This window comes from Quercus lobata, chromosome 5 (assembly GCF_001633185.2).
Source record: "Quercus lobata isolate SW786 chromosome 5, ValleyOak3.0 Primary Assembly, whole genome shotgun sequence".
NCBI lineage: Eukaryota > Viridiplantae > Streptophyta > Magnoliopsida > Fagales > Fagaceae > Quercus > Quercus lobata.
In genome coordinates, this window is record NC_044908.1 from 7,812,980 (window position 1) to 7,885,068 (window position 72,089).

The window sequence follows — 72,089 nt, forward strand, 5'->3', positions numbered from 1 at the left end:
TAAGGACGCGTTTCGTGGCGGACCGTAACAGTGTCGGGTTCGCACGTGAAAAGGCCCCTAACAATATCATTTGTAGAGCGTGGGTTTGGAAGGCTAGGCCTTGGTTGATAGGCGGTGGGTTTTTCACGGTGTTCGTACCAGTTTAAGTTTTCCTACACCCCTGGAGTCTTTCTCCTGGAGGTGGGCTGGGAGGCTCAGGTTTCTGGCCATTTTTCCCAACCCCCCCTTTTAGGTTACTTATTTTTCCTTTTATATTTGCCTGCGTTCATTGTCCTTCGTCCACGTATTGGATCAACCTTTCCTAGATTGATACTTGTCCCATCAGCCCATATTCAAAGTCGTTGGGGGTGGTTGTAAAAGCCAAAGAATGCGGCTTTGTCAGGTTCAGAGCATTGAATGGCAGTAAGGGCAGCTTTCCCTGGATATTTTAGATCTTTTTTCCGAGTTTCAGTTTTATACCATTTTTACCCTTCTTTACGAGGGGGAACTTTGGGTCTGCCGAGGACTGAACTACCCTTGGCGGTACCCAAAGTCTATTTCGTTGAACTTGGGCCATAATCCTCCTCGGCTTGGCCCATAAATCATTTATACCCTACAATATTTATAACAAATAATCATAATTGTTTACATTCTTTGAAAACTTGTAGACATTGAATATACAGAATTGTGTATATTATTTAAAAAATATGTAAGTTGAATATATATAATTATGTACATTCTTTGAAAAAGTGTATACATTGAATTGACAGAATTGCTTACACCATTTGTCAAAAAGCATACGTTGCATGTAAAGAATTTTTTACGGTCTTTGAAAAATTGTGTACGTTAAATACACAAAATTATATGCATTCTCTAAAAAATTATGCACATAGAATGTAAACAATTTTTTATAGTCTTTGAAAAAATTGTTGTAAGGACAAAAAAATTTTGGTGGCCCAAGCCCACTTAGAGTTATGGGTTGTGCAATTCAGCCTCAGCCCAAATTAATAAAATTTGTAAGAGAAGAGAACAAACAACAACAGAGAGCCTTGCCCCGAGGACAAATGCAGGGAAGAATAAGGTTTATATTAAGAAATAGATGAGTATTCAGCTTGCCCAAGAAGACTAAGTTTACACACTATTCACTCTCTTCTTTTAAAGCTCTTCTTTCTCTTTTCTTCTTTTTTTGTCTCAATCCCTTTTTTAGTGCTCTCTCCTTTCCTTATATACTTCTACTCCTATCATATTTTAACCATTCATTCTCACCTAACCCCCATCCTTTCATGACACTTGTTGCTTTTAACATCTGAAGAAGATGGTGGAAGGAATCTGCTTAACTGTAACTTACTCTGTTCAAGTCACTTCCTCATCAATGCGGCTGATAAAACTGTTGTCCACCATTTGATGCGGATGCCACAGGCTACACTAGGCTAAAAACTTCCCTAACGTCCACTGACTTCCTTTCTCTTCAGGCTCTAGCTCCTACTTAGAACACTATAGAGTATTTTGACTTATCTGTTCCCTTCCTCGGGTGGCTTTCTTCCTCGAGCCATGGGCCTGAGGCATTCCCACATCAATGCTGCAACCTTCAACTTTATTCTCGGTTCTCGGGCACCCACAATTGTGTACATGGAACATAGAGAATTGTGTACATTCTTTGAAAAAAATTTATGCATTGAACATACAAAATTGTGTACATTAAATATAAAAAAATTTTGTAGTTCTTTGAAAATTTGTGTACATTGATTGTACATAGTTGTTTAATTTTTTTGAAAAATGTGTGTGTTAAATATTCAAAATTGTGTTCATTTTTTGAAAACTATGTGTATTAAATGTAAAGAGTTTTTTTTTTTTGAAAAATTGTGTACATTAAATATACAATATTGTGTCATTAAATGTACATAATTGTGTAAATTAAATGTATAAAATAATGTACATTCTTTGAAAAATTGTTACATTGAATGTATAGAATTGTACACACTGTTTGAAAAATTTGTGTACATTCTTCGAAAAATTGTATACATTAAATATACAAAATTGTGTAAATTCTTCGAAAAAATGTATACGTTGAATACATAGAATTGCTTTCATTGTTTGATAAATTGTATACATTGAGTGTACAGAATTGTGTATATTCTTTAAAAAGTTGTGTATGTTGAATATACAAAACAATATATATTCTTTAAAAAATTGTGTATGTTTAATATACAAAATTGCATACAATCTTTGAAAAAATGTGTACATTGAATGTACATAATTGTTTACTTTTCATGAAAAATTGTGTACATTAAATATACAAAATTGTGTACATTTGGTAAAAATTGTGTAATTTAAATATACAAAATGTATATGTAGGGACTGGGTTTGAGCACTATTCCTAAGGGATAAGTGAATTCAAGCCCAGGAAGCCCAATACAATAAATTTGTAGAGAGTGGGTAGAAGAACTGGGCTTTAATGAGTGTAACAACAATTGAAGATGATTTATAGAATGAATAAGTAAAACAAATATGGACTTGAGCAAGCAATTCAATCCTCGGCACTAATCCGAGGAGCTTCAACTTATTATTTCTTAAGTGACAGTGACAATAGTTACAAAGTTAGTTCAGATTGTTACAGTATTTTTTCTGGTAAAATCTCCAATCCTCTTTCTCAGAGCTCCTTCTTCCTTATATACTACTTTCCTCCTTCATCTCCACCATACACGTGTAGGTCAGATCTGTTGTTGTTGGTCTTTGTCACATCAACCTCCTCCCAAAGCTCTTAGGTAGTAGCTGTGAGTCTGAAAAACCACTGCTCAGATATCATTTCCACATTAATACGGCTAGAGTGTTAGTTGTGGAGCATTTAATGTGGAGGCAGCAGCTTTTCCTGGAATTGCTCTACCACCATGCTCTAGTATGCTTACTTGTTGTACTTATCTTTTTCCTTGGAGTGCTTTGGAAGGTTGTCTTTGTCGATAAATCACTTTTCTTCTACCTCGGTTTTGGCTAGCCGAGGAGAGAGTTGTACTCGGCATGGTTTCTTGGGTTGCCATGATCACCACTGTCTTCTTCATATGCGATTATGGGCCTCAGGCTCAGTACAAAAGGTGGATGTATATCACTGGGCTCTATGACCCCACAATAGCCCCTCAAAATTCTGTTGTCTGGCATCTCGGACAAAAATGAGGATTTTGATGTCCTCGGGCGTACCTTAGGCTTATCACGTCTTGTCTTCTACCGGCATCAGTGCCTTTTTAACTGCCCAAGGCATGTTCCTGACGCTTCGGCATCTAAAGCCCGCCCTCATTAAATTCCCGCGGCTAGTTGCCCCCCACATTCTACGACACGATGGCGATCCAGCAGTGGAGATTTTTTCCAACTCATGAGTGGGAAAACTCCCATTGCTACTTTGATTTGGGTATAAATACCCATTTAAATCAATTTGCCCAAATTACCTTTGCATTCAAGAGTTCCTGCGCACATTCGTTGAATCTGCCAATCTTTCTCACTCACTCGTGTCTCTTCAAAAGCCTGTCCAAGGACACTTTCCTCATCCTTGTAAGTTTTTTCCAAACTTTTCAAATTTTCTTTACTTTCCTTTCTCTGTGTCTTTCTTCCTTCGCCTCTTTTTCCCGACTTTCTTTAGCTTCTCTAAACTTTTCCTGGGGATGGGTAGATTTAAGAGTTTGGTAGAGTCCGAGGAAGGGATGGAAAAATTTAAGGTTGACTACAAGATTCCACCCAACGTGGGCCTGAGATACTGTGAGGAGGGGGAATGGCATTTTCTAAGGCGAGAGGGTGAGGTGGTGATTCCCATGATTGCTTTCATAGAAGGTAGCGTGAGAATCCCTATGGGGCCGGTGATGAGGGATAACCTTAGGTTTGTTAGGCTATCCCCCACTTAGTGCGTCCCAAACGTCTTCAGAATATTAAGGTGTGTAGATGTCTTAAACGAGAAAATGGGGCTACGGTTGACCCATCATCATGTGAATTAGGTCTACAACCTTCACCACCTGAAAGGGAAGGGTACTACCTGAAATCAGGCTCATATAGTGCCTTCCCGAGTCTAGCAAGAGGCTAAACAAAGATTTTTTGATCGTGTCCGGGGAGTGGCATGATGGCGTCCCTTGCCCGACAGAAAAAGGGCAACCAGGTGGGGCTCTAGAGATAGGAGTAGGACTTGTTCACTGCCTTATCGTGATTTATGTTGTTTGGCTTCTAACCCTTTGCTTTTCATGGTTCTGCAGACAAATGTGCCATTGAACCAAACTTCAGTTTGGTTAACAGGGAGAGCTTGGACAATATCCTCAAGGTCAAGGTGTTTGTGAACGAGGACAACAATTAGCTCAGGGTGGCTCACCTGATATTGGGATATACGCCACTCTCTCGCACTTTCCAAGCTCCAAAGTGTGTCATCAAGGCCCGCGATCCACATATCCATAGGATCAGCATTGCAGTTGAGGGTTTCTTGCTCCCTGAGGGTGCTTCACTTCCGAAGGGCGCACCCTTGGTTGATTCTTCTTCTTCCCGTCCTGTGGTAAAGGAAGAGGAAGAAAAAACAGAGAAAGAAGAAGAAGTTGTTGAGTTAGGTTAGTCCAAGGACGAATTTGAGGTGTTCAACCGAGTTCAGTCATCTGAGGACCCTTCTGGTGATCTCGGCGACCCAAACTATACTGAAACAAACTTCCCCTTGGCAGAAACTCCTTTTGAAGAAGATATGGGTATAGAAAGGAGACAAAAAACAAACTTGTTGGATTTGATAGAGTCCTAGCCAGGGAGGGAGACATAAAGGAGAGCAACTCAGAACAAACCACCTTCCCCTTCTTAGAGCAAGCTCCCTCCTGCTCCATCCAAACTTCTTCTTCCTCCTCCTCCTAAGCCAACTCTACTGCCGAGACCCGAGCCCTCCGACCCCAAACGAAAAAGAGAGTCAAAGGGTAAGGAATTATAGGGACTGGGTTTGAGCACTATTCCTAAGGGATAAGTGAATTCAAGCCCAACAAGCCCAATACAATAAATTTGTAGAGAGTGGGTAGAAGAACTGGGCTTTAATGAGTGTAACAACAATTGAAGATGATTTATAGAATGAATAAGTAAAACAAATATGGACTTGAGCAAGCAATTCAATCCTCGGCACTAATTCGAGGAGCTTCAACTTATTATTTCTTGAGTGACAGTGACAATGGTTACAAAGTTAGTTCAGATTGCTACAGTGTTTTCTCTGGTAAAATCTCCGATCCTCTTTCTCAGAGCTCCTTCTTCCTTATATGCTACTTTCCTCCTTCATCTCCACCATACACGTGCAGTTCAAATCTGCTATTGTTGGTCTTTGTCACATCAACCTCCTCCCAAAGCTCTTAGGTAGTAGCTGTGAGTCTGAAAAGCCACTGCTCAGGTATCATTTCCAAATTAATGCGACCAGAGTGTTAATTGTGGAGCATTTAATATGGAGGCAACAGCTTTTCCTGGAATTGCTCTACCGCCATGCTCCAATATACTTACTTACTGTACTTATCTTTTTCCTTGGAGTGCTTTGGAAGGTTGTCTTTGCCGGTAAATCACTTTTCTTCTACCTCGACTTTGGCTAGCCGAGGACAGAGTTGTCCTCGGCACGGTTTCTTGGGTTGATATGATCACCATTGTCTTCTTCATATGCGATTATGGGTCTCGGCATGGGCCTCAGGTCCAGTACAAAAGGTGGATGTATATCACTAGACTCTATGACCCCACAGTATACATTAAATGTATAGAATTGTGTATATTAAATATGTAGAATTGTGTATATTTTTTGAAATTGTATACGTAAAATGTACAAAATTGTTTGAAATTTAATTTATTTATAAAAAAAAAAAAATTTCAAACTTTAATAGTAGAACTTTAATCAATATAGTTATTTAAACTTTATCTAAAGTAAAATTTGTTTAATAGTTTTAATGTGTGGTGAGAAAATTTTTTATTATACAAATGGCATAATAGTCACGTGATTTACATGAAAAATTTAATGATCATGTGATTTAATACTCGTGGATGCTTCAATGTTATAGTGAGTAAGAAAAGATTCCTCTAATCTAGTTTGGAGTTAAACTTTGTTTATTTAAAAATGCTAAAATTATACAAAAACCCTTCATATGGTTTTCAAGTAAAACACAAAAAGTTTGGAATGCAACATTAAACCCCTAATTTTGTATTGTTTCACTTTAATGTATAAATTGTTAAAGGTACATTGGAAAAATATGCCATGGTTTACTCATGTGATGACACAAACATTTGTGAAATAAACAATGAATTGTTCATATGGTGACACTAGTCCCATATTTAGAGCTACAACTCACTATATTTTTTTAATGGGATACAGTTCACTATTTATTTTTCACATAAAACAATACCAAAAAGGGATTAAGTGTAACACAACTAATGAATTTATGCATAATAATGTAAACCTCAAAGGGGATTCCATGGCTTACACCGTTACACGGGGAATGATGATGGGTTTTTTTTTTTTTTTTGGCATAAAAAAAATACTAATTTATAGGGAAGAGTGAGAGAGACAGAGAAATAAGCAATGCTAGGAACAATTTTTTTCACAACATCTGACAGGACTTACTATGATTGAAGCAACATCATTTTTACTTAGGTTTATCATATCACAACCATCCATATAGGTAGTGGTAGTGAAAGTGAGGTAATGGGAAATCAGAAATGTCACTGAATTTAGTTGGGGAGGCAATACTATGTTCTTAAGGCGACAATTATCACCATATAATTATATAAATCCTCTATTATCGCCATAAAAGACTTCTTTACAAAACACTCTTCCTATATCGAAAGTGCCTGTTTAAAGTCAGAAAATATCGACACAATATCTCTCAGGATACCCTTTTTTTTTTTTTTTTGTGTGTGTGTGTGTGTGTGTAAAAACTGTCCTCTTGCTTTTGGCTGTTGAGGCGAATTGAAGTTATTGAAACAAGATGGCTTGCCCCACTATGTCACAATCTTGCAAGTGAAGACGAAATAAAATAAACCAATATTCATTTTCCCTGGCCTACTTAAGTGGCCACAATTTATTTTAGTATTTTGACTCATTTTTACAAAAGCTACATAAATACATAAAATTTCTTTCCTTTTCACTGGTTCCCTTAATTTGAAATCTGCATGTCATTAATAACCATTTTACCATACAAAAGAGTTTATGAGTACATTTTATCTACACTAAATATTGAATTCCCATTAAGCAGGAGTACAAAAGTGAAGAACTATACAGAAAATGCTAACCAAAAAAAAAAAAAAAAAAAAAAAAAGATTTCTTTCAGCTTCAAGAGTTACAATCCTAAGACCACACGTTCCATCAGCACAGTCAGTCTTCGACAGATTGATCACTTCCCCCTACCCTATTTAATTTAGCAAAAAGGGGGAGCAAAAAAAAGAGTGAACATCCTAAGATCACTCATTCGAATACTCTATACAAGAATCAGCATTCAATGCTACTCTTTACATTTGACCCACAAATTGTGAAGAGGAAGCAAAGTTGCTCTCCAAAAACCTATTTTAAAATATGCTTAAAGTTGTTCCCTACAATAAGGATGTACTCATGGGATTTGCAAAGAAATGCTCGCGAATATCAAATTTTTTCATGCTGAGTTTGCTTCCAAGGAGGGTACCAAGAATGCCTGGGGGTGCATTGGATGTGGTTTGATACATCTTCTTTACATGGAGGTGTTTATCCAGAAACATCAACTCCAACAATTTTCTACAGCTCTGTAAGAAATTTAGACCTTGCATTAGCATTTATTCACAAAGAAAGAGCAGGTAGTAGTCCATGTATGAACAAATTCATGAATTGACTAGTGTAGCTGATAATCCCCATGTGGAGAGTGGAGACAATATTATTTATAAAAAGATTTAGTAGATTGGTTTGGCAAGGGACTAATATTTTCCAAACAACATTAATTGCATAGTCAGGATAATTTAAGCATTCTAGACTTTAACATTTTCAATGTAAACCTTTACAAATAGGGTATTGAAAGCTTACCTGGGGGTTCAATATATCCACCATCTGACGGATAATGTCATCCTAACAAAAAAGATGGAAAAAGAAAAGTAAGTCAACATCAAAAGATACCAAAAGAAGTGGCAGGCTCAAGCTTGACAGGACAAGTCAGACCAAGGTAGTTCAAATCTCTAAATAGGGGAACTAACTATTTCTAACTAAAAATGAGGTACAGCAACTTTACAGGAAATCAATGATATATGGGTAGTAAACCTGACTGAGCCCTAGATTAAACAGAACCGTTCCTTGATAAACTACATATAACTCATTTCAACATCCCCCACATGCTGATTGACTGGGCAGATCAACAGAAGTTAGAAGTGAAGCAAAGGGCAATTGATTACTTTTTTATTTTTCCCTCTGGTAGAAAAAGAAATAAAATCCTATACGGAAGAGCCACAGAAGCCTCCTACAACAGACACCACTCAGCCACTTCATTATAGACCTCTTTCAAAAGTTAATTCATCTTGCAAAAACACTTTCTTTGTGAAAAAAATACTTTTGAAATCAGAAGTTTTTCAACCACCATATGCTAATTGAAATTTGAAAGCTTAAAAAAAAAACTCCTTCAGTTAAACTTTTCTTTTTATAAAAGCCACCTGTTGACCTAGAAGAAGGCAGCAAAGCATGTTTTTACAAACCAAGAAAAAAATTTATAAACAAAAGCATGAATTTAATAAGGCATGTACCTCTAATATCCCTGGATTTTGCATCACAATTCCAAGAACACGGCGTCGAACTCCCTTGTAAACCATATTGTTAACAGTCCCGTCTCCATTAATCCAAGGCAATATTGGCATGCATAATTCACCAGAAGCGATTAAAGAGGCTTCATCCTCTTTTTTGCCATTAGGTAAAACAGTTTTTTTAAGCAAATTGCTTGTTTGATTTTCATTTGAGGGCTCAGTAACCTCTTCGGGTAGATTAAGAATCGTCACTTTGTGCTGATTGTCAACACTCGAGCCTGTTTTTCTTTTTAAATTTGCATCACCAATGACATGATTTTCTGGCAGGACAATCAAGTGACTGTCATCACTTCTTCCTAAAGACTTGGTCGATGAAGGTGGTTTAACATTATCACAAAAACTGGACTTTGAAGTCAAAAAATACTTGGAACGATATAGAGAATCAACAACACGAACAGAATCATAACCATTGACCTGCATAAAAAAAGCAAAAACACATTTGAGGCAATAATGCGTGGTATAAATCAGATATGTAGTTGGAGTATTGAATCACATGTTTAAACTTCTTCAGGTTTGACTCAAACTAGCTAAGCTAACGCTAGCACTTGGTTGAAACTTGAAAAAAGAGTCTATAAAGTTCGTGACAAAATTCTTTTGATGTTCATTATCTTTTTTCATCTTCCACCGAAAGGCTCAGTCACAGGTTGGTGGTGGAAACAAATTCAGCAAAACTAAACAAGAACCATCATTACTCTACTCATAAACTCAAAATCCCAAAGAGTCAAAACGTGGTACCATTTGCATGTCATTTTAGCATCGAATTCTTATGAACTTTGAGTGCTAATAACATTGCATCTAACTCTGATGAACTTCCAGTACTAATAACATTAATCAGGATAATAATAATAATAAGAATATAGAGCACATATGAGATAATGACATTGGAGATGCCATATGAGGGGATGCAAAGAGGCAGAGCTCACCACCCAACCCATGCATGTGGCATTGTACCACTGCACTGCAGGTGCATCACAAGCAAATGTTCAATATTCATAATTTTCAATGGCTAAATCTTTAGAAAATCTAACCTTTAAGGCACGGTGAAATGCTTGTAGCACGTCAATGATAAGTTCAGGAATCCTTTCTCCTAAAATAGAACAAGAATTATCAATCCAGTAGAACATACCCATGAATATCATTTTCCTGGACTGAAAGCAGAAAATGATAAGGCTAAGAATAGCATCATATACCTGGCGTATTAATGAATTGTGAAACTTCTTCCATGCTCAAACCTTGGTCACCAGCCTTCTGAATAGCAGCATAAACAGTCCCAAAAACCTCAGGATGGATGGGATTTGCTTCTTCCTGATCAGAAGGTATTGACATCAAATATTCAGCAAAGCTTGCCATAGCTTCCCAAGGTGACTCACCATGATTCCTGGCTATAGGCACAACGGCATCTGAACTAAGAATTTCCTTCATATGGTCAACACAAGGTGAACTACAGCTCTGACCAAACGAAATGTCGGATTGATCATTCCCATCAAGCAAAAGTTGTTCACAATTATAGCTGGTCCTATCTTTAAACAATTCTATAACATTGGCTCTAGAAAATGTTGCACGATGTATGGATACCATGATCCCTGGAAAACCTTTTTCTCTGCGAATTTCTCCCTCACTTGCCGTTAAGGATTTCTGTTTCTTAGCCTTATCATCAGCACAAGATTCATTGTTATCATTTTTACGTTTCAAGCTTCTTGGATCTTCAGCCTCTCCAACTCCTTCATCTGGCAAGTGCGGAGAAATGGACAGTTCACCTGAAGAAACTAGAGCAAACAAATGGAAAATGTCCCCACACTGTAAATCTTCAGTAAGATTTATCCCCCCCTCCATAAGATCTTTTTCTCTTTCATGGAGCCAACTATTAAATTTAGCAGCTCTCTTTTCAGTATCAGTTGGAAATTTTGACCTAGAAACACCATGCAAGAAATGTTGTGAAAGTTCGAAAGGTTGAGTACCGTTACCCCCAACCTGCCAAAACATGAAAGTTTGGGATAAGAAGGCAATATTCATTGAAAGCTCATATATGAGATTAATAGAAATATAAAAGGGATAGAGAAGCTGTTAGAAAAGGATGTTTATATGAACAGAACCACAAATGAGTTTCATTTAAAAAAACAAAAAACAAAGAATGTAATATTTTGAAAAAATAATTTATACACACACACACACACACACACACACACATCAGATAACCAAAGATCAAGACATCTCAAATTGAATTATTAAACCCAAGGCATCAAATAAACAAAGAAGGCAATAGTCATAGAAAGCTCAAATTGAGAGGTTCCACGTCATCAAAAATTATTAAACCCAAGGCAAGTGAACAAAGAAATAATGTACTGAACTCAAATGCTGTCTCTGATGTGTGTGTGTGTGAGAGAGAGAGAGAGAGAACAAAGCAATACTCTGCTCTTAAGTAAACCAACAACACATGGAAAATCCATTCCAACATGACCCCAATTATCTTCTAACACATCGAAAGCTTTTTGTAGCTTTCGAAACCAACCATTTAAGACATCAACAGCAAGCTTTGTTAGAAGGCAAAGCTACTTGAAGACTAGAACTGCAGATCTTACTGAAGGGAAGTATGAAGATTGTGGAGCTTCACAGATATGAGCTGAAATGATGGTCTGTCTATTCTATTTCTATTGCAAGTGTAAGCAATAAAAATTGAGAAAAGGGGTCAAGACTGCAGCAAATATTGTCAAACTGATACTCAATAAAGTCCAGAACATGTTTGCCTACAACCTAATAACTGATGACATAGCAAATGGTTCCAACAGTCAACATGCTCATTACATGATCAAGTAAATACCAAATCAATAGACCAAACAGCCAAATAAATTGAAACATGCATAAAACCCAATTAAGAATGTGGTTTTATGTTGATAAAGGAAATGTAACCATCAGGCCTCTATGCTTAAAGATTGGCAAGATTCTAACGTGAAAAGGTGCAGATCAATAGGGAAGCACAGTTGAAATTGACTAAGTTGATGGTGCGACAGCCACTGAAGATTAGGAAGCAACCATATTATACCTCTTTAAAAGCCAGACTTTGTCTAACACTACACTGAGTTTACACCCCAATATTATGTCATATATGCAGGTTTGCTAAAAGTCAATCACAAATGGTACTGAAACTGATTGGGACTCTTTTTATTGGTCAAATTTTTAATGATAAGTTACACACCTAGTGGATTTTGAACACACAATCTCATCCTCTATCCATTCTTATGGAAGATGAAAGTGCCATTTTAACCAAAGCTCATTGGTTTTTATTGGTAAGTTATATGTACAGCTCTTAAACTCACAACACACCCTTCACCCTTTTCTTAGGGAGGGAGGAGTTTCCATATAAGCTAGAGCAAGTCGGCTTGACACTGTGAGAGTTGAACCCAACCAGGTGCTCCAACTCCGAGTCATATTCAGAAATCAGGAATGCAACAATGCAACTGTGATTGATATCTGCCAAACCCTAGCAAGTTGATATCACATTCTCATACTTATAGGAACTGGTCTAACCTGGCAATCGAACCAGCTGAACCCTGAACCAGTCACCTTCAGTTAGATATTCTTAAAGACTATATCTACACTTTTCAGTCAAATCTAGGCCAACCTAATTGAAGAGGTAGGTTTGACATTAGGTATGATTGAGGCACAAGTGAGGAGGTAAAACACGGTCAAAAAATTAATTTCTTGAAAAAACTTGAACTTGTGACTTAAAGCATGAAGTGCAAGGTTAGTAGCAACAGGCTGGTACACATATCTATGTTTTTTTTTTTTTTTTTTTAAATCGTGCTTTATTTACACCCAACAAAAAATATATGCTTACAAAACAGCAGTTCACTAGTACCCAATGGTTGAAATGGTAAACAACTCCCTTGGTCCATTCAATTACAGTATGGTTTTTTATAACTATGCACATGGCATGAATCTTGGTTTAAACCATATATAAAACAGACATAGTGCTTCAGCTACTGCACTTATTATAGCCAAAATGAGGATATCAAATGGATTGAAATCAATACAAGAGATAGAATAGTATGAAAGCATTTCCAAGAAGCTAGATGAGGTGACACAAATAGAAGGCAAGGTGAGGGAAAAATCAACTAGGTTATTCCATAACATACAAAAGAGACCAACAACAGAACCAGCAAGCAGGAGTGTTTTTTTGAATGATGTGGTACCTCACCAAGGCAAGCAGGAGTGCTTGATAATATTTGAATGAGCTGCAAGGATAAGAAGAAGACCCAAAAGAACATGGGTTTAATTAAGTATATGGTTTGAAGGAGGGTGAGGCACTGCATCCTTATCTCCCTAGTACCACAACATTGACTTAACAATTTACCGCTCTAAAGACCTGAATCCACTTGCACCATTAACATAGAATGCATGGAATCAAAGAACTAGAAAAACATAACTTACCATGATTTTATTCTCTCTAAGGAAGTTAAAAGCTGCAAAAAGATCATGCTGTGAGTAACGCCGTAAAATTTCTGCCAGCAGATTTGGCACCTCTGCTGCTGTTGAGGTACTTAAAAAGACAAGCTTAAATAGCTCTACAGCATTGGAAACAGCCAATGACTCATATACTTGTCTACTAACATTGACCCCTTCATTCAAAAGCTTAATAAACTTCTGATTAAGGCGGCGACGTGATTTTTTGGCAGTTATTTTTTGTAGACCATTGTTCTCAACATCCTGACAAGAACTGTTTGATGCAACCAATTCAGAGTCCTGAGAGTCCTGCAAACAAAAATATACATTATTGCCTGCCAGCTTAAAAAAGTACTCAAAAGCATGACTATAAGGATGAAGCAGATATTGAGATATATGCTCAGCAAGGGGACCCACAGCCTAGGGGAGAGTTCAGAAAAGGGCAGATGATATGCAGTAGTCATGTGGACATCAATGCTACACACATTATGGTGAAGCTCAGTTAATGAAAAGGCTTCTCTTAGCCCTAGAATTTACTGGAGCTAAAATGGATAACACTCGCACAGAGAACAACCAGATTGATTTATTCAATCACATTGACCAAACATTAGAGCTAACTAAATGTGTCAGCCCATGCTGAGTCTTGTCTCTTTTTTTTTTACATAATAATTCTAAGAGGAAGCTCCAAAGGCAGTGCAATCCAAGTATGAGGCTGATCTCTCAAATGAGAGATTTTGGAAGTAATTAACAAGTAAGATAAATAAAAGAAAAAGAAAATTTTGGGAGCATTACATTTGCAGATTCAACTCTTCTGGAGGCCTCCAGTTTACCCATCCTCTTGTACCACATAACCTCATCAAGGTCTGCCTTTAGACTTTCATCATCAAAATCATACCATGGTTTTCCCTCAAGACCTGTCTCTTGAGTATGTTCATCAACATTGGAAAAATTCCTCTCAAGACCTTCCACTGATAAACTTTGCACAAGCATTCCACGAGCATCTTTCTTTAGTGACCTGTTCTGGGTTTTCTCCAGGTGTTTAGCATACCGCGCACCAAGCACATTACAGAGCCTCATTACAGCTTTTCTAAATATTCTGTTCCTGTTCAGCAATGCCATTCTTCTCTTACAGGTAACTGGAGGTGCTGGAAGGTCAGGAAGCGAAGACCAATCTGTGCGATGATATTTTGCCCCACGAACTACACGGTGTCTTACATATTGGATCACCAATTGCCTAAAAGGAAGATACTGATTTAGGAGAATTACACAGAAAAAAAAACAATACCACTTAGGTAAGAATATAATTCTATCATCACATAAATCAAATAAACAATAGACCCAACCAAAGCATACATGCATAATATGAATTCTGCACGTCAGGTAATTTTGACAAATTTATTTTTTCTTTAATTTTTTATAACTAATAATATTTTATTGAAAGAGCAGATTACTTCATGTTCTCGATGATGAACGCAAAGAATATTACAAAATTACAATTGACAAATTTAATTTAGATAAGTATCATGTTCTTTATCTTCTCAGTAACAATAGCACTGGGTCAACTTAGCATGAAATTTTCTACATGAGATTCAAAAACCCCCATGCCTTTCTAATACGATTGACCATACTGCTATGCTTTTTCCCAGATTCTTTTAATTGTAGCTTTTTTAAAGCTTCCTTCTAGGATAAACTTTGACATTTCCCAGATTCTTTTCAGGAGATTGTTCTTATAGCCAACAAACAATACTTTGTATATCCAAATTTCTTTACCTGTCTGCTTCATCTGTCCATGAAAACCTTCTTTGACGAGTTGGATTCATCTTTGAAACAGCACACTGACTAATAAAGGAATAGCACTCCTCATCTTCACTTTGTCCTGGCTCCTCCTCACTTTCGAGATGATCATCCTCCTGAATTGTTTGCAAATGAATGTTATGCTCTCCTGGATAAGTGACCAAAAGATCTTTTTCTCCCATACATTGGTTAACAGTATCAGGCAATCCATCAAATCTCTGCTTGTCCAACTGTCCAGTTTCTGCGTCAACTCTAGCATGCTTTGTTGACCTCGCTACTGGAGATCTTTCCCCTCTCCAAGAAGATGAATTGCGTTTCCTTCTTACTGGTTGGGACTCATCCCCTTTACCCTGAAATCTATTAAGTCGTTGTTGGCGCTTATCATAATACACACGAAGCACCTGCAAGTGGTATCCAAAGAGACAAATAGGCATCATATTTAAACAAATGCCAACCAAAAACACAACAAATATTGGTCTTGAAACATCACTGAGTAAAGGAACAAAGTGCAAAAATAAATATAAGCAAATATCGTTGGCGGCTATCATAATACACACGAAACACCTGCAAGTGATATTCAAAGAGAACCACGCATCATATTTAAAAGAGGGCGAACAAGAAACACCATTGAGTAAATTGACAAAAGAAGTGCAAAAATAAATACAAACAAATGAATAGAAATTAATTATAAAAATAAAAAAATAAAAAAAAAAAAAATTCTTTCTGGTCCTATTTACTGGTTAGTATTATGGTCGTCACTCTACTTTTTCTTTGGTCTTTTGCTTGTACAAACCACAGAGTCATTTGTTTATATATTTATTTTGTAAATAGTTCTACTGTTCTATTTACTTATCAAAAAAGGTCTACTAGGCAAGAACAGGAAAGAAATTGATAATTCAAGCAAATGTACTATCCTAAAACTTTACGGATAGATAGATAAAATCTTATAAAAAAAAAAACAAAAAAAAAAACAGATAGATAGATAAAGATGTATCACCTCAAAAGAATCAAAAGCCACTGGATCTGTTCAAAACATATAAACTACCTAATAAGTGCTCAAAGAAAAAAATAATTTTTTCTTTATTTTAAATCCAAGTTCCAAGCAGATGTGATTCCATTAAAGTCTCCTCTTGAAGATGCCTTTTAATTTTTAAAAAGGGATAGATAGGATAGGATTTGAAACCAATAGCATTCACTCCATAATAAATGATGATTGCTCTTTATTGTCAGGCCAAGACACCAATTGGTTCTTTTTTTTATTCATGTAAATAGGATTCAAACTCGGGTTCACTTATTTGACAACATAAGACTTCACCAATTGAACTAAATAGAACCCACAATATTATAGATATAAATTAAATTAAAAAAAATTCATCAAAATGATAGGTAAGGCCACATTTGTCTTCAATTAATTAAGAAAAACAGGTAGGGCGTTCAAAGGGATGGAGATAGGTCTCTTGTCAAAATCTTATATTGATGACATAAATCGTTTCAAGCTTTTATAAATATATATATATATATATATATAAACATTTTAAAAAGATTAAAAAAGAAAAAGGAAAAAGAGTTATGCTTTGAAATCAAATAACCTCATCTTGTACTTTCTCATAGTTGATAGTCCCTTCTTCCTTCTTATTTTGGATTTTGGAAGATAAATTAAGGAGCAGATTCAATGGAAACATGGGCATTCACTTAAAATAAAACAGACCAAATAACTCCATTATGAACAAATTACATGACTTTTGGAATTCAGGATATTTCAGTTATTGTAAAATAAGAGTACATCAACCTATTAAATAGCCTGATGTACATATGATCTGCCTTTTCTTTTCTTTTTCTTTTTTTCTTTTTTTTTTTGGGGGGGAGTAACAAGGATCTGCCTAATGGTATTATGTCAATTTGCCATAAAGGTAAAAATAGAAAATATGGAATCATGCAAGCAAACAAGAAGACAATCTAACCTGCTCTAAGGTCAGATTAAGTTCCTTTGCAATCTTCTCACAATCTTTATATGAAATTTTTTCACTTATATCATCCTGCACCACACGATTTAAGAGCTCTGCACGCTGATCAGCTGTCATAACCCGGACTGAGGCCCATGACCGGAATAGGAAAACCTGTAAAAGATAAGGTTTAAACAGTAGTCTTTTTGACGGGTACTTCATATACCTGGCAATCCTAAAGATTAAAAACAGAAGCTGACTGCACAAATCAAAGGATATATATGATTAAACTAGTAATGTGCATATTTTAGCTCAGAAATGATAGCATGAATATTTAAGTTTGTGGTGAATGAATTTGAAATCATTCCAAGTGGAAAAACTTAGAAAACATTACCCCAAGTGCATACCTCATGAACAGCAGATCCAGGGAATGCAAGCAAAGCAGATCTTGGATCAGCAGCAGCATAGCAATACTCCAAAGTTTGCCAATACTCATTAACAGTGGCTTTACTTGACAGGATAAAGTCATGTCTCATCCGTGGGCGAAGATCAAGATCTATAAAACTTAAAGATGTAGCATATTTTGAGAGTGGTTCCTCAATGTAAGGCTTAAGCTCCATTGCATGTGTATAAGTGACATGTGGTACCTCAACTCCTTTTAAATGTCCATCAGTTATCATCCGAATCAGCTGCATCAACGAATAAGCTATTAGGCAAAAAACATCAATATTCAATGTTATAAGAGCATAATATAATTGTTTTAAAAGAACACCCCAATCCAAAATAACATTTCTGCAGCTAGAGCTGTCAATAGAATGGTCATAATCTGAATAAACCAGACTAAGAGTTAATATTTGATCGAATTCAAAACCATATACACTCATTTATGTATTTGCATCTCCCTTAATCAGCATTGCATCTCTTTATAGCTCCAAAGCATAAGTACACAGATGATTAGTATAATACTATAGTAAACAATGTCAAACTATAATGTCCTTCTATGCCTAATAAATCTAATGATTAAACACAGTCAAATAAATTATTTTATGTCAAAATGTCTTAAGAGCAGCTTGCAATATCCTTCTCCTATAAAAACAAAAAATGGTGAAGTCCCAATCAAATGAAGCTTCCAAACTGCAATAATAAAGGCCACTGATGTGAAAGAAAAACAATATTACTTTCCCCAATCTAAGAATGCACTTATTGATATGTCAGTTGCATGATGGGCTGTGACCACACCCCCATAGTTTAATTTCTACAGCATGACCTTCAAAATTAAGTATACAATGGTGGTTCAGTTTAAATAGATATTTGAAAGGATGGATAACACTAACATGAAGAAAGTATTTTAAACATGACCAAGTAATTATACCTTCAACCGTTGTAAAATGTCAATAACCAATGAAATCCTTCCAGTAGCATGAGTATCCATTAGTTGCTTGTACTCCTCGGCAGGAATATCAGAGAGAAGCAATCCCCTCTTACACTTCTCAATCATATCATCAAACTTTTGAGTGGTCCCCACAACTTGCAAGAACAGCTCAACTGGCATGGCCTTAATTGCCGCTTCTAGAGAAAACAATTTGCTATTAGTCTGCAAGCTACTCATTTCATAGACATGCTTTCCAGATGATAAAGCATCATTAGAACCAGCTGCACTAAACAGGTAATCCCACAGAAAGCAATGCAGCAGCTTTGCGCGAACCATTTTAGCCAAGACAAATCCATTAGCACGCATGGATTCTGATCTAACAGCTCGGACATCAGAACCTACATGGTTCTGAATCCTCTGAACGCTCTTCAATTCAGGAACTAATCCATCATTTTTCACCCGAGATGAACCCTGGCCGCGACTTTGCATTTCAAAAGACCTATGTCTATCATGAATTTCAGCAAGTAGCTCAGGAGATAAACTTTGAATGGATGGGTGCAGAACCACCTGGGTGATACGGCTACGGCCAAAATTTGTGATAACAGGAGAATTGATGAGCATGCATTTGCAATGCCCTTGCTGCTGAAGTTTATTAAGAATTCGATCAATGGTCTTCCTGTCAGCAGTTGTGGACTTATCCTTCTCAAGACTCACCAGCCACTTAAACAGCTCACCTCTCAGAATGAATTTCTCCTCCTGAACAAGAGGATTGGCACATTAGTTATAGTTATTGAACTACAGAACAGTAAATAAAAAATCCCCCCCCCCCCCCCCCCCACAGTGAAAAGAAACCATTCAGAAATGGATGGTGAAAAACACCTGTAACCGTTCAAGTATTCTTTGCTCCCTTCGAGCGCTATCTGCAGTCAAAGGCAGGCATGGATACCTCTGAAATGATCCAGAAGTAAGTGGCTTCAAGGCAGCAGGAGGTGGTGTTTCTGATGAATCAACATTTGTTTCCAACTCTGTGCTCACTATATTAAGTTCTGCACCAGAAACTGTATCTCTTGGCTCAAAGAGTGGGTTGCTAGGACAGATGAGCATATGGTTAGAATCACCATCCCCAGGCGACCCATGAGAAAGTTCAGTATCAATTTGTCGATTTATGATCTTTCCAGGACTAGCAACATCACCTTCTGAAGTTGATGGATCATGCTCTGAACAGATTAGAGCTGATCCCTTAGAAGCATCTAAATTGCCAACATGTATGTTGGAGAATTTATTTTCATCAAGAACATCTTTTGATTTACTCAGAAATGCATTAGCAGATTCAGGACCAAAATTCCCAGGTGTCCAAACGCGATATATCATACATTTTTTATGGTTTTCTGCCTGCAGATTCATTCCAAATCTAGAGAACATATTAACTAGTCGGTTATAGTTCTTTTTGTTGTCAATCCCAAGCCTCTTGCAGACCTATTTTAGCCAAGACGAATATGCAAGAAAATTAGTGGTTGAAATGCAACATTTATGTATTTGAAGGGATACATCACACAAAGCAAGCTCTAGAAAAAGGACCATTGAAGTGGATATCTATAATTGTATATGTACCACAACAGAATTATTTTACAGAAAATCCAACCAAACTCATGCTCTATTGGTAACTGGCAAACAGGCATTTAAGTTTCACATTGCTGGACAAAACAGGAATAACTAAATTAATGGGAGTGTGGCCCATAAGACCACTAAAGCATGCATGTTGGATTTGTGTGAGTGTCTAGGTGTTGTATAATTGTATTCATTGGGTCCCCAAACCTAGGTCACAAAGTCCTACAATATCAGTAACCACTACAGAAGAAACTGTTTCCATGTACCATAGCAAATATGGCATAAGCACTTTATTTCAGGAATCCTCTATAAAACCTTTTAGCAAACAAGTAACATGTACTTGTTGGAACACTAGTGAAATATTATATCAAGGTCCTAATATTATATTCTCTTCTTATAAGACCTAAGATGTCATAGGGTGGGATTAAAAATCTTTTAAACTTGAGGTACTTATTGATTAAACCAAAGCATGAGACCAATGTAATTGGGGGAGAGTGGTAGACATGCATAGGAGTGTTAAATAACTTTAAAAAAAAAAATCTTTTTGATAAGTAAGTTCTGGTCCCAAGAGGAGGGGTAGAGGAAATTCTAACTATTGACCTCTGCTTCATGAAGCTTGGTCCCCAGCCGATTGTGCAACCCCTTCAAGGGTATCAATGTTAAAAAACCTTGAGGAAATATTAGCAAAAAGAAGAGTAAAATAAACTATAGGAGCAACATCAATATGAAACATGTGAAGACATAAATTAATAAGCACACCTCCATCACAGTCAAGCCTTCCGATCCAGCTGCATCAATCATGTCATAAATTTGATGCTCAATGGGAAGCTCTACAAGTTGCTCAGTGATTTGACGTTGCTTTCCAAATTTCACCTGCTGTTCTTCCTCAAAATCATCATCTCCACATCCATGAGTATTTGGTCCAAACTGCTTTGGAGAAAATGTTTTCACCAAACGCAAGCAAGCCTCAACCTGACAAAAAAAAAATCTTAATGACCATGATCAAACCTAAGAATGTATACATTCCAAACTCCTCTGAGCAAAAAAGGCAGATTTTGCACATCAAAACAATAATAACCCTAACAAAATAAAAAAGAGCACAAAAAATTATATTCAGAAAAGGGTGCAAAAACTAATAGTAGAGATAGGTTTGAAAGGGGGAAAATGCAATTTAAATTCAAGGGAATACAGTATCTGAACAAGCAATCATATAGATACGATATACATAAAGAGATTTTTTAAACCTACCTTCCCATTCACTTTAGCATCAAACTGCTCCACAATATGTGCATCTTTCAACTTGTCGCAAATCTGGCAGCACATTGGTCAAAACAATCACAGGTAACAAACAAGTAAAAATAGCTAATCCAAATAATAGATAAAAAGTTTAGCTAAAATTTACTCTTCTCCAATCTTTATGCCCTGAAGGACCACAATAACCAAGCTCCTTTTTTATATCTGATACAACAAGAACCTTCAATAGAAGAATAGAATGAAAGAATATCAGCATATGCAATAGAAACTATAAAGTAAATTAAGTAATTGGAGAGATCAATCATGTGAATAAAATTCACCTTGTCAGCGGCTGCTTCCAGTTTATCACATACAGCTTTCATTGCCGGTACATAATCCCTCACATGTACATCCTCTTTTACACATTTTCCATAAAAACCACCACCACTTGTATCATTTTCATCTGCATTCCCTATACTCTCTATGGTCTGTTCTTCCTTGGTAATCTCAATTTTTTGTTGGGAGCCCAATTGTTTTGCATAGCGATACAAGTACATTATATTGGTGATCACACATGGACTGTTTTTCAGATCCCCTTCATTGGAAGCTTCTTTTGTTCTTACAACTGCAGACTGCCTCACAATCAGTCCTTGACATTCAAGGTTCCTCACTATATAAAACAAATTCTTCCCTTCAATGCCAAATTCCTTGCCAAGTTGATTTTGTGTAATCCCATTTGTTCTGCAAGTACCCAATGTGTTTAATAATCATTCATCATCCTAAGTAACCAACCTACATTGTTCTCTCATTTTAATAAAACAATTATAAAAATCAACTAAGTCAATTAGCACAGCAAAATATAGACATTTCATTGTAAACACACAATCATCAAAGTCAATTGCAATTGCTTCAAAGCTTCCACTTTTGAGAGAAACACAGGTACACAGGGACTTTTGGCCCTACTTCAACTAGTTCAAATATATCATAAAATGAAGATTGAAAGAATCCAAAGGTGCTATTTTGCGGAAGAAATTTTGGCATTTAAAGATTTAAAAAAAAAAATTTGCCACCAGAACCATACCATTACACAAAAACTAACTTCCTCATAGACCATTAACACATCAAAAAATTACCCATTCATTATAAAACAAACACACACACACACACACACCATCTAATTGAGCTGCACTCAAAAAAACCCACTTCACATTCAAGCACATATTCAATAAAACCACATAAAAACAAAAACTTTATGGCTTAAACTAACTTCCCCATAAGTCCATTAACACATCAAAAAAATACCCATTTATTAAAAAACACACAGACACCCCATCTAATTGAGCTACATTCAAAAACACCCAATTCATAGAAATTTTAGCATTTGCATCCTAAAAATATAAAATTTTCACCAGAACCACACTATATTTCCACCCCACAACTCCATTACTAAAGAAAAAGGAAAAAAATACCCAGTTCATATAAACACACACACACATCATCTGAATTGAGCTACACTCAAAAACACCCACTTCACATTCAATCACATATTCAATAAAACCACATAAAAACAAGAACTTTATGGCTTAAGTAGACTACAAAAACTAACTTCCCCATAAGTCCATTAACACATCAAAAAAGTATCCATTTAATATAAAAACACACAGACACACCATCTAATTGAGCTACATTCAAAAACACCCAATTCATATAAATTTTAGAATTTGCATCCTGAAAATTTAAAATTTTCACACAAAATTGTCACCAGAACCCACACTATATTTCCACCCAATAACTCCATTACTAAAGAAAAAGGAAAAATACCCAGTTCATATAAACACACACACACACACATATCATCTGAATTGAGCTACACTCAAAAACACCCACTTCACATTCAATCACATATTCAACAAAAACCACAACTTTAACCACATAAAAACCAAAAAAACTTTACAGCTAAACTAAACCATACCTAGCAATAGCAAGTCGTTCAAGGGCACGCCTTTGTGGTGAAGACATGTTGGCATTGGCGGATTGGACATTGTAGAGCCCAACAAAGTTGTCCCTCAAGTGCTCTTTAGCAAAAACCTTCAAATTCAGCTTCTGGGCATCTTCAAAAGACTGAATTGAAGGGTCAGAGGGAGAGTACGAGACACTGTGAGCCTGGAATTGGAGGGTTGGGACGCTTAAGAGCCTGACCCAGATGGCTTTTTTCACTCCTGGTGAGAGATCAAGGTTGAAGGAAGAAAGTAGAGGGCTGAGCTTGGTGTAAAGGGTCGGGAGAGTGACACCGTTTTGGCCCTGTGAACAGATTTCTTCAAGGGCTGAGTTGAGGATTGAGTCCATTGAAAATAAATAGAGAGAACATGTAGGAGAAAAGAGAGTGTTTTTTTTATTTCATTGATTCAATGAAATAATTGAGGTTGATGATGGTGTGGTGTGGTGTGGTGTTAATGGCGGGACGAGTAGCGAAGGATTTGGCAGAAATAAAACCGTGTATTTCTAACTTCTTCTAAAACAAAGGCACATAAACAAAAACAAAAAATAAAAATAAAAATGACAAAATTTGGTAAATATTTTAGTTACTGTTTCTTAAATTTTTCATTTAAGTTTGATCCACGTGAAAAAAGAAATTTCTACCTCATGATACATATAAGAAGAAAACATCAGCAACCGTACTTAAATGCTGTACTGTACAAGTCTTGAAAAAAAAAACTGTGAATCATTGGTGTTTGGGTTTGGGGGGAAGGACATAGATGAGTGGGCTTTGATTTTGGGTTGGTGTGGCTCAGGCAAATTGGGCTCTAAGCTGCGCCTTGTGTCAAAAGGTCCAAAAAAAGGTTTACTGTAAATGCTGAGTGAGAGAAGACTTCCAACTCTCCTAAAAGTCCCCCCAAAAAAGGCCTATTATCGCACAAAATAAGGAAATTAGGCCTATACCGTATAATGATCTCAAGCTTTGAGATCCTTTTGTTTTGTTGTTTAGGTTCTACCGTTCTACTAGGGGTTTTTTTTTTTTTTTTTTTTTTTAATTAAAACCATATTTTTTTTTCAGAATTTTGGGAAATTTAATCAAAATTCTGCATTATTCATATTTTTTTTCAAGAAAAGTATACGGGTAAAACTTTGTTCTCTAAGTTCCTTTTTTAAAATTCAGTCATGTGACAATACTTAACTAAAAATATAGTTCTATCTCATAAGAAAAAAGTCACTTGACTGAATTTTAATAGGGAAACATAAGGAATAGCACCTAAGTATTGTACCTAAATTTTGTCCAAAATATATTATATTATAAATCCTATAATTAATGGAATGCAAGTTTAACTCAATTGATAAAATCTCTGATGGTTGAATAAGAAATCTGAAAAATATCAAGCTTGCACTGATTCTAAAGGAATGCAATATCAAGGGTGTTTTCTTGGGGAGGAGATATCACTTGATTATTAAACAATAATTGTAATGATTTTCTGTTTTTAGCTTGGAGTAATGATATGAAGACCTATGGACACAATTTAAGAAAGATTGTGCATGTTTTCTCTTCAATTGCATATGTCATATGAATATCTGCACTCTTAGCTTGTAGGGAGGGCTATTTGCTAAAAGAAAAAAATTGCTTCCTTCATCAAACCATAAGGTAATTGCATTGTTCCTCAAGGAAAAAAAAAAACAAAAAAACTCCAACTAAGCTTCTTATTGAATGGCAATTGTTGGAAAAATATGTTTCCAATTGACTTGGAAAAATATGTTTTTCTGAGTGAACGCAATTGGCCATTGCTTTTGTTTAAGGTTCAGGACATATTAGAAAAACGAGTATTGTTTTGTTTAATGTCAAGGCCGATTTAGTAACATCATGTCCATTGTCAACTCAAGATCCAATGACATATTTTTTATTTCTTCAATTCATATAGTCAGTCAAGGTTAATTTAAATCCATTGATAGCAACTCATATTATTCTACAAAACTAATGGTGGTATATATCTTCGGAGATTGTTGACTTCAGGAAACTTTTGAATCACACACCTCATCCAAGGATGAAACACTGCTTCAGCCTTCAAGGAAGCAAACATGTACTAATGCACTAACGAGTTAAGTGGATATGTGCCAAACTATAACAAGATTTTGTGCTCTTTTTTTAATTTTTTTACATCAATAGTTGATGTTTTTGTTAGAAACATCAGGAAGTGCTAGTTAAATCATAAGAAATTTGACATTGATTTGTGCGATTTAAAACTTGGACCAATCAAATTTTTTATCCTTTTTTTTTTCTTCAGAAATATATATTTTTAACTTTGAACATAGATAGGATGGGTCATTGTTATGATAGAATCTAAAATGATGTTTGCTGTATCAACAAAAAAACAAAATGATGTTTGCTTGATTGAAATCCTAAATTACCAAAAATAAAATAAAAATAATAGTTAGTTAGTTATTAATGATCTTTGTAGCTAAATAATACTTCTCTTAGTTTAAAATAAAGTGATAGTTGTTGTTCATTTTGTGTTCAGTCATTCTCATTCCTCACATAACATCTAACATAAGAAAAGAAGCAAATTATGATAGTAGAAACATCATTTTCATTATTAACAAATTACGGCAATGATCATAAAGAAATTCATATCATTAGACTTGTGGAGAATTATATCATACATAATTGTTTACAAAGCGATATTCCATAGTTAATGGGATCATGAGAAAGTTTATAGACACACAAAAATTTTCACACTCGTTAATGTGATAAATTGTAAGTAGTAAATAAAAAAGTGATATCAATGGTGAATTCAAATAAAAATCAGTATAAATTTGTTAACTCAACTATTGTGAAATTTATTGTGCCTATAGCATTGTTTTTGTGATCACGTGTCTATAAATCCCACAAGTTACAAAAACACCTTTTTTTAATGGAAAAAAAAAGAAAAGTATGAAAGGTAGACTAAAATGACTTTCTTACTTAGGCATTACCATAGTAACATCTAAATCCGATCATGCAAGTAAGAAACCAGTGAACCATAACTGTTTTCTAAGCCCTACGATTACACTAGTAAACATTGTGTCCGAGGCATGAAGTTTTTCTTAAGCGCTTTCCATTGTGGAATTTGAATCTAGGACATCCAACTCTTAAACCATTTGGGAGTAGGCCCAATAACCTCTAGGTCACCACCCTCCATGATACATGTTACAAGATACTATCTCTAGACTTATTGCCAACACAAACGACAGTCGTTTCATTTCTTGATGGACAAAACTCATCACTGCCAAACCTCAGATCAAACGGCCTATAATATGGTCCTCAAACCCCCCAATGAACGGCCAGGATTATCTCAGTGGACAATCCCACGTGGCCATCCCATTTTTGTATCACAATCATATCCACAACACAACACAACACAACACACACACAAACAAAACATGTCCTGTGTGCTGTGTCTTGCACAACATACAAATCTTTCCTCACCACCAGACAATGAATGAACCGCAAGTACTGCAGGTGTGAAGTAAACGAGGACCTGAACCAAGACTAAGAAAGAAAAAAAATATCTCTATTTTACACTCTTATATTAAACAGCCTTACAAAAAGACACACAGAGAGATAGATAGATAGAGAGAGAGAGTACTGTCAATCAAATCTTTGCACAAACTCTCTCTCAAGTCTCTCTCTGTTACCTTCATGATTTCAGGGCCTCCTTCTTCTATCTGCTCAGACCAAGATTTGATTCCTTTCCCATATTTTACTTTCTCTACAAAAGTCTCATTTTTACCTTCTCCTCAGAAAAATTCTGACTCTCTCCTTCTGTTCAAACTCTCTGTCCCCTGAAATGGTACATGCTTTCAAGGTAATCCTTTTTTTTTTTTGGTTCTTTTTCATTATGGGAATTTTCTTTGATATTCTTTATTGTGGGGTTTATGAGTTTGTGTTTTTTTCTCTATCTGGGTTAAAGAAATTTTTTTTCTTGAATTTCCAATGCTTTTGTTTTATTTTGCTTTTTCTAGTTTAATATTTCTTAATGGATAATTCTCAAACCACTTGTTTTCCCTTTTTCCACTTGTGATTAATATGAATGTCTGTCTATATATAAACAATTGCTTGTTTTGCAGTGTACAATTTGAACATCTGGGTATCATTTCTGTAGCAAAAAAGAAGATTTATGCAATAATAATAATTATTATTATTAATTTTGTTGTAATTTTAACGTAATTTAATCAATTTTTTTAAAATTGTTTTCTTGGCTGAAGACTTTTCTTCTAGCATTGACTTGGTGGTCATCCAGATTCTTCTCCATTCAAAATCAGCAACTTGGGATTTTTATTTTTTTATTTTTTTTGATAAAACAAACAGAAAAAGTCTGCTTTTTTCTTTTTTTCGGAAAAGGGGCTTGCTTTTACGTTACAAACTAATGCCCGTGTCTGGATTTTCTACTTCAATCATATTATGTTGACTCTTATGCTCCATTTTTCTTACCAACTGTTTGGTTGCTGAGAAACTAAGGAAATAAAATTAGGCAAGAAATTTTGAGTGTTTGGTTTATGTTGGTTCCACTGGAATTACATATTATATACATGAAACAAGCCAAATTCCTCTTAGGCAGAGCTGGGTGGGATATTTTGTTTCAATGGAATTCTGGGTACTAGAAAAATGCAAGGTTTGAATTTTTTACTTTTATATACTTTTTTTAGTTTCCTGCATTTTCTAAGAAACCAAACAGAGGTTAAGATTTCATAGTCTCTCATGTTTGCATTTGAGTTCTTTTCTCTCCCTTGGACATTATTTAGAAATCTAATAAAATTATGGGTATTCATTAAATTTCAAAATGATTTTAGCTTATTTCTTGTTTTATTCCTCCTTCTATGTTCATCATTAATGGTGTTTCCAATGCAGGGCTGGGGCTGGTTTTGATTGAATTGAAGTGTAATTGAAATGGATGGTGATATTTTTTCAAGCATAGGAAGTACAGCACAAGTAGATGGTAAGGTTTTGCAGACATTTCAGAAGAGCTTTGGGCAAGTCCAGCACATTTTAGACCAGAACAGGTTGCTAATCAATGAGATTAACCAGAATCATGAATCGAAAATCCCCGATAACTTGAGCCGAAATGTGGGATTGATTAGAGAGCTTAATAACAATATTAGAAGGGTGGTTGATCTCTATGCTGATCTTTCAAGCTCAGTTACCAAATCAGTGGATGTTTCATCAGAAGCAGACTCAGGTGGGAGTTTCAAATCCAATGGAAAAGCCAGCCAGAAGAGAATTAGATCCGGGTAATTGATCTAATGAAGATTTCTTTCGTATAGATTCTGCACACTTTCATTGTGGAATAAGAATGAGTATTTTAGTACCAGAAGCAAAGGATTTGATGATATTGTGTAACGCTTCCTATGTTAGTTATAATGTATTTGAGGCCTTTTGCTTCTGTTTAATTCTCACAGTTTCCATTGAAATAACATTTTTTTACAAAATTGTTATTTTAATTCTGTGTGACTATGGTAACTTATTGGGAATCAAACAGGCTTCTGTTATTAAAAATCTTCAAGTTTGAGGTCTGTAATAATAAATGCTGGATAGTTCTATATTCCTTTATCCATTTACTTGGTTTTTACCTTGTCGGTTGTCTTAACCCATTAAAGTGATACTAGGGATATCACAAATTTTATTACATAAATCTTAGAAAACTGTTATTATTACACTATTATTATTATTTTTGTATGTGTTTTAATAAGTATTATTGTTTATTTAAAAAAAAAATGCTACACTAATAAATAAATAAAAAATGCAATTCAAGAATTAATTTATTATGTTGTTGAAGTAATACCAGTTATATTTATTTTTACATATTGTAAGTCTTTTGTAGTAAAACTAAAACAGCTTAATCATTTTTCTTTTTGGAAAAATCATCCGTACTTTGTGTGATCATCAAGTATGGTTAGCAAAACCTTAGTTTTGAGTGGTTAATTTTCATTAATTGAAGTTTGAACCAATAGCATATGCTGTTGAACTTAAACCAATTAACTTCATTGTTACATTTTGTAAGTCTCTTTTGTAATAAAAGTAGTAACAACTTTATCATTTTTCCTTTGGAAAATTTCATCCCTACTTTGAGTGACCATCAAGTATGATTAACAAAACCTTACTTTGAATGGTTAATTGTCATTAATTGAAGTTTGGACCAATAGCATATGACTTCCACAAAAATTTAGATTATCATAATGGCTTAAATATGGTTTTTGGAACTTTTGGTATTTATAACTATATTTCACCACTAGTTTTCTTATCCATGATCTGCTTTTGATGGGGACTTTCAATGACCTACTTTATTCTTTTCCCATGTTTGTCAAAAGAGATTCCTTTTAGTGTCCTTACTCTCACCTTTGGTTGTGAATTGTAGTGGAGGTTTGGAATATACAGTCTTTTAACACCCCCCCCCCCCTCTATTTAGCAAAGATCTATGTGTTTATGACCTCCTATATATCACTAACTTGCTTTATGTCACTGTGAAGAACTAAAAACATGCAAGTCTATAAAGACCCTTGAGAATTATTGGACTTTTGGACTGAAAGAGACAAATTGAGAAAGCAAAATTTGAGTGAAATGTTTTTGTTTTTATCTGAGCACCACAAGTTTGGAATCTCATGTGGTGGATTGGTATCCTTTTGACTGATATTTTGTCCCAATTACTGGCATTCTCTTCAGTCTTGAATATTCTTAATTTTAAAATGATCCATTGAGAAAATTGGGATTAAAAAAATAAAATAAAGAAAGCTCATAATACAGTACTTGAAGAGACAAAAAGATGGTTACACAGCAGAAAAAGGGCCCAGTAAAATTTTGAAGAGATGGGAATTCGCAGAAATTGCTTATCCTTTATTTGGGTTATTTAGGGATGTTTGGTAGAATAGTTTGAGAATTATTGTTTGAAATTTTTTGAAATACATATAGATAAAAAAATGTATGTAATATTATTTAAAATATGAAAATATGAGTTTCAACTTACTCACCAAACAAGCCTGCTCTGTCTCACTAATTTCATATTCCTCTGAAGTTTTTAATGTTGGGAAAAATTTTGTTTTTAAACCCTGCATTTTTAACACACTATTTGATGGTGGTACCTCTGTTGGTGGACCCAGTACCTTTGGTTTTATCTCTTTTGTTTTTTTCTTAGAAGCACTTATATCCTTTCTAGATTTAGTTGGAAGACCCATGTGGATGATTGCTTTATATGGTTAGTGCTTTCTTGTTTGTCCCCCCTTCTCTACTTCAAAAACAAAAAAAACAAAAAAACAAAAAAAAATCTGGTTTAGAATTTGACCTAGGTATTAACCTAAGAGGGTTTGGGATTTTTTTTGCTAATTTATTGAAAGTATGTAAAATTGTAGGTGTATTTGGGGAAAAAAAAAATGGCGAGAATTATAAAATTTATACATAAACAAATAAGTTAAAATAAGTTTCTAGATAAAAAGCTAGTTTTTAAGTTTTTTTTTTTTTTTTTTGATAAACTAGTTTATAAGTTTTTCTTGTGTGATATATGATTATATGATTTCTCATCTCTTGAAATAAAAATAAATAATTGTTTTGATGGAGTTTTCCTTTCTATCTCTGACAGATATTGGTTGTTGATACATGATTCAAGCTATTAATATTAATTTCTTTTTATTCTATTTGTTATCTTATTGTCTTTATTACAATTACCAAATTAAAAAAAAGACTGCAAGTACAAATAATTAAAAAATGATGAATCCGCTCTTAGAAATCAATCATTCAATCTTCAAAATGATTAGTACAATGTTCAAGGTAATACCAATATTCATTTGGGAACAAAAAATAATAAAATATTTTAAGTGAAAATACGAGATATTTTGTTCTACCATAAAGAATTGTTTGATTTTTTATTTTTTCATTTCAAAAAATTTACACGATGCACAAGGAAAAGCATTTGACATTCATTGGTTGTTAAGGGCATCTTGAAAATGTTCAGGTTTAAATATAACTTTTTAGTTAAGTTTTGAATTAGTGACTACTTTCAAGGGGAGTAGCGATGGCATGCAATAAAAATGGGTTAGATCTAACCACTGTCCACGTTGGTAGAGGTACATTCTCCCATGTACATTAATCCAAGTCAAATGGCCAAGAAAGGCTACACAATCCTAGACTTTCTAAGAACTTATTCTAAAAACATGATTGACTTTTCTTCTAAAAAAACAAAGGCCTTCTCTAATCTTAAGATTCACTTTATATATATTTTGATCCTTGGACCAATGAAACAATGCAAAATGGAATGGTTGCTGGCTAGCAATATAGATGACTAACATGTAATACAGCTGAATTCCTCCAGATCACACAATAAAAAGGCTTTAATAGGTTATCAGATTAACTAATTGAATATATACTTTGGTTAATGTACTCTCTCAAGTCGAGCAAATTAGATCTCTTGAACTTGGGGACAGACCAAGACAAATCAAACCTGGAGTGCCAGATCATGTGAAAAGAGATAATGCTTTTAATTTACTACTTGCATTTTTAACAAATTGCAGCATAGCAATAGCATCTCTTTCAATTATTATATGTTTAACATGTTACTATGTAGTGGATTACAAGTACTTAAATTTGTTGTACTTTAGCAATATGGGACAAAATTGATAAAGAAAGGCACTATTATATTTGGAAAAGATAAAGGAAAAAGGGAATCTCAAGAGCTTTGTGATAAGGATGGGAAAGAAGATTTGATTTTAAAAATAACATGGGCTTGTTTTACAAATGAAGGGAAGAAATCAGACAGCAAGGAATGTAAAGATTGTGTCCGTACATAAAACATTTTTGATTTTTCCCTAATTTTCTCTTTCCTATCATATTGTTGATTATTAAGAGAGGAAAGAGTATGTGTCAATGTGGGTGCCCCCACCCAAGGTCTCAAATCTAAACTCATTTATGAAAACTTATTGAAAATTCTAGGGAGATAATTCTTACCCACGTAGGACCTACATTGTAGATGCTACCTTTTCTTGCCAATGCTTATTTGTTTAATCCATATCTTAAGCATTCTCTTAAAATCTCCAAAAACAAACAAGAGGATAATCATATGTTACTTGTTATCCAATGCATCTTCTGTGAATTCTCCGCACTACATATGCCTTAGTTGCATGAGAAAGCATCTTGCAATAGTGCAATGTTACTTTTAAGGTGTCATATGATGCTAATAAAACAAAGACATTTAAAGACAAGATGATTCATTCTGAAAAGAATCATCTCCAATTGAAATCTTCCAAGTTAATTTGTTTTGTACATTTAAAAAATCTAATGATGTTGGAAGACTCATGTAAATCACACAAAATTGAATAAATGTCACGTGTCTCACATTTAGCTAAAAATGAGAGGAAATCTTATCTTGATTCTTGACATATCATAATAGTAGTAAAAAAGAAGAAGTTTGATGTAGCCTTATAAATTTTTTGTGTTCGGCTAACAGATATTTAACACTAGGCCTCATGTCATAGATAGCTGTGCAATGTAGTAATGAAGCCAAAAAAAATAACTTTAGCTCCATTGCTGGATGGTGGTTTTTTGTGTTTTGGTGGAGGTAAAATAATTATATAACTATTTAGCTCCACTGCTGCAAGTGCTCTAAGTTCTTTTTAATCTAAATAGCAGGTTAATTATATTAATTGAAATAAAAAAATACCCTCAATTTTATACCCCTTTTCTTTTGCAAACCATTTCATGAGAACATCACCCACACCAAAAACAAAAATAAAAATGAAAGAAGAAGATGAAAATGAATGATTGGCACGTCTCTGTGCATGGTTTGGGTGTAATTAATCATTATTGAAGCTGTTGCTCAGTTTTTAGTTTAAAGTTTGTTGTTTTGGTGCACCAACTTGGCGACGATTTTTTCTCATAGTAATGTCTCAATTTTTGTTGTTTTAGTGTACTACCTTCAAAGAACTGAAGAAGTGTATATGTTAGGTAAGAAACTAGTAGTAGAGAAAAGGTATCTCGAAAAGAATGATTTATTACAATTCCTTGATCGGAAAGATATGTGGGCATGACATAAAGATCAAAACCTAATCCAATTACTACTTGTCTTTTCTCAAATAACATGGTTGCTTCAGTTTAGGCCATCTTCTAGTAATACACACAGAAATAAAACTCTGTCCTTGAGAGATAAATATAATATTGATATCAAAATATTCCTATAGACATACCACATTCTTTGTTCATGTGAACAAGTTGTCCATCGGAAAAAAAAAAATCCCATTCACACAAACTCATGTATACAAATAGTATAAATTATGATCCTGAATCTTCTTAACATTTTATTGTTGTCAAATATGCACATAATTTTCGAATCAATACAAAATATCAACTTTGTGAATGGACTAATAAATAAAATTTGTGAAAGTGATGTTATTCATCTAGACCAAGTTTCAAGTGGATTGGTTTTTTACGTAAGTAGAGGCAAGTTTACAAGCCATATATATGATTTAAATTTAATCCAAAGTCACCCTTTTTTTTGGGTAAAATGGGTAGAATATAATATTCTAATAAGCCATAATAGAGCTAAAGCAAAAGACTGTCATAGTAAAAACATAAAGAATTTTAAAATAATAAGAAGCAAATATCAGCAGAGTGAGAAATGCTATTGTAGAGAGCAGACATGGCAAAATGGGTCAGAATTTTCTGACCCGACCCGAAAAATACCCGACCCAAACTCGATTTTTTTTTTACCCGAAGCAAAAACGGGTTGACCCGTGACCTAACCCGTGTTTTGTGCGGGTCAACCCGACCCGACCCGCGACCCGAACCATTTTTTTAAAACTTTTTTTTTTGGTAAAAAAAATAGTGAAATTAAGACAATATTGGTTTAATTGTTTATTGTGAGCTTTAAGGAAATAATTGATACATTTACATAACTGCATGCAAATTAATTGCAAAATAAATGGTTGAGCATTCTGTAATGAGTAAAGATTTTTAGATATCAAATAGCAAAGTTCATGCCAAGATAATTTGGTTACAGTAAAGTTAAAAACAGATTTAAAATTGTAGATATGTATGAGACACATTCACGAGTGTGAAAATAGTTAAGCCAAAGTATCAAATTAGCATAAATTATGAATGCTTAGATCTATTTTTTAACAATTTATGTTCAAAATAAACGGCTTTTCAAAATAAATTATGATATTTCCTAGAGTGTGTGCTGCTTAACAATGATATGATCTTCATAAAAGAGACTAGGTATAAATAAGTAAGCAATCAAACTTTAATGTATATCTCAAATTGAAATAGAGTGTCAATCACAATTGATAATAGATTATAAAATTAATTTTTTAAATTGTAACTTTCTTATATGTTTTTATTCTTTATCAAATGAGTTATCCAATAAGTCATTTGTAATTTTTTTTTTTTGGAATGTTGATATTGTGTAAAAATAAAACTTGTATATTTGTTTTACTTATCTTTGTGTTGTTTTGTTTTAGATAGCACTGTTAGGATTTGTATAATTTTAAAATTATTGAATAAATATTAATAAGTTTAACTGAATTTATTCTTGATATAAGTAGTGAATGCAAAATAATGCATTTTACATCAAATAATATGTTGCATAACTATCCAAATGGCAAATACATATTGTTTTCTTTATAAAAAAAATAAAAAAATAAAAAATTTCATGTGAAAAATACGGGTCAACCCGACCCAACCCAACCCGACCCGCAACCCGATTGACCCGAACCCAATTTCAACCCGCTTAAAATGACCCGTTTTTTACCTGTGACCCGTTTGACCCGTGATCCGATTGACTCGACCCGAACCCAACCCGACCCGCCCGTTTTGCCATGTCTAGTAGAGAGGGCCAGAAATCAGAAACCCACACCACCACCACCTCAGCTAAATATCTTTTTTATTTTATTATTATTATGGAAGCTAATACTATTTCCTTTTTTCTTTTCTTTTTTTAATGGGCTAGTACTATTTCTGTATCTCGTAGACTTACTTGAATACATATTCCAAGTCCATCTATAAAAGTCCAAAAATCTGTATCCACAACCACAAGGACCACAATAATTGCAAGACCTATGCTCCAGTTAATATCCAGAGTCACCCTTTGTCCTTTAGTCCATAGGCTCCAGACCAATGGAAAGAAATGTCAAGATTTGTTGTATATATATATATATATATATATATATATAGGGCAGAGCCCACCCATTAAAATGTAGGAATGAAATTTTTTATCTTTTGGCCTCAATCAGTTGATACCCACAGCCTTCTAGTCAAATGATATTTTTGGTATTTCCAACCAAAATATCCAATCTTTGAATCTCTCTCCATCCCAATTATTGAATTATTAAAAAAAAAAATATTCATATGATAGTTGAGAGGAAAGTTTTGTTTAAAATGGTCTTTCACTATTTTAATATAAATAGAGTTTAGAGTAACACCTAATAATGGGTTTAGATAACTATCGCCTAGAGACCATATTTATTTATTTTTTTTTTTTTGAGAATCAGACCATAGTTAAAGTTGAGTTATTTATTATAATAATAATAAAATTTGTGTGCAGTTGCATGTGGGTTAATTAAAAAAATAGCGGTATTTGTTTATTGGGTTTAGTTAATAGGTGCTCTTAGGGTATTTGATTATAGAATATTTTAAGAAATTTTTTATACCACTTTTATAGAAAATATTAAAAAAAAAAAATTCATAAATAAATTTTAAAAATATTTCCTAAACCAATGCAATTCCCATAAGACTTTAGTTAAATTTTCCCTAGCTTATTTGTTTTTGTTGCTTTTACCAATAAATTCATTTTTTTATGGAAGCTCTTACAAAATTTTACACCATTGTTAAAGTGAATAAATTGTGCATGATAACCAATTGGATTAGTAGTCTAGTGGTAAGACATTTGGACAAACACAACTAAGGCCATGGGTTTGAGTTTCACTTAAGCACTAATAATTCGTTGCTACTCCTACCCATACACAACAGTGTCTTAGGCAAACTCAGGTACAAAACGTCAAATTAATTTGCTTCTCTCTGAAAAGGAACTTGAAAACTTAGATAACTCGGCTAAGAAAAGAAAAGGTGGGAGTAATGTTTGCATTGATCATGGTGTCTATCATAATGATAATGCTAGTGTGCATTGTGTTAGTGATATTGCTTATGATGCAAATAATAGTGTTACTAATGAAGCTGAGAATGATATTGCTCTTAATGTGCATTGTGTTAAACTCGGTACAAATGATGAATCTGATATATCGGCGATGGCTGTTGTGCAGCACCGCCGGAAGCCGTGAATTCCTTAGGATGGAACTACTGGGGGCTTGGGAACCCCCGGTCAGTTTGAGCATTGCACGATCTTGTGCGATGTTGGGGTCCCAAAATAGTCTTCCTCTCGGAGACTAAAGTTAGAAAAAACAGAATGGAGAGAATTAAGGATAGAGTTGGGTTTGCAAATGGGCTCTATGTTCCCTGTCATGGCCGTAGTGGGGGGTTGGCTCTCCTGTGGACTAGGGATACAAATTTAGAGATCAAAAGTTACAGCAATCACCACATTGATGCTGTCATCATTGAAGAATCCTCTAATTTTATTTGGCGTTTCACTGGCTTCTATGGTCACCCCCAATCTCATATGAGATAGCAATCTTGGAATTTGCTGGAGTTCTTAAAGAATCAATTTCAGCTCCCTTGGTTTTGTATGGGCGATTTTAACGAGATTTTATATATGGATGAAAAATCTGGTGGTGCAGAGAGATCACAGAGCCAAATGGATAAATTTAGGAAAGTAGTTAATGATTGTGGATTCAAAGATTTGGGATACCTGGGGCCGGATTTCACCTGGTGTAATATGCAGTCTGGTGGCAACAGGATGTATCTAAGATTAGATAGAGCTTTTGCAACAATTGATTGGATTGATAAGTTCAGTGAAGTAAAAATTAATCACCTGGTGGATTCCACTTCTGATCATTGTATGCTTTATGTTGCTGACCCCAAAGCCCCTAAACAATCCAACACCCGCCGATTTCACTTTGAAGCTATGTGGGCAAGAAATGATGAATGTAAAAACATTATTGAGGCTGCTTGGATGGCAGCAGGCAAGATGAATACGACAGAATGAATGGCTGCTGCATTGAAGGCTTGTGCCATGGACTTAAAGGCTTGGAGCTTAGTCACATACGGGCAAATCCCAAAGAAGATTCAAGAGAAAAGGAAAAAGGCTTAATTTTCTAGTTCAGCTGGATGGGGATGGTCATTTTGCCGAGGAAATAAAGCAAGTGAGGAAAGACATTAATGATCTCATTGATAATGAAGAGCTTTACTGGTGTCAACGTTCAAAGGCTCATTGGCTGAAAGAGGGGGATAGAAACACGAAGTATTTTCATGCTCGGGCTTCGAAAAGAAGGAAGCAAAACACTGTCTTGGGTATTTAGGATAAATTTGATAAATGGTGTGGTGACCAAGATAGCATTGTCGGGGCTGCCATTTCATATTTTGGGGAAATCTATACCACTTCATTGCCGAACCAGATTGAGGAAGTTACTAATCTCATCCCGGTTAAGGTAACGGAAGGAATGAACTTAGAGCTGACCAGAAGCTTCACCAAAGAAGAAGTTCTTTCAGCCCTTAAGTAACTCCATCCCTACAAGTCTCCCGGCCCGGATGATATGTCTGCATTTTTCTTTCAAAAATATTGGAGTATTGTAGGCAATAATGTAACAAACGTGGTGCTGAATGTACTTAATTCTGGAATGTCCATGGCTGAAATAAATAAAACTAATATAGCTCTTGTGCCAAAATGCAAAAATCCTCTAAGAATGACTGATTTTAGGCCTATTAGCCTTTGTAGTATTGTTTATAAGCTCATTTCTAAAACTTTGGCTAACCGCCTTAAAGCTATTCTTCCTTATATTATTTCAGAGAATCAAAGTGCTTTTGTGGCTAACTAACTCATCACTGACAATGTTTTGGTGGCTTATGAGATTATGCACTATATAAAGCGTAAAAGAGATGGGAATGATAGCTTTATGGCTGCAAAGCTAGATATGAGCAAAGCTTTCTACAGGGTGGAGTGGTCCTTTATTGACAAGGTAATGAGGAGAATGGGCTTTAATGAGTCTTGGATTGATTTGGTGATGAAGTGCATAACCTCGGTAACGTACTCAGTCATCATAAATGGTTCGGTTCATGGATGTATTGTGCCAACTAGGGGCCTTAGACAAGGCGACCCTCTATCTCCCTACTTGTTCCTTCTTTGTGCGGAAGGCTTCACAGCTCTTATCAATGAAGCAACAAGATGCCAATAGCTGAATGGCATAACCATTTGTAGAGGGGCACCAAAAATCAGCCACCTTTTCTTTGCCGATGACAGCCTCCTCTTTTGTAAGGCAAATAGAGTTGAATGCAACAAGCTAATGGAAATACTAAGAATCTATGAATCGGCTTCGGGGCAAAAGATCAATACCGAGAAATCCTCAATATTTTTCAGCCCAAACACTTCTCAAGAGCGAAAGGATGAAATCGTAAGCATTCTTGGGCCTATGAACGACTTGCGGCACGCAAAGTATCTTGGTCTCCCCTCCATTATTGGTCGCTCAAAAAAACAAATCTTTGCGGAAATAAGAGAAAAGGTGGGAAAGAAGTTGGCTGGCTGGAAAGGTAAGCTTCTCTCAATGGGAGGCAAAGAAATCCTAATCAAAGCGGTTGCGCAAGCCATCCCCTCCTACACTATGAGTTGTTTCCTTCTCCCAATGAGCCTTTGTGAAGACCTTGAAAGGGATTTGAGAAGCTTTTGGTGGGGTCAGAAGCAGCAAGAATCTAAGGTTGCTTGGGTTGGTTGGAAGAAAATGTGCAAACCAAAATCCCTCGGTGGATTGGGTTTCCGTAATTTGCATGCATTCAATTTGGCCTTACTTGCAAAACAGGTCTGGAGGATTTTTACGAACCCAAGCTCCCTGGCTGCCCGAATTTTGAAGGCTAAATATTTCCCATATGAAGACATACTGAATGCTGGTCTAGGCAGCAGCCCCTCGTTCACGTGGCGAAGTATTTTCCAAAGTATTGAAGTCATTAAGAACGGAACTCGTTGGCGAGTTGGAAACGGGCGTCTAATTCACATTTGGGAAGACAAGTGGCTCCCAACCCCTTCCACATTCAAAGTTATTTCCCCTCCGAGAGATTTTGGAGATTACCCCATGGTTTCCTCCCTCATTGACCAAGATACTAAGTAGTGGAAAGCCAATGTAGTAAGGACACTCTTCTTGCCCTTTGAAGCAGATATGATTCTAAAAATTCCTCTAAGCCAGCGGCTGCCAGAGGATTCACTGATATGGATTGGGAACAAAAGAGGGGTGTTCACGGTTAAAAGTGCATACCACATTGCTACCAAGCTTCAGTCAGATAAGGATTTGGGAGAAAGCTCATCCGGAGACTCAAGAAGCATTATTTGGAAAAAAACTTTGGAAAATGAAACTCCCTCCAAAGACCAAGATCTTTGCTTGGAGAGCCTGTGCTAATAGCCTCCCTGTGTATGTGAAAATGGCGGAAAGAGGAATTCAATTGTGCGGCGACTGCCCTGTATGTGGAGAAGATTTTGAAAGCCTAACTCATGCATTAATCCAATGTGATTTTGCTCTGTCAGTTTGGGCTCTTTGGAATGACTGCCCCTTACTTCTTCTTTTGAATGCCTTGGACTTCACTGATATAGTTCTTCATTTCTGTTCAAGCCCCAATGGTGAGCACTTAGATTATTTTTTTGCTACTGCCTGGGCAATTTAGCACAACCGGAACCAACTAGTGCATAATGAGAAGGGCCTCTCTCCGCTACAAATCTGGGATTTGGCGAGAAGTATTATTCAGGATATCCATGAAGCCAACAATAAGCTCAGTTATGCGAAATATGAATCGAATGTGGGCTGGCTGGCCCCTCCGCCTGGATATTTCAAAGTTAATGTGGATGGTGCGTCGCCATTGGATGGCAATGGCACCTCTAGTGTGGGTGCAATTGTTCGCAATAGTGATGGAAAGGTTGTTGCAGCTCTTTGCAAGGCTCTGCCATCTATTTATCCAGTCGAGTGGACTGAGCTTTTTGCTTTAGAACAAGGCATCTTTCTAGCTCAGCAAATGGCGATCTCGAAAGTCATTTTTGAATCCGATGCTGCTCTTGCAATTCAGGCCATTTCTCAGGGCTCTTGTGGTGGAGAGATTGGTCACTTAATCCAAGGTATCCTGGAAGCAAAGTCCTCTTTCACGGATTGCTCCTTCAGACACGTTAACAGGGCATTCAATGGTGCTGCTCACGAGCTGGCCCAATATGCAAAATGGAATAACGCTAGTCATGTATGGAAGGATGTTTTTCCCCTGTTTTTGAATTCCTTGTTCCATTCTGTATTGAACTAATGCTATCTCTGAGTGTGCTCTATTTCTGTCCTATGTGGACTCTGTTTTTGGACTGTATTCTTTGCCCTGTTGTTTTCTTCTCATGCTTAATGAAATTTCATTTCCCTAAAAAAAAACAGTGTCTTAGGCAAAGCCCAGGTAAGAAGCCACATTGGTCCCTAATCTTCTTCTTTTTTTTTTTTTTTTTTTTGCTACCAAAAAAAAAAAAAAAAAATTGTGAATGAAATATGGTTAGGTGACGCGGGCCATGAAAACCAATAAAAGCCCGAGTTGTGAAAATATATAAACTCTTTTTCTAATATTTTTCATTCCCGCCAAATAACCCCTATCTCTATCAGAAACAGTGAGCCTCTTTGGGTTTTGAACTTTGAACTTTGAAGAACTCTCCAATGGCGTCCTCTCAGAAATTGACAGAGTACAATCGGAAGCGCCTCGACAACATTCGCCACAACGACGAAATGATGGCCCCCCTTAAAGTCCACTCCAAAGCTACTGAGCTCTCCACCGCCTCTTCAAAGCGCCAAAGGTCTTTCTCTTTCTCTCTCTCTCTCTAAATTTCACTTTCCATGGAAAACCAAAACCCATCATTGTTTTCACTTAAAATACAAAACCCATTTCTCATTTTTTTTATTTGTCTTTGTAATAATTCATCCAAAAAAACCAAAACCCATCATTGTTTTAGCTTAATTTACAAAACCCATTTCTCATTTTTTTTTTGTCTTTGTAACAATTCATCCAAAAAAACCAAAACCCATCATTGTTTTCACTTAATTTACAAAACCCATTTCTCAATTTTGTTTGTTTTTCTTGTGGCAAAGTTGTAACCAAATCGTACAAAAAAAGTGAGGCCAGTGAAGAAGAAAACCAAAACTCAAACCCCAATCGCAACGCGAAGGTCTTTACGCGCTCAGGGAATGCCTCCAGATGATACTGTCAAAGCAATTTCCCAATCCAATTCCAACACTTCGCCAATGCTTGATTTGGGGCCTCTTTCTATGAGAGATGCTTATCGAGGAACCGCCTCTGATAAACTACTAATGGAAAGAATTCTCCGTTTTTCGAAGAAACTCCATGAGGAGTTTGAGTTTAATTGTGGGGATTCGATAAAGGGTGTGTGTGAAAGTGGGATTGGGAGTAGTTTGGAATTGAATTCTTTGAGTCTGAATCCGGAGAATATTGCAAGAGTTGTGTCAGGGAGGATAACAGACTTGCGGTTTTTTGCCTTGTAGCAATGCCACAATGATTGTGGTTGGGAACAATTTTGGGAATGTTGGCTTTTGGGATGTTGATTCTAGTAGATATGATGATGAAGAAGATGATGGGCTTCATTTGTATGACCCACGTCACTGTGTCATTTCCGAAATTTCAATTCATCAACATTCCTTTTCAAAGGTTATAATTTGATTTCAAAGATTGCTTTTATACTACTTAAATGTTTGCTATTGTTTATCATGTAGGTTGAGATAGATGCTCAGTTTTTTACAAGTAACATAAGAATTTCTGTTACGGAATTTGGAAACGGAAAGGACTCTACTGATTCGTTTACTTATGCATTGCTATGGTTAGAAGTGAATTGGTACGTACCAGAACCATTTCTTTATCATATATGTCAACAATTAGGTATAGATTAATCATTAGGTAATAATGCTGATCCTTTTAATGTGAACTTTAAATTTTTGTTGAAGTTGTTGCTTGTACTTGCACTTTTTTTTTTTTCGTCATAGACCAATGCACATTGATTTGATCTGTAGACTAATGTTAGAATGAACTTCAGTTAGATAAGTTAATGACCAACATTTGTTGAAGATGATATATGCTTCCCTCAACCACCCTCCTGAAATTGTTATGAATCAGCATTTCATTGTTTTTTTTTTTTTTTTTTCCTTTATTAAATATGGGTAACGTTTCAGTTAACAATTCTACTGAAGGTTCTGTATACTTGAGAAGACTTGATGAGGTTGTACATGTTCTAGGATACCTTGGTTCCATTGAATTGGAATAAAAGAATGCACATAACTTTGCTTGGTCTGTATGACTCTATCTTCATGTTGAGTTGTCTGCTTTGGGCAAGACAATATAATTGCTTGGTCTGGCTCTTGTAAAATGTCATTCGACTCTAGCTGTGTCTTCCTGGTTACATGCTCTTACACCCTAGAAATATTTGAAACATGTTGAGTTTCATAGATTCATATGATGACAGCTGATTCAGAATTGTTGAATTTTGAATCCTTGATTCTATTTTGATTGCAAATGAATACTTGGATAGTAGGCTTCAAGAAAACGTTCTTGGGGAACTTTGTAAAATTGACTTAGGAAAAGCGTGGGATCATGTGAATTGGTATTTTCTTCTTATATAGCGAAGTTGTGGGTTTGGGGAACAGTGGTTGAAGTGTAAGTATTCCTGTATTTCTTCTGTTCGGTTTTTGGTGCTTGTGAATGGAACTTTGAGTGACTTTTTTGCAAGCACTAGGGGTTTCCAGCAAGGGGATCCGCTATCTCCGCTTCTTTTTGTTTTTGTAGTGGAAGCACTGAGTAGAATGCTCTCCAGGTCAGAGGAAGGTGGCCATTTATTCGGGTTCTCAATTAAGCGAACATTGATATGATGATGATTTCTCATTAACTATTCACAGACGATACACTCATTATGTGTGATGCACCAGTTCTAATGAGTTATCTTTGTTGTACCCTTTTGCTTTTCGGAAAGAGTCTCTGGGTTGAAAATAAATTTGGGCAAATCCTAATGGTCCCAATGGGAGAGATAGAGGATATGGGTGCTCTAGCTGATATTATTGGTTGTAAAGTTTTGAACCTACCCTTGAAACATTTGGGCTTCTATTTAGGAGCTCATTTTAAGGTGTTAGCTATTTGGCATATATTCTTGAATGTATGGAGAAGCAGTTGGCAAGGTGGAAGAGGATTTATCTTTTGAAAGGGGGAGGGCTTTATTTTTAAAGTACGCTTTCCTATCCCCTAAATATTTTATGTCCTAGTTCCCTCTGATGGCTAGTGTGGCATATCATTTGGAGAAATTCAGAGGGATTTCCTATGGGATGGTGTGGTGGATAAATTTAAATTTCATCTTTTTAATTGGGATTCATGTGTTATCCCCTTTAGGAGGGAGGATGGATTAGTTGTGATGATCTTCAACCAAGCCTTGTCAGAGAGATTTCCTATGGGAGGGTGTGGTGGATGAATTTAAATTTCATCTTGTTAATTGGAATTCATGTGTTATCCCCTCTAGGAGGGAGGATTGGGGATTTGGCGTTTGATGATCTTCAGCCAAGCCTTGTTAGGGAAATGACTACGGGATTTTGGAGTAGAGACAAATCTTTTCTTGGTGGGCGATTGCTACCTGTATGGGCTCTAACATGGGTGGCTGGTGCACAGCTTTTGTGAGAGGGACCTATGGAGTGAGTCTTTGGAAGTATATAAGCAAGGGATGAGAAAGTTCTCTAAATATGTGAAGTATGAGGTAGGCACAGGGGATACAGTTAAGTTTTGGCACGATCATTGGTGGGGAGCTGAACCTTTCAGGGATTAGTATTTTGAATCATTTCAAATTGCTAGAGATAAAGCAGCCACGGTGGCTAATTATTTAATTGTTTGATGGTTTTAGTCATTGGCATCCATCTTTTACTCAAGCAGCACATGATTGGGAATTGGAATCTATGGATTCCTTTTTGGATGATTTGTACTTTGTTTGGATCTATTTGCATTAGGAGGATAGGATGATTTGGAGTTTTTTTTTTTTTTTTTTTGATAATATGATAGTTACAATGAGGGAGGGAAGATTTGAACCCTAGAAGTTTCCGTTAGAAGGACTAAGAGGTATCAATTGAGCTACAAGGCTCTTGGCAAGATGATTTGGATTTTGTCTAAGGTTAGGGGCTTCAAAGTTAGCATTTATTATAGTGTCTTGCGAACAGGTGGGGATTTTTCCTTCACCTGGCGAGCTGTTTGGAGAGCTAAATCTCCACCTTGGGTTTCTTTCTTTATGTCAGGTGGCTAGAGAATTATGGGGCTTTCATGTGGGCTGGGTGTGAATTGGGTGATGCCTAGAAGGATTTTGGATTTGTTGCTATGTTGGCTGGTCTTTCTGCTAAAAAGAGCAGGCTGTCTATTTGGAATGCAATTCCATCTTGCTTGTTGTGGCTTATTTGGAGAGAGGAATTCTCGCATTTTTGAAGACAGATTTTTCAGTTCCCTAGCTCAATTTGCAATTAGTGAGCAACCTGTTCATCTAGAACCAGGCTTCTTCTTCTTCAAAGGATTGTGGTTCTGATTTGGTGTCCTTCTTAGATATCATGTCTCTCTGCTGATATGTTCCCCCCCCCCCCCCCTTTTTTCTGTTCAATGAAATCTTTACTTATTGATCAAAAAAAGAAATTCATACTTGTGGATTTAAGTGCAGATCTTTACTAGTTGTTATTTGGGATTTATCCGATTGATGGATGCTGAGAAGGAGGTTTTTGATTTGGTGCATTCAAGTGATGATGTCAAGTGCTTATATTTTAGTGAGGGTCATGGAGGTTTGAATATCTGGGATGAGAGGATTGGAAAATGCTCAACCCAGTGGAATTTGCATGAACATAGGATTAACTCCATTGATTTTAACTCTGAAAACTATAACATCATGTCTACTAGTTCCTCAAATGGAACTGCCTGCATATGGGATTTGAGAAGTATTATTGTAGATCAACCCAAAACTCTGAAGAAAGTAAGCCACTAAAGGGCTGTGCAGTCCGCTTACTTCTCACCTTCTGAAAGCTCCCTCACAACGACAAGATATGTAGGGTTGTATTAAAACTTTGATTTTCAGATTGAATATTTTGCGACTGGTTAGAAATATATGTGGTAGTTTGCTTGATACTATTTGAGTACACTTAAGATCATGTAATCTATTCTTGTTTATATGATTTTACAATTAGTTCAAAATTTGATGTATTAAGTTGACTCCTGTTTCTGGCTTCTAATCAACTTCCTGTTTTAGGTATACACACATTCAAATTCTTGTTTTTTAACACCCTAATTGCATATATAGATTATATTAGTTATCTTGTTGAAAGCCAAAGTATGGTATATAAGCAGGGGTGGTTTGGATAGAACTGTATATGATTTCAATTCTAGGAATTAATTTTCAATTGTCTTCATGTAGCATGGACAACACGGTCAGTATAGTGACTGGAGTTAATTTTTTTTTTTTTGATAAGTGATTGGAGTTAATTTTGATCACACTTCAATGATTAAGCATGATACTCTGAGTGGCTTCGGGTATGAATTTTTGCAGATTATCAAATGCTGATCTATCTTTTATTGAACCATCTGCTTGATGTTCTATGGCAAATATGACAATCATTCTCTATTAAAGTTTGTTTAGTTCCTTAATAACAACCTTTTGCTGGTTCTAAATTTTGCTTGAGCACTTAATTATTGAAGAAACTGATGCCATGTTGTCATCAAAATAATGTTACTTAATTTTACTTTTAATGTTTTCCTTTAGAAATGGTTTCAATACCAAAGAACGGATTCTATTGAAGAACATGGACCTTGGATATTATTATTATTATTATAATAATAATAATGAGCAAACCTTATTAAGCTCAACAGTCTGCACCTAAATTCTGCAAAAATCAAACTGAACCAGCTGCTAAGACTGCAACACAAGAACTCAAACAACAAACAAAACAATTTACCATGATGTAACCAGGAGCCTAGGCTCCTAAACAATAGTTCTTCTTTCCACCAATTGACAATGAGCAAGAGATACCCCAGAGATTGCAGAGTATTCTGTTCTGCAAAGTATTTAAACCTCCTGCAGCAATCAACTCTAGATTTCACATCCCCCTTGATTGCTTGAATTTTGCTCTCCTCAGACTTGATGAGACAATTAAACTCTGTAATTTCTTTGCAGTCATATGTGATAAACTGCAGATGCCCATGCAATCTTGCAAATCACAGATTTGAATTGAGACCCTTCCCCTTCAAAGCCTTGACACTCCATGATAGGATTTTAGACCAGCACTGCCTCCTTAATCTAATCCAATATAATATCTCAATCTGATGCCACTCTCATGGGACAACAGCACTTAAAATTCAAGTTCTCCCATCTTTTTCTATACCGTCTACAAAATATATGCAAGATGATAGAATCCCTCTCTTCCAGGTTTACCTGATGCACTTTAACTTGAATCAGCACCAATGGCCATTATAGATAACACTAGAATCTCTAGCATTAATGCTGCTCCCAGCATCACATAAAATCCCTCCATCAGGGTCAGAGTTGTCCAGCCAAAGAAACATCGGGATGCCAAATTTTAATCAAGTTTGGTCGATTCATCTCTGAAGCAGATTCTTGGACAGGAGGGATGATATCAACCATCTGACAAAGATGGACTGTAGTCACACCCCCCCCCTAACCGATCCTTTAAAAGAACACATAAAAAGATAAAATATGATTAGGATAAATTGGACAGTACTGTGGTCTGATGCCATTATATATATACAATATCTTGCAATCATGAAAATAAGATTGTCATTAAAACGTCTGTTTTTTTTTTGGGAGCAGAGCAATATGGGGTTGGGATGATTCACACATCTTCATTGGCAATATGAAAGAGGAGTTGATGTTATCTCCCCAACTCTTGAAAAAACAATATTCACTCTACAAAGCCCACACATGTCAGCAGTTTCACGCAGGTTTGATGCACACCCTTCAACTGTTGGCATGCTGGCAGGGGCCACTTGTTTGGACCAGGTTTATATGTGGGCATTGGGCTAGCAACGTCAGTTTCTTTCTGTGAAACATGACTGCTGTTGCATCTTGATTTTTTTTTTTTTTTTGGGAGTAAAATTGACAATTAGTGCAGTTTGATGTCTTGCAAAATGACAAGAAACTGCTTTTGTTAGGCAGAGTGACTAGAAATCCGGGTTATTGATCGAATGAAGGTTTTGTATAGATTATGCACACTTTCATTGTGGAGTAAGAATGAGTAGTTTAGTACAAGATGCAAAGGAAGTTTGGAATCTCATGTAGTAGATCGGTATCCTTTTTTACTAATATTTTGTTCCAATTACTGGCATTCTCTTTGAGTCTTGAATATTCTTCATTTTAATATCCTTTTGACTAACATTTTACTCACTTTTATATCATTTTTCTCTTGCAAACCATTTCATGAGAACACCATCAACAAAAGAGAGAAAAAAATTGAAATAAGTGATTTGCATGTCTTTGTGCCCGGTTTGGGTGTTGTTATTAAAGCTGTTGCTCAGCTTTTTCCATCCATTTAGCCAAAATTGCCAATTTGAAACCTTGTCTCCATTGACCAACTAGTGTCACTCAAATAAGAGAGCATTTGACAACCCAGTTACTATGAAATTGAAGAAGAAAATAACATGGTTCAAATAAATTAATAAGATTTTTTTTTGGGGACAAGAAAATCATCCCAGCCACTAGTACTGTCTTTAAAATCAGTCTACTTCCAATTCTCAGACTATTATTTATTTATAACTTCTTGTTTTTAGTATACCAACTTGGCGTTGACTTTTTATCATAGTAATGACTCCATTTTTATGATTGACAAGTCTCCCTAAGTTCTTATCAAACTCAAATTTCTTCTTCTTGCCACAACTACTCAAAAGATGTCAAGAACTAATGGCAATGGCGCCCCTAACCAATATTCTGCACAAACTAGACGTATTCCCACACCAGGAAAGGCAACAGTGCTTGCATTGGGCAAGGCCTTCCTCAGGAATGCTTGGTGGAGGGCTACATTCGTGACAAAATGTGTAGTCTTTTCCATTAAGGAGAAATTGGAGCGCCTGTGTAAGCAAATATTAAATACTTCAATTTGTGCTTGGAACTTCTTGAGACCAAATTCAATTTCTTGCTTTCTAAATTGTCCTGGTTTAGTTTTTGGTTAAGTTATATATTTGGTACTCAACTTTTTGACCTTTGTTTCAAAATTTTCTTTACACACTCCAAAATATTTCACTTTTGTTCCTATATTTTCAAAATTATTTTAAAATGGTTTTTATCATAACCCATTTTATACCAAGTGTACAACAAAGCTCCTACTTTTGCAAGAGAGAAGTTATGGTAGGCAGTTTTACCCCCAATTTATTGAAGAGATTGATTCTCAGACTCAAATCTGTAACTTATTGCTTTTAGTGGAAGACACTTGTTTCCCACTTTATTATCACCTATGTGACAAAGCAGAATATTTCATGCCTTGTCATAGGCTCTACATCGTCAAAGTGACTTTTGGTTTCATGAATTCTATTTGTAACATTAGCATTTTTCAACCATTGGATGACGGTAAGGATGATCTTGAAACAAAGATGAAAGGTTCATGACCAAATATGCCATTTAACCTTATTTTTAACTACTTTACATAGAATTGAATGTTTTTAATGAATACAATTTCACTATTTTTTTTTTTTTTTTGGGTTCAATTCTCAGACTATGACTCCATTTTTCTTGTTTTAGTGTAAGTTCAAAGAAGTGTATATGTTAAGCAAGAACCTAGGACTAGAGAAAGGTATATCAAAATGAAAGGTTTACCATTCCTTAGCTAGAGACACGTGGGCATGAAATAGGGACTGCACCTTGAAAAATATATTGGTCAGATCAACCTAATCCAATTACATGTGTTTTCTCAAATGATGGTTGCTTCAGTTCAATTGATCTTCTAGTAATTGTGTGTATGTACAAGAGAAATAAAATGTTAAAAGTATATGTTCTTGAAAGATAAACATAATTGATATCACAGAAGTCATATAAAGTTATAAACATACCACATTTTTAGTTATTGTGCATTGATCTTTCCTAACCATAACAAAGTTAGGGCAAAGCATCTCCTAATACATGTAATTATAGAATACTTTGATAGTACAATAAATGTTTATTCTATCTTCTCACATAATAGTGAGTATCACTAATTAAATTTATAGTGAGATTTACTATTCATGTAAAAAAGGAGAGTATGCTTTTTTTGTACCCTTGAGTATTTTATAATTTTCCCTTATATTACATATGCAAAGGCATAAAATAACAATACGCAAGTATTTATTAGGAGGATTATTAAAAGTTCCCCCAACAACAAAAATGGTGCTGCAATGTAGTATTTTTCTTAGCAAGCCTGTTAGCTAGTTGGTTTTTGTGAAAGAAATGCTTAATCTTCATGGAGGGGAATTTGCCTCGTCAAGTTCCTATAATCCTTAAAAATACTTACTCAAATGGTCGGGTTAACTTTACTCCGTTTACTCCCCTCCCTCCCCCATCGATCTAAGTAGGCCATAAAAGAGGGCCTACTTAGATCGAAGAAAACCCATGAGGAATTTGGTGATGGGAATTCCATTAAGGGTGTGTGTGTGTGAAAGTGGGAGTGGTTTGGAATTGGGTTCTTTGAGTTGGAAACCGGAGTATATGGGATTTGAGAAGTATTAATGTAGATCAACCCAAACCTCTGAAGGAAGTTAGTCATAATAGGGCTGTGCAGTCTGCTTACTTCTCACCCTCCGGAAGCTCCCTTGCAACGACAAGGTATGTAGTGTTGTATTAAACCTTTGATTTTCAGATTGAATATCTTACGGCCTGTTAGAAATTGAGTACACTTCAGAGATTATAATCTATGCTTCTTATATATGATTTTACCTTATAAACTACTTGCTGAAAAAGCCAGATTTCAAGACTTCAAGTTGATCCCTTTATTTTATAGATGTTGTGAGATTATAGGGATTTCTAGCTACTAATTAATTTCCTGTTTCTAGGTATATTTACATTCAAATTCTTGTTTTTGTTTTTGTTTTTCCCCTAATTGCAAATTCTAGCCACTAAGTAATTTATGTTAGTTATCTTGTTTAGAGTTAGGGTATGGAATCTAATGTGGGTCTAGTTTGAACAGATCTATATATGACCTGAATTCTAGAAATTAATTTTCAATTGTCTTCATGTAGCATGGACAACACAGTGGGTATAGTGACTGGAGTTAATTTTGAGCACATTTCAATGATTGAGCTTGATAATCAGATAAACTCACGGATTGCTTTTTTCAGGTATGAATTTTTGCCAGATTATCAAATGCTAATGTGTCTTTCTTTTGTTGAACCATTTTCTTGATGTTCTATGGCAAATATGACAATCATTTGCTACAGAAGTTTGTTACTGTTCCTTAATAACAGCCTTTTGCTGGTCTCTAAATTTTGCTTGAGCACTTAATTACCAAAGAAATTGCTGCCATCTTGTCATCAAAATAAAAATAATAGTGTTTTAAATGTTTTATTTTTTCCTTTAGAAATGGTTCTGAAACCAAAAAGCTAATCTCTTGAATGATATTAGACCTTGGATATTAATTTTGAAACCAACTCAAACAAAAAACAATAAAATTTACAGTGGTCTAACCAAGAACCCGGACCCCTGAACAATCAGTTCTTTCCACCAGTTAACACTGAGCAAGGGATACCCCTGAGATTGCAGAGGATTCTGTTCTGCTGTCTTTAAACCTCCTGCGGCAACCAAGTCTAGATTTCACATCACACTCTCATTTTTTTGCAGTCATATGTGATATACAGAAGATGCACTTGATCACAGATTTGAGACTCTTGGCCTTCAAATTCTAGACACCCCATTGTTGGATTTTAGACCAGCACTGCTTTCTCAATCTAATCATACATAACATCTCAATCTGATGCCACTTTCATAGGAAAAGAGCTCTCTATATTCAAGCAATCTCTGCTTTCTCTATACCCTCTATGAAATACACGCAAGATTTCACCTTGATACCAGCAATTTAAGTCTGTCATGGGTAGTCTATCTATTTCTAAGAGCCAACCATGAGATGAATGAATGCCTTGCGGTAGTAGAAGAATGCCAGACCATCCGCCAATCAACAATTGGATGCTTTGATCTGATAGCTTCCCAGGTTTCTGTACAATTGAAGATACTAGATTTAGTAACAGTCCAGTCCATTCTACAGAACCCCTCCTCTTCCAGGTTTACCTGAAGCACTTTTAACTTGAATCAGCACCAGTGACCATCAGACAGAACACTAGAATCTCTACCATTAATGTGCTCCCAGCATGACATACAATCCCTCCATCAGGGTGGCAGTTGTCCAGCCAAAGAAACACGTCTGTTTCAAAAAAACGCCACTTAAATAACGCCACTCTTTCAAAATATATATATATATATATATCAGAAAAAGGTACAATGTGATTAGCATAAGTTGGACAGTAATTGTGTTATGATATCATTATAGGTATGACCAATTATTGTGGACAAATGAATATAATACCTTGCAATTATTTCAATAAGATTGACATTAATTAAACTTATCTTTTCGGTGAGCGCAGAGCAATATGGGGTTGGGATGATTCATACATTTTCATCGGCAATAGGAAGAGAGGAGTTGATGCTATCTCCTCAACTAGAAAGAGAACAATATTCACTAACCCGCGTATGCCAGCAATTCCAAGCAGGTTTGATGCACACCCTTACAAAGTTGGCATGCTTGCAGGAGCCACATGTTGGGGCCATGTTTATATATGGAAATTGGGCTAGGAACTTCAGTTTCTTTCTGCACCACACTTTTCAGACTTCATGTTACCTGTTAGTGAAACATGACTGTTGTTGTATCTTGAAGTTATGCAGTTCAATGTCTTGCAAATTGACAAAAAGCTATTTTTGTTAGATAGAGTGACTAGAAATGTTGACTAGGATTCTTTCTTAAAAAAAAAAAAAAAAAAGAGCTGCCAACTCTGATATCCCTTAGCAATAGTCTTTCCCTTGTGGCTATATTGGGCCCTTTTTTGTGTGCCGAATATTCAGTTTTTGTAAAATGTATTACTGAAAAGCATTTACCCGAAATTATTTAGTTATGTAACCTCTTTTGAAGCTTGAGTTTCAAGCAAATGGGCCCTAATATGGACCTTTTGATATGACATTTTTAAAATGAAAATTCCCTGTGCATCAAACATAAAATAACTTTGTCTCACCTCTCTCCGTTTTAAGGTTTTTTTTTTTTTTTTTAATAATTTTTTTATAGAACTAAAGTTTACTAAATTCGAGTTTCACGTGAGAAATTTAATTTTAAAATGCCACATCATATTACACGGACCATGTGAACTCCCGTTTGCTTAAAACTCAAGTTCACTAAACTTGATCTTTACTCAAAATTTAGCAAAATCGAGTTTCAAAAGAGGCTTTTTAGTAATATTATTATTTTTTGGTGTGCAGAAAGGGAATATTTGGTACAAAAAAGCCTACTAACTTGACAGGTTGTAAGTTTGCACTCAATCCACTAACTTGACAAATCTAACTTAACCCAACCCAAAGTCTCGGGTCGGTATTTTGTGGGTTCGATGCATTGGGTTTAAATATATATATGTATATATATATATATATATATTTTTTTTTTTTCCCTTTTGAAACTTCTGTTAAGTGAGGTTTAAGTTGGCAAAATTTTCAACCTTGGTAATTTGATTCAACCCAAGATATTAAATGTTTAAAACAAAATCAAATTTATTAGTTTGATTTATTTTTGAAAAAAATGGAATATTATGTCCTATTGTATACATTATAAAAAATTATTAAATAATGGACTTAAATAGTTTAAAGAATTTTTTTACTTTTTTTAATTTTTTATGAGACCTAGTATAATAATCTCAAATCAATGATTCAATTCAACCCAACCTAATCCTTACAAGTTAGGTTGGGTTGGTTTTAAGAGTTATCACGGGTTGGGGTAGAAATTTGTACCCGAAGAAGTTTGATTGAAATGAAAAAACCCCAACCCAACTCTTGCACACTTTTAATAACAAGTATCTTTGGTAAATGGCCTAATAAGCAAATGAGAATTATAACTGGAAAATTCATTTCTTAGAAAAAAAATAAATTATATATGGATAATTATATGTTCAATCTTACATGCATAAGAAAGAAAGAATATTTAGGGATGAAAAAAAAAAAAAAAATACTCAGCTCTGCTTGACCTGTCTTTGCCCCCCATTTTGCCCCTAAGAGGTGACAACACGAGGACAGGTTTTGCTTGTCGTGCTTGTCCCGCGATGTGTATATACATATTTTATTTAATATATATTAAAAAATTTCCTTTATATTTCATTTTTATCTCATCAGTCTCGTTTAGATTAGTAAAATATGTCCAACCAGCCCTAAACTTGCACCACCCCTTATGTTTTTTCCGTTCCGAAGAGGGGAACGGAGCGGAGATGGGGCACCCCTGATTAGACCTTACCCCATCCTATTACCGTCCCTAATGTAAAGATCTCCCTAATATTGGTTTGGCCTTTTTGTTTCTTATTTATGGATCCAAATTATGTACCTCCTATTTTAAACATGGATTGCTATAGTGACTCCTCGACTTGTTCATGGTAGTACTATTATCAATGATTAATATGCTTCTTATTTACCAAAATAAATGATAAAAAAATTGGGTGCCTCCACCCAAGATCTCACATTTAAATACATTTATTATGAGAACTCATTCAAATTCTAGGGACACAAATCTTATCCACATTGCAGATGCCAGCCACCTCTTGCTTGCCAATGCTTATTTATTTAACAACTTTTTTGTCAGAACCTATAAGTATTTTCGAAATATCTAAAAATGATTAAAAACAAAAGAAGAGAAAACCATACATTACCTTCTTCTATGAATTCCCCACACTAAATGTGCCATAATTGCACGAGAAAACATCTTGCAATATCATTTTTATATCATAGGATGCTAAAAACAAAATTCAAAGACAAGATGATTTATTTAGAAAATGATTTCTTTCCATTCAAATTCTCTAATTTCTTTCAATTTTTATTCATACGTGACTGACTTGAGATATGGATAGAAAGTAAAAACTGAAATAAATTAAACACAAAAAATCAATTAATGCTACACTCACAATTGACTAGAACTTGGAGGGGATTTCGCCTCGATTCATGACATATGAAAGCTGGAGTGGAAAAAAAAAGAAGGTGATGTAACCTGCTAGATTTTTTTGCATTGGGATTTAAGAACTACTTGAAATAAAAAATTTAGCACTAACCCTTATGTGTTTCTTTGAATCATCATTCTTAACGATAATTACTAGTTATGCAGTTCATGTGCACAGTAAACTCACTTGTATACCCTTTGTCTTTTGCAAACCATTTCAGGGGAACATTACCAGCAACAACAAAAAATTCAAAATAAATGATTGGCACATGTTTGTGCATGGTTTGGGTGTCATTATCGATGTTGTTGCTCAGCTTCTCCATCAATCAAGCCTAACATTCTTTCCAATATGAAATTTTCTGGTCTCCAATAACCACCTATTGCCACATAAAACATAGAACATTCGACAATCCAGTTACGAAGAAAATGAAGAAGAAAATAAAATGGTTCAAATAAATTAATAAAGGGTTGTTTTTCATGGACAAAAAATTCATCCACTGTCTCTAGTATTGCCTTTGAAATGGCCAACTTCGAATTCTCAAACTATTTTGTAGTTTACATGTTTTTAGCATACCAACTTGGTGATGATGACTACTTCTCATAGCAATTACTCCATTTTTGCTGATTTAGTGTACCTTCAAAGAAGTGTATATGTTTGGCAAGAGCCTAGAACAAGAGAAAGGCATGTCAAAAATAAAGATTTATCATTCTTTGGTCGGAGAGATATGTGAGCATGAAATAAAGATTGCACCTTGAAAAATATTGGTCAGATCAACGTAATCCAATTACCTGTCTATTATCTGTTCTAGCCATATAAATATAATTATTAGCTTATAACCCATGTATATATATGGATGCATTTAAAAATAAACACATTTTTTATCATAAAAATATACATAATTAATCAAATTTTATTAGAAATATAATCGTAATTAGATGCATATTAAAATTCTTAACTAAATTTAATATTACTTAGAATAATTTTTATTCTAATGTTCGATAAGATAAAACGTGAGGTGATTTTGTTGAATAGATATATGATTGATGGAGAAAGTTTAATTACAAAATTGGTTGTAGCATAAGGTTACAACTTTATTTAATAAAATAAACATTACTGCATATTTTGAAAGTCTAACCGTTAGTTGCATGTTCTTTACACTTTTAATATATATGTAAACTTTTGTGTCAATTGGATGTTATTTGATATATGATTTATAACCGTATATTTTATGCATAATTTTAAACTACAAAAATTTGCAATTTAAACAATTTATTGATGACATAGCTATTGATATTTAATTTTCTAGAAATTTTGTAAGCATGAGGGATATAAGAAGAAGAAATAGTCCAATAGTGGATTTGTCAAAATTCATATTCAATAAAAAGATATTAAGTAAGGTTGTTGTCTTAAACTATAATCAATTTTGTAGTTAAACTTTGTCCATGATTGATTTTTATTATTATTATTATTATTATTATTGTGGGGGATTTTCCCGCGTACACTCAGCTCGTTGTTCGCTTTGGGGAGCCGAGCCCGCACGAATTTGTCCTCGTCCCCGAGTGTGGGAAGACTTTGAGTGCAGTCCCACATCGGTTAGAGAAGCACCCCACACATGCCTTATAAGCCCTTGGAGCAAGGCATGGTGTACCACTTGACCACACGGCTTTTAAATGAGGGGGATTTTCTTAGAGAAGCGCCCCATGCATGCCTTATAAACCCTTGGAGCAAGGCATGGTGTACTACTCGGCCACACATGAAGCGGACAATGAGCTGAGTGTGCGCGGGAAAATCCCCCACAATTATTATTATAATAGTTCATTAATATTGGACTCTTAGTATTTTGTACTCATTAACTCACTTGCACAAAAATTAAAATACTTCAGTGAATAGATGTCACAAAATTAAACCACAATTAAAATTTAATTAAGTTAGAATTTAGTTGAATTTTCTCTCAAATTTGACTTTATATATATATATATATATATATAGATACACACACAATGAATGGACCAAAGTGGACAAAATAGGACCAATGTGGACCGAATAGAGCCAATGTTGACCAAATGAGACCGAAGTGGACTGAATAAGACCTAATGGACTGAATAGAACTTTAGTGGACTGAATGGATTAAATAGGACCAAATTAACCGATTACGATGTATGGACTGAAGAGGATAGAATGGACCGAATAGAACCAATGTGGACCGAATAATACTTTTGAACGTTTTTTTTTTTTTTAATTGCATTTTTAGGGCTCATATTTCTAATTTCTAATATCTATTTTCTTTGTCTTTTTTAACCCAAAACTAAAGAGTTTAGCCTAAATATTATAAAATTTCATACTTTTCAACCTAAAAATTAACAAAAAAAAATGAAATTTTGAGCTAAGCTTGAAAAGCAAACCTACAAAAAGAATCAACTTAAAGCCCAATTAGTCTAAAACGGACTAAAGGTGACCAAAATTGACTGAGTGGACTAAATTAGGTTGAAGTAGACCTAATTGGACCGAATGGAAATTGTTTAATTTTTAAGGAAAAAATTATACATAATATTACAATACAAAATAATTATTTATTTTTATACATCGCATGGGTCTGTGACTAATATATCGTAATTGATAAAATATAGAAAATGGAACACTCATAGTGGAACAAAATTATTTTTTCTTTGTAACCATTCAACTCCATCGGACCACGGCTAACACTAATAATTTCAATGTTCAAGTGCTTCACAAAATTTCGCAAAAACAAAATAAAACTTTAAATTTTGAATAAGCTGAATTTAATAATTTTGTTTAAACTTTTGTATGTGGAAACTTTGCCACTAAAACCAAGGGAAAAATGGGCATTTATCCATAATTTACAAATTATGCAGTAAAATGCCCATATTTTGAAACTATTTAGCAAAATGCTTCTATTTTTTAAACTTAATTTTAACAAAATCGAATTCTGTGTAAAACTCAATTTTAACAAAATCGAGTTATATGTATATTTTTAAGTGGAACTCAACATTGCAAAGTGGAACTCGACATTAGCAATGTCGAGTTTCACTTAAATTTTCAAAAATATTTAAATGGCAAAATATGCACTGAACTCGACATTGCTTATGTCGAGTTCCACTTGTAACTCGATTTTGTTAAAATCGTGTATAAAAAATAAGGACATTTTGCTAAAGACTTTCAAAACAAGGACATTTTACTGCATTGTTTATAAATTATGGACAAGTGCTCATTTTCCCCTATAACCAAAACTAAAAAGCAAAGGTAAATATCATCATGGTCAATGTATATAACCACAAGATGAACAAAATCTTTTTAAAAGTCCAAACATTTTCTAAAAAATAACTTAGCAAACTCTCAATATAAAAACAGATGAAGTTTTAACAAAATCACAATTGTTATGTCTCTTAGAAAATAGCCAGGTAGTATTAAGGCGAAAAGAAGCTCTAATAACTTTTTTTTTTTGGAATAATGTATTTAGTGTTTTAAAAGAACAAATGTGGATTTCTATGAATACCAAAAACCCTTCCTAGAACCTTCCTTTCAATTAATTTTACCGTCCGCAAGCCCCCGACCCACGTGACCTCCTTTGCTCCTTCGCACTTTCCCATTGCATTTATTTTATTCTCATATGTTTATTCCCTTCTTTACATTGCTGCTTTCTTCTTAGCATATTAGACTGTCAACTTCATCTTCTTAGCATATTCTTTGTATTCAGACCCATACAATTTTGGAACGGAACTTAAAATTTTTAGGGGCTGACGTTTGAGAGAGAGAGAGAGTAAAGACATGGGATTGAGAGAGATGACATAGCCAGCATCTGGTTAGACTCATTTGAGAGAGAGAGTCGAGGGAGGGCGTGAGTGCTTATCGGGTATAAAGTCAAAAATTTTAGTCAGAAATTTTAAAACTTCAATTAATAAAGAAATATAGTGCTGAAGTGGAAAATTGTAAGAGTTTCAAAACCTACGTGGCAAGCTCTCATAAGGTAAGAAAAAAGAGTCCAAGGCTTTAGTTATATAGTTTTGAATACCAAAAACCTTCCTAGAACCTCCATTTCAATTCAGTTTTCCCATTCCCAAGCCCTCCACCCACGTGACCTCTTCTGCTCTTCCTTACTTTCCCATTGCATTTATTTTTCTCTCATATGTTTATTCCCTTCTTTACATTGCTGCTTTCTTCTCAACATGTCAGACTCTCAACTTCGTCTTCTTTTCTTTAATTTTTTCCCACAATGGTAGTGCCTAATTGAATTATTTGTTTCATCTTCTTTGTCTTCAAACCCACACAATTTTGGAACGGAACATAAAATTTTTAGGGCCTGACGTTTGTGAGAGAGAGAGAGAGGGTAAACACATGGGATTGAGAGAGACGACATAACCAGAATCTGGTTAGACTCGTTTGAGAGAGAGAGAGTCGGGGGAGGGGGTGAGTGCTTATCGGGTATAAAGTTAGAATTTTTAGTCAAAAATTTTAAAACTTCAATTAATAAAGAAATATAGTGCTGATGTCAAAAATTGTAAGAGTTTCAAATCTTACGTGGCAAGCTCTCATGAGGTAAAAAGAGTCAAAGGCTTCGGTTATATATATATATATATATATATATGTATGTATGTATATGTATATAAATAATTTAGAATTTAATTGGTTTTAAACTCTTCGGTTGTTGCACTCAATAATCCACTTGCCACACATTTAAAACTTAGATGAACATGTGGCGGTGGGTTCTAGTTAACTCAACTGGTAAAATCTCTGATGATTGAATAAGAGATCTAAGGTTCAATATCCGCTTACACAAAAAATCGATTGGTGTCTTGATTTGATGACAAAGAGCTATTATTAGAAGTGAACGTTATAGGCTAAAACTCTCTCTCAAAAAAAAAAAAAAAAATGCACACGTGGCAGAAAATTGGACTCCAATTAAAATCCAATTGGATTTGGACTTTTTGTTTTTTACACTTAATAATTTAGTTGGTACAAAATCTAAATTAAATGAGAAAACAGGCGCAAAATTGAGAATCCAATTGAAATTTAATTAGATTATCTTTAAGTTTTGTCTATTGATATATATATATATATATATATATATATAGATAGATAAAAGCAATCTTAGGTTTTATCCTTAAAAAAAAAAAAAAAGAAGGTAATCTTAGGTTTAATTTAAGAACTTACTTGTCAGGAATGGACAAAATGTTACTCCTATATCTTTTTGGGTTGACATATATCCTGTGTTATCAAAAAAAAAAAAAAAAAAGTCCTGTATTAAGTGACAATTAGGAATTATTATTTTCTTCCTTTTTCCATAAGTTCCAAGGATATTGGCGACTAATCTAGTGTAAAGTCAATAAAATTAAATTATAAAGAAATGGTGAAAAATTCTAGGAGTTATCGTGAGGAAATGAAACAAATTAGAAAAAAAAAAAAGGAAAAGAAAAAAAGAGGTGTTTTAAAATCACTTTAAATTCATCTCGAGCCTAACAAAAGAAAAAAAATAGTACACGAGTGATTAGATATATATATATATATATATATATATTTATTTATTTATAAACATGAGTAATTATAAAAAAGGATTAAGAGCTTGTTTGGATAGGCCAAAAACTAAGTGATATCACTCAGTTTTCATGATCCATTATATATCACTCAATTTTTATGATCCATCATATATCACTCAATTTTCATGATCCATCATCCAAAACTCATGAGTCTCACAAATGAAATAGTGTTTGACTTGGTTTTTAAACATTTATTTCTATCACTCAAAATCTCAAAAATTTGTTGAGTTTGGAGGATGGAAAACAGAAACTAGAGCCATTTAGTTTAGACATGACTTAGTTTTCATAACACAATACTCATAACTCATAATTCTAACTCAAATCTCATGACTCATAACCCAAGCCGCACTATCACTCAAAAATTCCAAAATTGTTGTTTAGTTACAAAACTCAATCACATATTAACTTTTAAGATTACTTTTAGCAAAAAATTTTATTGTTTTCAAAAGTTGAAAACTGAAGGGTTGTTTGGTTTTGTAATTTTCCATCCTTCGTAATTCTGTTTTTATCACTCATACCTCAAAATTAGTGGATCCCATAGTTTAATAGTGTGTTTAGATGCGTTTTTCAGTTTTTGTTTTCATCATTCAAATATCTGATTTTAAAACAATTGGTTATGAAAATTGAAAATAAATTTGAGGTGTTTTCAAAAAGTCATCAAAACTGAATTTTCATGGCTTTATGGTAAATAAACACACATACATAGGTCCCACGGTCAGAGAAAAGTCACGCGGGCGCTGCTTTCGACAAATCTCTTCAACGGCTCTCTTCACATAAAGCAGATCACACTTCCTTAGAAGCCTCTGCCTGCCCTCACCCATTCACGCACGCAGTCACCGATCTCCTGCTCAGGCAACCCGCGCCGCTGGGTCACGATCACGCCGTTCTTCACGCGCCAAAGGCACCGATCTCCCCCCCCTCCACCTCTTTCTTCAGTTTTTTCACAGAAATCGGAAGGTATTTTATACATTTGAGCTGTTTTACACATCTGATTTGTGTGTGTGTGGGTGTTATTTCGCATCTTTTAGATCTATTTCAACCCGTGGTCGAAGGTTTTCCTCTCTGTTTTTTTTTTATTTTTTTTTATTTTTGGGTTTTCGTTTCCTCGGGTTGAGGGTTTTGAGAAGTTCTTGAGGGAGAGTGAGATTGTGCAGATGTGTGAATGGATTGGTGATTTTCTTCTCCATCCTTCCTGACTCCACCGTCGGCATCATCATCTCAATCTCAGACCCATTTTAATCTCCAAAATCAAGCAACCAACTTCTCAATCAGAACAATACCCACAAAACAGAACCACAAATTTCACTAGAAAACTTAATGGATCTATGAAAAATCATGCCTTGGGGTTTTTCAGTAAAGAAATAAAAAAGACATTAACATAGACAATATACTCACATGGGCTTCACTGTAGTTGATCACATTAGCTAAACAGGGCAGCAACACACGTGAGACAGAGTGACCCCATAACCAGACATGATGTTTCTTGAAATGGGTCTTCTTGGGTTTGTGTTTTCATTAAAACAGCATATGAGAATTGGTGGATTCGGGCTAGTGTGAGTGTGATTGTGTGAGAGATGGGTCTTGCTATTTTTCTAGACAGGTTTTTTTTATTTATTTTTTATTTATATATATATTTATTATTATTTTATTTATTATTTATTTATTTAATTTTTGATCTGGTGGTGTATCATAAATAAGTATGGATGGAGATTTGAATTTGGGGTGATGACTGATGAGCTGCTTTAGGTGGTGTTAAATTGTGGGGTTTTCAAATGGGTTTTCCACTATTGCTGCTGCATATTTTGAGGGTTGGAAAATGGCTTTTCGGCACTAAATTGGAATTTTTATTGATGAGAGTTTTTGTTGTATGTACTTCTTTGGTTGCACTTTGGCACTGTGACTGTGGTGGTGGTGGTGGTGAAGAGTCTTAACTTAAACTTGAGGGGATGTAGGACCTTCTAATCAGTTTGTGTGACAGTCACATTATGCGAAGCAGTGGTCTGTTATAAATTGTATAAATGATGACAATTGTAATAACACTAGTAATATGATGATGATGATGACAAGTTCCATTACTCTATTCAAATATTGGGAGATGACAACACATCTTTGTTACTTAACTATGTTCCTTATGTTGCTACTCAGTCAATTGGTGTTTTGACTTGATTTTAAAGAGGAGACACCATTGGTACAAATCCTATCATATCTTTGAAATGAATGTTAGCAATGTGTTCTATGAGCCGGCACACACACTTAAGCACATCTTATTTAGTATCACACATGATGGTCTAATGGGACTATGGAGTATGGAAGCACTCTCTCTCTCTCTCTCTCTCTCTCTCTTCTTTGCATAAGATTTTTTGTGTTGATGTTGGCTATGTGATTGCATTACTGATGCAGATTGAGATTATCAATGACGATGATGATGATCAATGCTGGTATATTTGATGTTTTCTATTTGGTGCCAAATGGAGTCTTTGAACCTTGTATGCTTTGAGATGTTCAGTTGATCATTTATGTGTATTTGGCTTTCCATTGAATGGATTGTTGAAAGAACCAAAATGCTAGCTTAACATGCTACATAATTTCAAGATCAATTCTGTCCAATCTGTCTTCTTCCCTCCGAAGGAAAGATTTTGTGGCCCATTGACCTTGAACTTGAAGCAAAAGAACCAAAATGCTTGCTTTACATTAGTGATAACATAGATTCGATGTAATTAATCTATGTCAGTGTGATTCTTATATATATTTGTCCAAAGATGAAGGACTTAATAAAATTCCTTTTATTAGCGTATGATACTTTTTGGCATATAATTCCAAATATGAAAAACTTCATATAATTCATTTTATAAGCATATAAGTATTTGATCATATGATCAGCCCCCTGCCCCCTATCCCCTGCCCCTGCCTGATAAGTAGTCCAACACTTTCATTTCAATAATTTTCCATGATATAATTACTTCTATACAATCACACCCACACCCCCTTAGCTTGCAGTCTCAACTAAAGATGAGATGGTTTACACCTCATGCTTTTATTCCACAGTATACCAGTAAAGGATCCAAGCGGTCCATTCATAAAGCTATTAATATACATATATATATTAACACATACAAACCATTCAAATTCAAAATCCCATTTTTATTTTTTCACTCAAATTCAAAATTCCCTTCTCTCTCTCAAACACCAACGGTCGAATACCACTGTTCTCTCTCTCTTACGAACACCAACACCACCACCACCACCACCACTCTCTCTCACAAACACCACCACCATTCTCTCTCTCTCACACCTAAGCCCTAAAAGAATCTCAGACTCTGTGCAATTTCTCTCACAGATACAGACTGACAGACATATTTCTCTCTCTCGACCACGATGGCTCTGCAACCAACCATGGCTTTTAAGGGCCCTATGCTGCCTAACACCTTAAGGGTGTCCAACATTGATGAGGGTGTCTTTGAAGAAGATCTACACCGTCATCGATGTCGGACACCCTTAAGGTGTTAGGCGGCATAGGGCCCTTAATCCTTAAAAAGCCATGGTTGGTTGCAGAGCCATCGTGGTGGAGTGAGAGAAATATGTCTATCTACACCCTCATCGATGTCGGACACCCTTAAGGTGTTAGGCGGCATAGGGCCCTTAAAAAGCCATGGTTGGTTGTAGAGCCATCGTGGTGGAGTGAGAGAAATATGTCTGTCAGTCTGCATCTGTGAGAGAAATTGCACAGAGTCTGAGATTCTTTCAGGGCCTAGGTGTGAGAGAGAGAGAATGGTGGTGGTGTTTGTGAGAGAGAGTGGTGGTGGTGGTGGTGGTGGTGTTGGTGTTTGTAAGAGAGAGAGAACAGTGGTATTCGACCGTTGGTGTTTGAGAGAGAGAAGGGAATTTTGAATTTGAGTGAAAAAATAAAAATGGGATTTTGAATTTGAATGGTTTGTATATGTTAATATATATGTATATTAATAGCTTTATGAATGGACCGCTTGGATCCTTTACTGGTATACTGTGGAATAAAAGGGTGAGGTGTAAACTATCTCATCTTTAGTTGAGACTGCAAGCTAGGGGGGGTGTGGGTGTGATTGTATAGAAGTAATTATATCATGGAAAATTATTGAAATGAAAGTGTTGGACTACTTATCAGGCAGGGGCGGGGGATAGGGGGCAGGGGGCTGATCATGTGATCAAATGCTTATATGCTTATAAAATGAATTATATGAAGTTTTTCACATTTGGAATTATATGCCAAACAGTATCATACGCTAATAAAAGGAATTTTATTAAGTCCTTCATCTTTGGACAAATATATATAAGAACCACACTGACATAGATTAATTACATTGAATCTATGTTAACACAGCAGAAGCACACAAACTACAGCTCAAGCACACAAACTTTTTAAGCAGAGCAGCTGATGCGGCAAAAGCAGAGCACTAAATGCATATGGCAAGGGCAAGAAAATGAGAATCACTCACCATGGTACTACGTTGGCATGCTTGCAGAAGCCACTTGTCAGCAGTTCCATGCAGGTTGGATGCACACCCTTCAACTGTTGGCATGCTTGCAGGAGCCACTTGTTTGGGCCAGGTTTATATGTGGACATTGGGCTAGCAACCTCAGTTTCTTTCTGTGTTAAACATGACTGCTGTTGCATCTTGATTGCTTGTATACTACGTAAATGTTTGCTTTTGTTTATCTTGGCAAATAGTTGTAAAAATTATGAACCACGTGTGCATTTTTTTGTGTTCGGACCTTAAATGTGCTTTACTTATGAAGTCACTAAGATACACCCAAGATGTAGGTTGAGATAGATGCTAAATTTTTTACAAGTAACATAAGAATTTCTGTAATGGAATTTGGAAATGGAAAGGCAACTACTGATTCGTTTACTTATGCATTACTATGGTTAGAAGTGAATTAGTGTGCACTAGAACCATTTCTTTATCAGATATGTCAACAATTAGGTATAAATGAATCATTAGGTAATAATGCTGATTTTTTTAACGTGAATATTTAATTTTTGTCGAAGTTGTTGCTGTACTTGCAATGTATATGTTTTTTGTCATAGACCAATGCACATTGATTTGACTTTAGACTAATGTTAGAATGAACTTCAGTTAGATAAGTTAATGACCAACATTTGTTGAAGCTAATATATGCTTCCCTCAACCGCCCTCCTGAAATTGTTATGAATCAGCATTTCATGGTTCTTTTTTCCTTTATTAAATATGGGTAACATTTCAGTTTACAATTCTACTGAAGGTTCTGTATACTTGAGAAGACTTGATGAGGTTGTACATGTTCTAGGATCCCTTGGTTCCATTGAATTGGAATAAAAGAATGCACATGACTTTATTTGGTCTATGTGACTCTCTCTTCATGTTGGGTTGTCTGCTTTGGGCAGGACAATATAATTGCTTGGTTTGGCTCTTGTAAAATGTCATTCGACTCTAGCTGTGTCTTCCTGGTTACATGCTCTTACACCCTAGAAATATTTGACACATGTTGAGTTTCATAGATTCATATGATGTCAGCTGATTCAGAATTGTTGAATCCTTGATTCTGTTTTGATTGCAAATGAATACTTGGATAGTAGGCTTCAAGAAAAAGTTCTTGGGGTACTTTGTAAAATTGAATTAGAAAAAGCGTGGGATCATGTGAATTGGTATTTTCTTCTTATATAGCGCAGTTGTGGATTTGGGGAACAGTTGTTGAACTGTATATATTCCTGTATTTCTTCTGTTCGGTTTTTGGTGCTTGTGAATGGAACTTTGAGTGGCTTTTTTGCAAGCCCTCGGGGGTTCCAGCAAGGGGATCTGCTATCTCCACTTCTTTTGTTTTTGTAGTGGAAGCACTGAGTAGAATGCACTCCAGGTCAGTGGAAGGTGGCCATTTATTCGGGTTCTCAATTAAGCGAACATTGATACGATGAAGATTTCTTTTTGATAGGTAAAAATTAATTATTTTTTTTTGATAGGTAATACGATGAAGATTTCTCATTAGCTATTCACAGACAATACACTCATTATGTGTGATGCACCAGTTCAAATGAGTTACCATCGTTGCACCCTTTTTCTTTTTGGAAAGAGTCTCTAGGTTAAAAATAAATTTTGGCAAATCCCAATGGTCCCAATGGGAGAGATAGAGGATATGGGTGCTCTAGCAGATATTCTTGGTTGTAAAGTTTTGAACCTACCTTTGAAATATTTCGTCTTCTATTTAGGAGCTTGTTTTAAAGTGTTAGCTATTAAGCACATATTCTTGAATGTATGGAGAAGTAGTTGGGAGGGTGGAAGAGGAATTTATCTTTCGAAAGGGGGAGGGCTCTATTTTTAGTATGCTTTCCAATCTCCGTATATATTTTATGTCCTAATTCCCTTTGATGGCTAGTGTGGCATATCGTATGGAGAAATTCAGTGGGATTTCCGATGGGATGGTGTGGTGGATGAATTTAAATTTCATCTTGTTAATTGGGATTCATGGGTTATCCCCTTTAGGAGGGAGGATTGGGGATTTGGCGTTTGATGATCTTCAGCCAAGCCTTGTTAGGGAAATGGCTATGGGATTTTGGAGTGGAGACAAATCTTTTCTTGGTGGGCTATTGCTACCTGTATGGGCTCTAACATGGGTGGCTGGTGCACAACTTTTGTGAGAGCGACCTATGGAGTGAGTCTTTGGAAGTATATAAGCAAGGGATGAGAAAGTTATCTAAATATGTGAAATATGAGGTAGGCACAGGGGTTAGAGTTAAGTTTTGGCACGATGAACCTTTCAGGGATCAGTTTTTGAATCATTTCAAATTGCTAGAGATAAAGCAGCCATGGTGGCTAATTATTTAATTGTCTGATGTGATTGGGAATTAGAATCTATGGATTCCTTTTTGGATGATTAGTACTTTGTTTGGATCTATTGGCATTAGGAGGATAGGATGATTTGGAGTTTTTTTTGTTGTTGATAATTTGATAGTTACAATGAGGGAGGGGGGATTTGAACCTCAGAAGTTTCCGTTAGAAAGACCAGGAGGTATCAATAGAGCTATAAGGCTCTTGGCAGGATGATTTGGAGTTTGTCTAAGGTTAGGGGCTTCAAAGTTAGCATTTATTATAGTGTCTTGCGAACAGGTGGGGATTTTTCCTTCCCCTGGCGAGCTGTTTGGAGAGCTAAATCTCCACCTTCGGTTTCTTTCTTTATGTCGGGTGGCTAGAGAATTATGGGGCTTTCATGTGGGCTGGGTGTGAATTGGGTGATGCCTAGAATGATTTTCGATTTGCTGCTATGTTGGCTGGTCTTTCTGCTAAAAAGAACAGGCTGTCTATATGGAAATGGAATGCAAATTCCATCTTGCTTGAGTTGGCTTATTTGGAGAGAGGAATTCTTGCATTTTTGAAGACAGATTTTTCAGTTTCCTAGCTCAAATTGCAATTAGTGAGCAACCTGTTCATCTAGAACCAGGCTTCTTCACCTTCAAAGGATTGTGGTTCTGATTTGGTGTCCTTAGATATCATGTGTCTCTGCTGATATGTTGTCTTTTCCCCCCTTGTCCAATGAAATCTTTACTTATTGATCAAAAAATAAATTCATAATCGTGGATTTAAGTGCAGATCTTTTCCAGTTGTTATTTGGGATTTATCGGATTGATGGATGCTGAGAAGAAGGTTTTTGATTTGGTGCATTCAAGTGATGATTCTATATATTCTCTTTCTCAACGATCAGATGATGCCAAGTGCTTATATTTTAGCAAGTGTCATGGAGGTTTGACTATCTGGGATGAGAGGATTGGAAAATGCTCAACCCAATGGAATTTGCATGAACATAGGATTAACTCCATTGATTTTAACTCTGAAAACTATAACATCATGGCTACTAGTTCCTCAGATGGAACTGCCTGCATATGGGATTTGAGAAGTATTAGTGTAGATCAACCCAAAACTCTGAAGAAAGCAAGCCACAAAAGAGCAGTGCAGTCCGCTCACTTCTCACCCTCTGGAAGCTCCCTCACAACGACAAGGTATGTAGGGTTGTATTAAAACTTTGATTTTCAGATTGAATATCTTGCGACCGGGTAGAAATATATGTGGTAGTTTGCTTGATACTATTTGAGTACACTTAAGATTATGTAATCTATTCTTGTTTATATGATTTTACAATTAGTTCAAAATTTGATGAATAAAGTTGACTCCTGTTTTTGGCTTCTAATCAACTTCCTGTTTTAGGTATACACACATTCAAATTCTTGTTTTTTAACACCCTAATTGCATATATAGATTATATTAGTTATCTTGTTAAGAGCCAAAGTATGGTATATAAGCAGGGGTGGTTTGGATAGAACTGTATATGATTTCAATTCTAGGAATTAATTTTCAATTGTCTTCATGTAGCATGGACAACACGGTTGGTATAGTGACTGGAGTTAATTTTGATCACACTTTAATGATTAGGCATGATAATCTGAGTGGCTTCAGGTACGAATTTTTGCAGATTATCAAATGCTGATGTATCTTTTATTGTTGAACCATCTGCTTGATGTTCTATGGCAAATATGACAATCATTCTCTATTAAAGTTTGTTTATTTCCTTAATAACAACCTTTTGCTGGTTCTAAATTTTGCTTGAGCACTTAATTATTGAAAAAACTGATGCCATGTTGTCATCAAAATAATGGTACTTAATTTTATTTTTAATGTTTTCCTTTAGAAATGGTTTCGATACCAAAGAACGGATTCTATTGAAGAAAATGGACCTTGGATATTATTATTATAATAATAATAATAATGAGCTAACCTTATTAAGCTCAACAGTCTGCGCCTAAATTCTGCAAAAATCAAACTGAACCAGCTGCTAAGACTGCAACGCAAGAACTCAAACAACAAACAAAACAATTTACCATGATCTAACCAGGAGCCCAGATTCCGAAACAATAGTTCTTTCCACCAGTTGACACTGAGCAAGAGATACCCCAGAGATTGCAGAGGATCTGTTCTGCAAAGTATTTAAATCTCCCCCTGCGTCCCCTTTAAAGCCTTGACAACCCATTGTAGGATTTTAGACCAGCACTGTCCCCTTAATCTAATCCAATATAATATCTCAATCTGATGCCACTCTCATGGGACACTAGCACTTAAAATTCAAGTTCTCCCTTCTTTTCTATACCCTCTGCAAAATATATGCAAGATTACACCTTGATACCAACAATTTAAAGTTTGGCATGGGTAGTCAATCTATTTCTCGGAGCCAACCACAGGTGAATGCATGCCTTGGGGTAGTAGAAATATGCCTGACCATCGTCCACCAACAACTGGTGGCCTTGATCTGATAGCTTCCCAGGTTTCTGCACAATTGAAGATACTGGAGTTTGCAACAAAGAATCCCTCTCTTCCAGGTTTACCTGAAGCACTTTAACTTGAATCAGCACCAATGCCCATCATATAACACTAGAATCTCTAGCATTAATGCTGCTCCCAGCATCACATACATCCTCCATCAGGGTCAGAGTTGTCCAGCCAAAGGAACATCAGGATGCCAAATTTTAATCAAGTTTGGTCAATTCATTCTCTGAAGCGGATTCTTGGCTAGGAGGGAATGATATCAACTGTCTGACAAAGATGGACCGTAGTCACCCCCCCTCCTCCCCCCCCCCCTTCTTCTTTTTTTCTCCCCAACCACAATAAAAACCCACTCTTTAAAAGAACACATAAAGAGGTAAAATGTGATTAGGATAAGTTGGACAGTAACTGTGTTTTGATGTCATTATGGGTATGACCAATTATTGGGAGCAAATAAATACAATATCTTGCAATCATGAAAATAAGATTGTCATTGAACGTCTCTTTCTTCGGGGAGCAGAGCAATATGGGGTTGGGATGATTCACACATGTCAGCTGTTCCACGCAGATTTGATGCACACCCTTCAACTGTTGGCATGCTTGCAGGAGCCACTTGTTTGGGCTAGGTTTATATGTCGACATTGGGCTAGCAAGCTCAGTTTCTTTCTGTGAAACATGACTGCTGTAGCATCTTGAATTTTTATTTTTTTATTTGGAGTAAAATTGTCAGAGTTTGTGCAGTTTGATGTCTTGCAAAATGACAAGAAACTGCTTTTGTTAGGCAGAGTGACTAGAAATCCAGGTCATTGATCGAATGAAGGTTTTGTATAGATTATGCACATTTTCATTGTGGAATAAGAATGAGTAGTTTAGTACAAGAAGCAAAGGAAGTTTGGAATCTCATGTAATAGATCGGTATCCTTTTTGACTAATATTTTGTTCCAGTTAGGCAATTACTGCATTCTCTTTGAGTCTTGAATATTCTTCATTTTAATATTCTTTTGAACAACATTTTACTCACTTTTATATCATTTTTCTCTTGCAAACCATTTCATGTGAACACCATCAACGAAAGAGGGAATAAAATTTGAAATAAGTGATTTGCATGTCTTTGTGCCCGGTTTGGGTGTTGTTATTAAAGCTGTTGCTCAGCTTTTTCCATCCATTTAGCCAAAATTGCCAATCTGAAACCTTGTCTCCATTGACCAACTAGTGTCACTCAAATAAGAGAACATTTGACAACCCAGTTACAATGAAAATGAAGAAAATAACGTGGTTCAAATAAATCAATAAGATTTTTTTTTGGGGACAAGAAAATCATCCCAGCAACTAGTATTGTCTTTAAAATCAGTCTACTTCCAATTCAGACTATTAGTATTTCTTTACAACTTGCTTGTAGTATACCAACTTGGCGTTGACTTTTTATCATGGTAATGACTCCAATTTTTTCAAACTCAAATTTCGTCTTCTTGCCACGAACACTCGAAAGATGTCAAGAACTAATGGCAATGGCGCCCCTAACCAATATTCTGCACAAACTAGACGTATTCCCACATCAGGAAAGGCAACAGTGCTTGCATTGGGCAAGGCCTTCCTCAGGAATGCTTGGTGGAGGGCTATATTCGTGACACAAAATGTGTAGTCTTGTACATTAAGGAGAAATTGCAGCGCCTGTGCAAGCAAATATTAAATACTTCAATTTGTGCTTGGAACTTTTTGAGACCAAATTCAATTTCTTGCTTTCTGAATTGTCCTGGTTTAATTTTTGGTTATGTATTTGTTTTCTAAGTAGAGGCAACTTTACAAGCCATACATAGTTTAAATTGAATTCAAAGCCTCCCCTCCCACCCTTTTTTTTGGAGGTAAAATCAAGAGTAGATTAATTATAACAAAGTTAGAGCAAACATCTCATAGTACATGTAATTATAAAATACTCTGATAGTACAATAAATGTTTATTCTCTCTTCTTACATAATAATGAGTATCATTAATTAAATTTATAGTGAGATTTACTATTCATGTAAAAAGAGAGAGTATATTTTTTTTGTACTCTTGAATATTCTATAATTTTTCCTTATAGTACGTACCCAAAGAGGCATAAAATAACAATAAGCAAGTATCTAGCAGGGGGATTATTAAAAGTTACATAAAAAAAAAAAAAAACTCGTGTTGCATTGTGTCCTTCTTGAGAGGCCCAATCCATTGGGCCCACATTTTTTTGAGTTTTGGATGATGATTCATCAACCCAAACCAAATACCTCTAAGTTAAATTGTAGCAATGAAATTCTCTTTCTTGAGAGGCCCAATCCAAATGACAATTTTGTTCAAATTTCAAAATGGTCTGCCTCTCATATGACCAGCCCCTCTCTCTCACACACACAGTAAGGCTGAGTGTTTTGCTTTGAGCTCTCCAATGGCGTCTTCTCAGAAACCAATCTCTTCAATAGATGGAGCTTTGTGCTCAATTGGATGCTTAGAATTGTAATAGTAAATGTAACACTCGATATTTTTTATTGTCCTCTAACTTTTACATTGGTTGCATATTTCACAGTTGGTAGACATTACATGTTGTTAGACATTAGTTGCATACCATCATGACACAAAATACGAGATGTGAATATATTGTAACGCTTTGTAACACAAAGAACACATTAGAGCATTCGCATAAGTTTGTGCGAAATTTTAGTCAATTTTAATATAAAAATCTATTTTTTCTATTTTACATAATCGTTTTCTGAAAACTCTTACTTCATATTA

General features: G+C 35.3%; 4 protein-coding genes and 1 long non-coding RNA gene across 5 annotated transcripts; 4 read left to right on the forward strand and 1 right to left on the reverse strand.

Annotated features, from left to right (window-relative positions):
- Positions 1 to 7,116: 7,116 nt before the first annotated feature.
- LOC115988491 lies at positions 7,117 to 23,649 on the reverse strand. The gene is made up of 17 exons (XM_031112063.1): positions 23,117 to 23,649; positions 21,486 to 21,885; positions 21,314 to 21,385; positions 21,160 to 21,222; positions 20,671 to 20,883; positions 19,183 to 19,779; positions 18,304 to 19,059; positions 17,339 to 17,620; positions 16,950 to 17,105; positions 14,965 to 15,389; positions 13,987 to 14,428; positions 13,183 to 13,503; positions 9,945 to 10,725; positions 9,783 to 9,841; positions 8,698 to 9,168; positions 7,991 to 8,032; positions 7,117 to 7,716 (listed from the first exon to the last, which is right to left on the reverse strand). Exons 1-17 carry the CDS (start codon positions 23,488 to 23,490, stop codon positions 7,531 to 7,533), a joined length of 5,640 nt encoding a protein of 1,879 aa, XP_030967923.1. The 5' UTR covers positions 23,491 to 23,649; the 3' UTR covers positions 7,117 to 7,530.
- A 2,914-nt stretch (positions 23,650 to 26,563) lies between these two features.
- On the forward strand, positions 26,564 to 28,717 carry LOC115988502 (protein ELF4-LIKE 4-like). Its single transcript, XM_031112077.1, has 2 exons — positions 26,564 to 26,975; positions 28,019 to 28,717. Exon 2 carries the CDS (start codon positions 28,058 to 28,060, stop codon positions 28,400 to 28,402), a length of 345 nt encoding a protein of 114 aa, XP_030967937.1. The 5' UTR covers positions 26,564 to 26,975; positions 28,019 to 28,057; the 3' UTR covers positions 28,403 to 28,717.
- A 9,818-nt stretch (positions 28,718 to 38,535) lies between these two features.
- On the forward strand, positions 38,536 to 39,351 carry LOC115989874 (uncharacterized mitochondrial protein AtMg00310-like). Its single transcript, XM_031113752.1, has one exon. It carries the CDS (start codon positions 38,536 to 38,538, stop codon positions 39,349 to 39,351), a length of 816 nt encoding a protein of 271 aa, XP_030969612.1.
- Positions 39,352 to 40,812: 1,461 nt separating this feature from the next.
- On the forward strand, positions 40,813 to 52,415 carry LOC115988589 (DNA damage-binding protein cmr1-like). The gene is given in 7 exon segments (XM_031112152.1): positions 40,813 to 41,050; positions 41,345 to 41,739; positions 41,741 to 41,911; positions 44,931 to 45,236; positions 49,990 to 50,060; positions 50,474 to 50,572; positions 51,869 to 52,415. Coding segments are annotated over 7 exon segments (1,392 nt in total). The 5' UTR covers positions 40,813 to 40,908; the 3' UTR covers positions 52,077 to 52,415.
- Positions 52,416 to 60,238: 7,823 nt separating this feature from the next.
- Positions 60,239 to 62,555, forward strand: LOC115989388. Its single transcript, XR_004091908.1, has 2 exons — positions 60,239 to 60,972; positions 62,416 to 62,555. It is a non-coding gene; the product is annotated as an uncharacterized LOC115989388 (long non-coding RNA).
- The last annotated feature ends 9,534 nt before the right edge of the window (positions 62,556 to 72,089 follow it).

Coding starts and splice junctions, on each gene's coding strand:
- LOC115988491 (XM_031112063.1), bottom strand. CDS start 23,490: ATGGACTCAATCCTCAACTCAGCCCTTGAAGAAATCTGTTCACAGGGC. Junction 20,884..21,159: donor ATGCTAAAGTGAATGGGAAG/GTAGGTTTAAAA, acceptor TTTTTTTGTCAG/GTTGAGGCTTGCTTGCGTTT. Junction 14,429..14,964: donor TGGACAGATGAAGCAGACAG/GTAAAGAAATTT, acceptor TCTTCCTTTTAG/GCAATTGGTGATCCAATATG.
- LOC115988502 (XM_031112077.1), top strand. CDS start 28,058: ATGGATGGTGATATTTTTTCAAGCATAGGAAGTACAGCACAAGTAGAT.
- LOC115989874 (XM_031113752.1), top strand. CDS start 38,536: ATGGAAATACTAAGAATCTATGAATCGGCTTCGGGGCAAAAGATCAAT.